Genomic DNA, 72089 nt, shown 5'->3' on the forward strand with positions numbered 1-72089 from the left:
GTAGAGACATATTGTCTGTCCTTTCTATCTCACAGGATCGTTGCAACAGTCTAATGTAGTTGTACTCATGAAAGGGTTTTGCAAAACACTTGTGATGTATTGCTATTGTGAGGCAAAATTTCCATTTAACGTCTTCAGTAGATGGGTCACAATAGCGAAAGAACATGACATGCATAAAAATGCAAACACACACTCAAATACTTACACATAGAATTTCACATATTTCACAAATATCACAAACAACAAGAACTCTGCTCAGTGGACACAAAATTTTGAAAAAGTTCCTGCTAGATCCTTGTACTGTACCTGGTACATGGTAACAGCTAATAAATATTTGTGGATACATGAATAAGTGAATTCATGTTGCAACTATTTTAGGACATGATTTTATTAAGTCTCCAAAACTAAGGAGGAAATCCAATAGCTAAGCCACCAAGAAACACCTTCAAATGTTGAAGATGTTCCCCAACGTAACCTCCAGGGAAAGACTTCAGTCTACTACCCCTCTGCACCTGGGACTCCTGTACCTACTTGCACTTCTGACAGGCCTCATATTATTCAGTCTTTTATCCCACCATCTTTTAGGGAGTAATCTACCCTGTGGCAGCAACCGTCCTAGCTACGGGGAAAGTACTTGCTCTTATTATAAGGTACTTGCTCTCATTATACTCTCATTACAGTCTAGTTGGGAATGCAGACAAGTAAACAAAGGACCATAGTAAAGTCTACCATGTAGACCAGTCACTATGTAGTCCATACCCTTTGGACATGCTTCAGGTGACTTACAGCTGCCTAACCCTAACCCCTAGGCATAATCTGCATCTCTGGGCCTGATTGCTTCACTCTGAACCACACAAGTCTGCTCTGCCCAAAGAACAGTAATACCCTCAAATCTGAGAAGCAGCACCTTCCAGACACTCTTAATTTATACACAGGTGCTGGTATATAAATATTTCAGCTCCCTCCCACCTTGGGTGGTTTAATTCTGAGTTGCGTGTTTCGTGCCAATTCCTAAAAGTTTTCTGGTAGGATTTAAGATCAACTGTCCCACTGTGGTTAATCATACACCCTTTTGTGTCTGATTTCTCTTCCCTGTGTCACTGCCCCTCTCCCTGCCAGTGTTCCACGCACATCCCAAATAAACTACTTATACTTGAATCCTTGTCTCAGGGGTTTGCTTTTGGGAAAGTACACGTGAAAAAAAGAAGTCCCTAAAATGGAAGCATGCACAAGGCATCACAGATGAAAATGAAATTGTCTAAATAAAAGACAGAATTATCAAGGAAGACTTCTTAAAGAAGGTAACATGAGCAAGCCTTGAAGACATTGGCCTGGCAGAGAATGTGGGTTGAGGGCACCCAGGTAGACCAAAAAGCACATGAGAAGGTATTAAATTATGAAACAGCAGGTTGTATTTGGAGAACTAAAAGTTGCTTCTGTGACTAGAGGGAAGTGTGCCTGTCCTTGATGAAATGGCAGACAATGAAGCTAGAGAGGTAGACAGAGGCCACCTCATGAATTATCTTGTGGGCTAAGCCAAGGAGTCTGGGTTTTATCTTGAAATACAAGAAAGGCAGAGACACGGAAGGATTTTTAAGGATAGGAGTCACACAATTGAATTTGTATTTGAGAAAGATTACTTTGGCAGCCATGTAGAAGTGAGATTAGAGGAAAAACACGTGGAAGCAGGAAAACCAAGAGAATACTTTCAAGAATTCTCATGAAAGAAATTGATGAGAAAGTTGAAAATATGGGATTTGGTGAAAGTGTGACATAAATTTCAATCCTGGTTTCATCGGATAACAGCTATGTGACCTTGGGAGAATTATTTTACTTAATTGAGCCTTAGTTTATTCCTAGGTAGCATTAGAATGGTATTACTTTCCTTCAGTGTTTTAAGAAGACTAAATAAGAATGTATGTGAGAAGTCTAGCACAGTTCCTGGCAAACCACAGCTCTCATTTGCTGAGAACCATTATTATTAAGGCACTGAGATTGATGCTGAAGAACACTGAACAACTATGAGAGATTCCTGATAGCATTCACCAATTAAATGAATATGGATTGTGAGTTCAAGATGACTCACAATTTGCAGATTTTTGTTTTGGGTGATGGAACGAGTGGTGGGATAATTTGGCAAGGTAGAAGAGAGCTAGGTTTTGAACACATATACCTCGGTTACTCAGGTGAACAGAAGATGAACAGATATTGAGCAAAAAAGAGGGGCCAGAGCTGGGGATATTGACTCAAGAGTCATCAGTGCTCTGGTGGCTAGTGAAGTCCTTCATGTGGAGGAGTCAGGGCTGGGGAAGAGGGAGGCTTGGAGAATATGACCTTTAGAAGGTGAAAGAAGAAAGAGCACCTTGAAATACAGGCCCCCGCTGTCGACTCTTGCCCTGGAAAATGTAATACCTATTCAGTTGGAGAAAAGTTCCGCAGTTTCACATGTGAGGGAGGGACAAGACATCAGATTTGAACTTCACCTAAAGAAAAAGGAGACAGGAGCTCAGACCTGAAAGAAGCTGTTTGGATAGAAACACTTATTTGTCTGACTCTCTATAACATGAATAATAACCCAAATCGGGTCAACAGAACAGGCCATGTTCTAGACAGGAAAACAAATAGTGCTAGGAAGCACTCCACATTAATGCAGTTCCCTCGTTCTCCACTGGGCGCTGCAGGCAGGCAAGCACATGTTCGCTCTATGAAAGGACTTTCTAAAGGTATGATTCATTAAGAGTGGATGGACTGCCTTTGAAGTTACTGGGCCCTTAGTCCTCAGAAAAATTAGTTAGAAACTGATTTTTTTCTCAGAGCGATTTGTGAAGGTGCTGTGTTCACTAATTAGGAGTGAGATTATAAGAATGCAAGATACCTTAAAATCTTTTCTATTGGAATAAATTTGCAACTTCATGGAATAATTTATTTCAATAACTCCAAATTAATCTTTCTTAATGACCTTGAAAATGTTGGCTTAATGTTACTGTAGCCCAGTGACTTCAAGGGAATGATGCTTCCTCCTAGTGGGGGGCATTTTGGAAACATGTACGAGTGTTTCTGCATGTCACAAAGGTTGGAAAGACACTATTGGTTTTTAGTAATCAGGTGCAATGGATGTGAGAAGTCTCTGAAAAGTAGTTCAAGTGATTACAAAATGTGTTAAATCATATGATTTTGTATAAAAACTTGTCATACCAGCTTCAAAAGAGATTAGTGCAATAATGAAAAAATTTCAATAAATTATCTTTTCTATGCCATTGAACAATGGTGACATTTCAAGAAAAATAAATGATTTGGTAAAAGTTGCCAAAAGCAACTGAAAATGAGTTGCAATCAACTGAGTTTTCATTTCAATAGGATGAACATGTTCTGTGGAATAACAGTCTTACTATACACATATGTTGATTCCAGTGAAATGAAGAAGTAACTGAGATAATGCTATTTTCAAAATTACTGGAAATGAATACAAAAGAGTCATCAAAAATTAGATGCTTGAAACCACTATAATTGCTTCAGAGAAGAAAATCTTTTTCTAATGCCTTTACATTAGAAAACCTTGGAATGTCATCAATATTTAGCAATGTGCATGTATAGCCAACTTTTTTAAAGTAGCGCTAAGTTACTTTAGTAACTTAGTAGCACTAAGTTAATTTAGAAATTCATCATATTGTTCTTTGGCCACATTTGGTCACCAAGTATCTTGGTAGAAAGCTCCACAAATCACTGAGTGCTGTTCAGTGCTATTAATACAATTAAGAGTTATCTCCGAAACTATGCAATAACAATGAAGAAGAGTTTGAATGTTCCATCCTAAACAGAGAAGATGATGGCTTTCTAAAGGAAACTATTTAAAAATATTTTGTTTACCATTTGATACTATTAAGTTTTCATTCAAACAGTGAAAAATTAAATATTAAAAATTGAAATAGTATGACATGATATACATCTTTCATATATATTTGAAAAGCTAATAAGGGTCTTATTAAGATGCAAAGATCAAATCAATATCAAAAAGTGATGAGAATTATTATGAGACTTAAGCATAGACATTATTACTTTGGACAGAGAGCATTTTCGAATTTCTATTTTTACAGCAGCTAGATAAGAATACCTTTAAAGAAACATATTTGAAAATATATTGCTCTTGCAATGGACTGCGTGTTTGTGCTCCTCCACAGCTCATATGAAATCTTAACTCCCAATGTGATAGTATTAGCAAGTGGAGCCTTTGGGAGGTGATTAGGCCATGAGCATGGAACCCTCATGAATGGGATTAGTACCCTTATAAGAAGCACCCCAGAGAATTCTCGTACTCTTTTTCTGCCATGTGAGGACACGAACAGAAGAGAGCAGTCTGCAATCCAGAAGAAAACCCTCACCAAATTCTGCTGTGCTGGCACTCCGATCTCTTCCACCCTCCAGGACTGTGAGTAATACATTTCTATTGTTTATAAGCCCCTCAATCTGTGGTACTTCATTATAGCAGCCTGAAGGGACTAAGGCAGCTCTCACATGGATGTTTTTATGAAAGATCATTATTTACTCTGTCACCTAATGACAGATATAGTCTCTCCTACTATATAGGGCCCCAGCCAGTATAAATATATGCACATTCAAATTAAGTGATATAAGGAACATCCAATAAATAAATAATTTTCTAAGACATCATTAGGGAGTAGAGAAACCACAAATGGTGATGTATACACTGACACTAATAAAACTAGGGCACCGGATAACTAGCTCCACAATCATTGTAGTCATATTTGTTGACTTAGTGACTAAATTCCACAGACAACTGACAGCCAATGACTTGCCCTCCAACCCATGCCAACACCAAGGACCACTGAAGTAAGCTTGGTATCACCACATAACATGTCTTACTTGTGCCTTATTTCTCCCAATCAGGAAGATTTTCCCTGCTCCTTAATTATATGAGCAATCCACTCCCACTTTGAGAGTTTCTTTCATGGAGCCATTGTGGATACCGAGTACTATATTACTCAGCGCTCCAGTGAGAAATAAATGGCACACTCAGATTGGGTGACTTAAGGAGAATTTAGAGGGACTGTTTGTAAAGGTTTAGGCAAGAGGCAAGAGGGAGAGAATACTAAGAAACTTGCATCCAAGGCCTGAAGTGGGTGGAGTAAAAGAAGGCTGAGCTCACTTACCAGACTAGCAAATATCCATCGGTTTCCACTTTAAAATCTGTAATTAGTTTCTACCTATTATTTCCTTTTATCTTTTTTCTTATGTATAAATAAATCTGGCCAAGTATTAACTCTAGTTTTTAATCTTCTTTTGTATCTATAGTCTTCAATTTTCCCACTTTGGTATGTTCTCTGATCATTTTATTCCCTTAAATTCACATTTATATTTTATAAATAGGTGAAAGCATCTGACTACTTCATTATAGTTTCAATCTGCCTAAATATTGAAATTGGTATTTTTTTAAATAGATATTTTTAATGTATAATTATATATGTATATAATTTTCATTTGGGGGCTAAAGGCTTATCCATTATAAGAGATATCATTGGCCTGACAGTGTTGAGATTCACTGTTATGATCTCATTAGTCAGGTACAATATGGCTACAAAATTGAGATGATTATGAAAATGTAGACATTTTTCAATTATGGGGAAAATAGTCTAGGTAGTGGTGTCTTTATTAAATTTTCCTAGTATGGACATTCATTTCTTCTATTCTTGGACTTTTTATTAGTCTACACTCAATTGAAATGAACAATTGTGTTGAATAGACCTTTGAAAGCCAACAAATTAAGAAACTCTTAGGACTAAGAACAGAGTTTAACAGCTCTAAAATTTAGTGAATCAGAATGTAATAGTAAAGGAAGATTGTCTTTACAATAATGACAGAAATATAAATACCAAGAAATAAATTTTAAAAGAAATATGCATCACCTATATCACAGAAACCGTGGAACTTAATGGAGGGACCTAAAACAGAACCTGAAGAGATGAAAAGTTGAAATGTGTTCCTTAATGACAAGTCTCAGTGTAATATACCTGACAATATATTATGTCCTATCAAACTCACTTATAAGAATAATACAAATCAATTACTACTTAAAGTACAGAGCTGGGAAAACCATATAAAAAATCACACACATACACAGAATCGGAAGTTTCTTTAAAACATAAAAATAAGGAAAACAAATTGCACTGCTAGATATTTATCACTGATACTTTTAAATACTATATGCCATTTTCTATAATTAGTAGAGGCTGACTATAAAGTTCATGTTTGTATTCACTCTGGTATACAACTTCTCCTTTAAAAGTGGAGAAGAGGCTTAGAAATAATTAAACATACAACAATAGGCAATTATGTAAATAATTTTAGTAAATTTATAAGATGAAATCCTGTGAGTCACTGAAAATGTACATTTTGAAAGAATATTTAATATGGGAAATACCCATAGCGTAAATCAATGATAAAAAGTACAAATAGTGAACTATATGTCCAACATGATCCTATCTATAAATAAAAATATATATGACCACAAAAGACTAGAAGGTACTGTATTAAATTATTAATAGTAATGTTATCTCAAAGTAGATTTACTTTTTTTGTTTAATCTTTTTGAAAACTTATTTTTCCCATCAGAAAAACTTTTAAAACCTATTTTAATCATGATTTGGGCGCTGTAATTATGTTGAGTAAAAGCCCTCTTAATGCGCCCTCCATTTCTTCTCTAAACGTCTTCTGATTCCCGTCCATGCTGAGGGCTTGCAGTTAGGATGATGCTCTCCAAGTCATTCCAGCACTAATGCTCCAACAGTTAAATCATGTTTATCAAGGGCCTATTATTGCTTCCCAAGCCTGTTTATGCCAGCTACACTTATTATTGTTATTCGGTAATTTAATTAACTAGCATGAAAATAGATGGAATAGGAGCAGGGAAACAGATGTTGTCTCTAAGAACCAAGTTAAAGATTAGAAAAGACTCCATAAAGTCCAGTCAGTTAAAAAGAAAGAAAGAGAGAGATAGGAGGGAGACAGACACAGAAAGACAAAGATAGTGAGAAGAATGAGAGAGTAGGGAGGAGAGGGGAGGAAGAGAAGGAGAGGAAGTATAAGAGGAAGAGGAGGAAAAAGAAGAGAGAGGAAAGGGAGGGAAATAGGAAGAGGGGAGGCAAGGAGGGAGGGAAAGAAAGAGAGAGACAAAGAGGAAAAGAAGGAAGAGAATAAGGAGGAAGGGAGGGAGGAAGGGAGGAAGGGAGGGAGGGAGGGAGGGAGGAAGGATTGCCTATATGTTTGCTGGACTAAAAATTATTTAAATTGGAAGAAATGATAAAAATCTAGAAAGATTCAGGACTCAAATTACTTTATAAGTGTATTTAAGTTCCCTAATAACCTAAAGAAATTGATGCTAGAATAGTAAATGCTGTACTGTCAGTGTGATTTATGGAAAAAAAAAAAAAAGCATAGGTAACCTAATCAATGGGCACACACCAAAAGATATGACCTGGATCCTACACCAAAAGATGGTGAAAAATGTCTATTTAGGGTTTTAATTTAAAACAAAATATTTGAAATCTGTGAGTAGTTTTCTCTCTGAGTCCCCTAATCAAACTTTTCATTTAATCGTCTACCAATAATGAAAGAGTAAGAGGACCATGATCATGCTGTGGTACTGTTAGAGTTTTAGGTATGATCTGCATTGCGGCAGAGTAGAAAGAACACAGGATGGGGTCTTGTGATCTAAATTATAATACTCAGTTGCTAACTAGCTATGGACTTCTGCACAAGTCTCTTAACCTCTCCACTTTCATTTCCTTATTTGTAAATAAGAACGTTTGGCTAGAAAATTGGCTCAAAAGTCATTTGTACTTTTCATAACAATCTATTATTTGTGAATAAACATTTATAAAGTAACCACTAAGCTTACAACAGTAGAAAACAGCCCTTTTTTAGAGAACATAGGGAAAAAAATGGCATATAAATTTAGCTCTATCTAAATTTTTTTCCAGAGAAGAAAAGCAGAAAATCACTCTTATAAACTTGAAAAAATATAAATTTATATATTTAGTATTTAAAATCATTAAGATTTTGAGAAACTATCAAGTTACATCTGGTCTGAAACTATTTTATTGTTAAAGAACTTAACACAACTGAACTACAAGTCTAGATCTATTATCCTGGTAAAAGCCTGGTCTCCTGGAAAAGTTACCTAATCATAACTTGCCAAGAAAACATCTATTTTGTCATTTACTCCCTACCCAACCCTATCCGAGGGCATGAATTAAACCAGTAATATTCTGAACAATTGAAGAATAGGCAGAAACATGTTCCATAAATTAACAGTTAATAGTTATAATCTTGGCAAGGAAACTACAATGCCTGTAGTGACCTCTCTGTTCACAGGCCCACTGGCCACAAATTGTCCAGAGAACTGCAATTAAAATTCCTGGTTTGTTTTTAAGGCCTCTACATCCTGCTGGATTGCATATTCACAAACAGATCACAAACAGAAGACTTCAAACATTCACCCTAAATTAGTTCCTATGTCCTAGGGGAAAAAATGCCCCAAATATCTCAATAACCAAATTGTGTTTTATATAAAAATCCAATAAAAAGGAAGTCACTCAACCAGCTGATTAGTAACTCTATTCAGAGCTAAGTTTAGCCTTAAAACTGAAAGGGCAAAGAAAAACACGTTGCAAGTAAAATCAGTTCCATTTTCAGTAAGTTCAGCTTATCCAAATCCTTAAGATAAAAACCAATAAAAATATGACAAAGAGGCAGAAACAACATATATTTCATTTTAATACTTAACTTTTTGATTCTCATATAACATCTTTCGTACTCTGTATTTTGAGAGATGACAGCCACAAGGGAAATGACCTAGGAACCTAAAGTGAGGATTTGAGCCAAGTTCCTTATTTTTTGGATGTGTTACTTTGAATAAATCACTTAACCTATCAGAATTCTAAGAAAACTGGGATTATAGTACATATTTCACATGTATTATGGCATGATTCAAGGAATCATATGAAAAATATGTGTTTTGTAAACTCTAAATTCTGTAAATTATTTTTGTGCTTCAACTTAAGAATTCAACTATGCATATTGCTTATATTCTTTACAAGAGTATAACTTTCATAGTATCTTACACATCTTCGTATCTTTCAGAAAAGAAACTTCATTTCTTTAGGTATTCATGTGCTTATTTATTAACATCATGAATACTATGAATCTCCTGTTTCAGAGAAGAATTGGAACATCAACAATTACTGCACTATAATCTGAGCACTTTGGTAGGCCAAGGTGTGAGGATTGTTTGAGGCCAGGAGTTCAAGACCAGCCTGGGCAACATAGTGAGACCCCATTTCTACAAAAAATTAAAATATAGCTGGGCATGGTGGGGCACACCTGTAATCCCAGCTACTCGGAAGGCTGAGGTTGAAGGGACCACTTGAACCCAGGAGTTTGAGGTTACAGTGAGCTAGATCATGCCACTGCACGCCAGCCTGAGCGACAGAGTAAGATCCTGTCTTAAAAAAAAAAAAGCAATTATTACATCTGTGCATCTGCCATCTGCCTCCTCCCCATCTCATCTGAGCATCTCACCATTTCATCATTCCCTGCTGCTCCCTTCTCAAGCTTTTTTTTTAATTCTTAATATCATTTTATCATGCATATATTTCTCAGGAATATATTGTTCAAGTTGGTTTTAATTTCTTTAAAAAAAACATGATTATAACAAAAAAATTAGCCAGGCATGGCGATGTGCACCTGTAATCCCAGCTACTCGGGAGGCTGAGGCAGGGGAATTGCTTGAACCAGGAAGATGGAGGTTGCAGTGAACCAAGATCATGCCACTGCACTCCAGCCTGAGTGACAGAGCAAGACTCCTTCAAAAAAAAAATTATTATATCACAACCAGCTGTAAATAGGAAGTAGGGATCTACTTGAATCAGCATGATACTCAAGGGTACTGTGGAAAGTCAAGAGATTTGGGATAATCCTAGTTATTGAGACTGAAAAAAATATATTTCGACCATGCTTTGTGAAACAATGAACAGCTTACTAATTTAATGAAAGTATATTCTACTACATGCAATCTTCTGACACTTGCTCAGAGAGCTACAGGACTGATTTTGAAGCTGTGGTAATTAAAATAGCATAGGAAGAGCAAAATTGACCAACAGTGGAATAGCGAGCTACAGCAGACCTATATAAAAATAAATTTTAGCTTCTTCATTTATAAAATAAGTGTTTTAACTGGGTAATCTCTGAGCTCCCAACAGATGAAGTAATCAGCCTAAGGTTAAACACATACCGAAACGCCCATTTATGAGATTCACGCTTTGCATTTGCCACAATTTTTATTATAAAAATATATCTGATTTCCAAGGTCTATTTTGTTGTGGCAGAGGTTATTTTAACATCTTTATTGAGATGCAATTTATATATCATGCAATTCACCCATTGCAAATTTAGAGTTCAATGAATTTTAGTAAATTCATAGAATTGTGCAATCTTATACCTCAATGCACTTTAGAACATTTCATCACACATCCCCATAAAGGTTCCCTTGGGCTTGTTTGCAGTTAATCCCCATTGCCACTCTTAGGTAACCATTGATTTGATTTCTATCTCTATAGATGTGAATTTTCTAGAAATACCATATAAATGGAATCACAGTACATAGACGTTTGTGTCTGGCTTTTTCACATAGCATAATATTTTTGAGGTTTTTCCATGTGGTAGCATTTATCAGTACTGTGATCTTCTTTATTTCTAAGTTACATGCCACTGCATAGATGTAACATATTCTATTCACCAGTTGATAGACATTGGGTGTTTCCAGTTTGGAGCTTGGAGGAATCATCTGCTATTAACATAGTATATGAGTCTTTGGAGGGACCTATGTTTTTATTTCTTTGTGCAAATACCTTGAAGTGGAATTCCTAAGTTATATGGTAAACTTATGTCTAACATTTTAAAGAAACTGCCAACTGTTTCCAAACATGGCTGCACAATTACATTTTCCCAGTATTGTATACAGGGTTCCAGTTGTCAGTTGTGTTCATTTTAAGTGTAGCCACTGTAGTTGATATGAAGATGTACTTCATTATGGTCTTAATTTACATTTCTCCAATGACTAACGATGTTAAGCATCTTCTGAGTTTGTTAGTCATATCTCCTTTGTAAAATGTCTGTTCACATTTTTTGCCTACTAAAACAAAACTTATTTAATTGGGTCGCTTGTCTTTTTATTCAATTGTAAAAGTTCTTTATATATTATGGGTACAAGTATCAGTTATATCATTTGCAAATATATTCACCCAGTTTTTGGCTTTTCTGTTTTTAATGTTCTTAATGGTGTCTTTTAAAGAGCAAAAGGTTTTCATTTGGATGAGATACAATTTATCAATTGCTTGCTATTATGAATCATGCTTTTGGTGTCATATCGAAGAAATCTTGCTTATTCCAAGATCACAAAGATCTTCTTCTATGTTTTCTTGTGGAGTTTTTATTGTTTTCACTTTCACATTTGAGTCTATAATCAATTTTGAGTTATTTTTGTATATGATGTGAGGAAAGGTGCTAAGTTTTTTTTAACACGTGAATACCCAATTCTTTAAGTACAGTTTTTTGAAAAGATTATTATATCTCCATTGAATTTCCTTGGCAACTTTGTTGAAAACCAATTGGCTATAAATGTAAATGCTTATTTCTGGACTTTGTATTCCATTCTATTGACATAAAGGTGTAAGCTGATGCCCATACCACATGTCTTGATGTCTGTAGTTGTATACAGTAAGTTTTCCAACTCTTCGTTTCCATATTGTTTTAGCTAATCTAGTTCTTCGAATTTTCATATAAATTTTAAAATCCACTTGTAAATTTCTACCAAAAATAAATAAATAATCCTACTAGGATTTTGATAAGGATTGTGTCAAATCTACAGATCAATTTCAAAGACTTGCCATATTCAAAATATATCTTTCAATCCATTAACATGAAATGTCTCTATTTATTTAACTCTTCCCTAATTCCTCCCAGCCATATTTTGTAGTTTTCAGTATAGAGGTCTTCCCTTTCTTTTGTTACATTTATTCATAAATATTTTATTCTTTTTGATGCTATTGTGCATAAAATTTTTTTCTTAATTTCTTTTTGAGATTTTTTCATTGCCAGTATATAGAAATGCAATTTTTCTTTGTATATTTATCTTGCATCCTCAAAGTCTGTTTTGATGCATTACATGGTTCTATTTAAATTAAATTATATTTTATCTCATTATTTTTGTATTTATTTTGCTGCCAGTTTTTGCCACAGATTTGTCATATAACCACACTTTGTTTTATTAGAACTAAGTTAATGTACTTCCATACAATCATACAATATTTTAATATATTATGCTTTTAGACAAATGTATGCTTCTTAGTGGCTTTCTCCTTGTTTTCTCCAAGAAGTTCACTTGAAATTATGTGGAAAAAACATAAAAGTTTATTCCTGTTCTTTGACATTAGATATCATTATAAAACTTGAATATATACCTGCTGTATTGTCAAAGCACACTGTGTTCTAATTTAATATAGTATGCATTTGTTCTGATAACCTATTTGTTTTTCTCTAGTGTTTAAACTGATATCAAATTCAATAAATCAGTTTAATTTAGGAGTTACAGTCAGACATGCCATGTCAGTCAATACATATACAAATTTGACATGATGTACTCAATGATAGTATAGTTCAGCATTTTCCAAACTGCACTCAACAGAATGTTTTTGTTATGAATAAAGAACCTCTTAAACAAGCTTGAAAAAATTATAGGATAGCAAAGTTAAATGGCTTTTGTTTCTGAGAGTCTTCTCAAAGCATTTAATTTGCTACTACATATCATAACTCTTGAGAGAAAAATATATTTCCTCTTGCCATAGGCAATTTCAAAATTCAGCAAAAGTTTTTAGGCAAAAAGTAGTTAGACTTTAGAGTCCCCGCAATACTCAGTTTTGTGTCTTCAACCCCCACAATATATTTTGATTTAAAATATTTACAGATTTCTCTGCACCTAGTAGCAGTTCTCTTCCCAAAGTCCAGGTTCTTAGTTTCTTGCCATATATCACAAATCAGTTTAAAAAAGAAAAGGAATAAAACATCTACAAAACATCAGCTTACCTCTCTATGGCTCTCCCCTCATTGAACTTGTGCCCTCCAGCCCTCATGGCTTTAGCAGCAATCTAGTTTTGTAATTTTTAAAAGTTTATTCATCTTTCCCAAGCGTTTTCATCAAAAACATTGGAATATTACAAGCTGTTGCATCCTACTTAGAATTGGAAATCTGTTCATGAATTTTTAGCCAAAGCAAATAAGAAAGTAAGACCAGTAGATACTGAAAACTAGTAGAAAACACTTAACTTCCAACGGTATTAATACATTTAAAAGTCGATAGATTTAACTGGAAAACAATTATAAATAATATCAGTATTCAGTATATTGGCCAGTTAGAAATTATCATCACTAGCTAGTAAGAAATCATAAAGGAACTAAGTCCATTAATAACACCAAAACAACAATGAAAAAGTCAATGTATCGTGTATGTAATGATTAGAAATGTCTTAACAAGACACATATAAAACCTTTAAGAAGAAAATTATAAAGCTTCACTAAAAGACGTAAGGTGGTAAATGATCAAGTAAAGCTAATGAACTTTCTAATAGAAAGAGTAATAATAGGCAAATTGCATTATCAAATGTTAAAATACATTTAAGTATAATGTAATTTAATCAGATATTACTAGGCTACATATGTAACTAAGAATTACACCTAAGTATATAGAGAAGTTAAATGTAGGAAAAGGGTGGTAAAATTAGTGAGTAAAACAGATTCTCCATGAATGTTGCCCAGCCTCTCCATCTTGAACTTGGTACCTCAAAATACAAGTGGATTCAGATGTGAACAGATGTTTCACGTGAGAAAAAACAGATGTGGACAGATGTTTCTATATATAAAAATAATTATATAGTTAATATTTTTATCAGTTATCAACACTTATAAATTGAATAAATAAGATGCCATTTATCACCCATCAAATTGGCAAAATTAAACATACACACAATATTTCACATGCATGAGTGTGTGTGTGTGTGTGTGTGTGTGTAATATCCTGATAAGAATTTGGGGAAATTAAATAGGTTATAAAAATTTATATAACCTATTTAAAAGGAATTTACACATCAAGGGCCATATAAAAATCCTCCTAATTATCTTGGGGAAAGGACTAATTAGCATGCAGTTCTGTTTTTTATATACTTATAACATATTAGAAAACAATATCTAAAAAAAATTTTAATTTTTTGACATTAACAAACTGCCTAGTTCAGGGCTATATTTTCAGTGCCTAGTACCTGACACATTATAAGGGCTTAATAAATATTTTTGAATAAATGAATTAAGGGTCCCTCATGAAAAAGATGTGAAAAGACTCACATCTTTTTAATAAAATATTACACAGATATTTAGTATAATAACTCTAAAAACAGAGTGTCAAAACATGAATATATGTGGTCATAAATAAATAGGATATAAATTTTATGTATATTATGGTTAAACTAAGTAATACATATACATATAAAAATAGCAGAAGAAACTATATTAAGATAAGTCCAACTGTGAGAAGATGATGGTGAGCTATTAATCACGAAATGCTGGAGAAGTCATAACCCAAACAGGCCTAATTTTCCTTATCCGTTAGATGCATATGACTTTATAGGGAGAGGTAAGTAAGATAAAACCATTTTACAAATTAAAAACACCTTCATAAATGTTAAGTAGTAATTATCACGATTCACCACAAATTGTGATCTTCCCTGATTACTGGTATTTATATGTTGTAAATTAGTGACTATTTCCTCTTTGGCTTAATGATTTCCCTGGAAAAATACGAGTGAACATTTATAAGAAAGAAAAGGAAGATTTTGTACCCACACACATGAGAGAGACAGAGAGAGACTGAGAGAGACAGAGAGAGAGAGAGGCGTCATACAAAGACTTTTGGTCTGCAACAGACCACACATACAGTGGTAGTCCGAGATCATAACAGGGCTGAAAAATTCCCATTGCCCAGCAATGTCATAGCCATCATAATGTCACAGTGCAATTACTTTAAAAAAAATTAATTTAGTGTAGCCTAAGTATACGTTGTTTATAAAGTCTACAGCAGTGTACGGTAATGTCCTAGGCCTTCACAATTCACTCACTACTCACTCCTGCAACTTCCACTCCTGCAAGCTACATTTATGGTAAGTGCCCTTCACAGGTGTAGCATTTTTCATCTTTTATACTATATTTTTACTGTTCCTTTTCTATGTTTATATATGTTTAAACAAATACTTGCCATTGTGTTACAGTTGCCTACAGTATTTAAGTATAGTAACAGGCTGTAAAAGTTTGTAGTCTAGGAGCAATAGGTTATACCCTATAGCCTAGGTGTGTAGCAGGCTATACCATGTAGGTTTGTGTAAGAACACTATGATTTTCATACAATGACAAAATCACCTAACACCACATTTCTCAGAATATACCCCCATCATTAAAAGACACAAGGCTGTGCGAGTGTGTGTGTGTGTGTGTGTGACTTAACCATGTGGGATATGTTCTTATATGTGTGTCACACATATATATACACACAGAGTCATGTGTCACTTAATGTATGTGTGTATACACACACACATATATATAATCTTTTAGTTTATCATTTACCATCTTTAGTTTATCATTTACCATCTTCTATTTTCTCCTTAAATGTGAGTAAGAAATTTAGACTACATTAGGCATGGCTGTATCTAACAATGCATTTCAAGTCAAAGTTTAGTCATAACCCTGCTGCCAAGTGGAAAGATAGCAAACTGCTTTAAGGAAAATCAGATATTTCCTCAAGTGAAACAATCCAGTGTTTGCTAGACTGCATGTCATTAAATTCTCATCACCAATATTATTTCAGAGACTATAGTTTATGATAAAATATCTTGAGCATGTCTACAGTAAAGATAGACAAATTAGACTCTGTTGGCTAAACTCTGGTTATCACATAAGCAATGTTTTCAAACATTACTTGAGCTTTGGCCATTCAATTTGATCACTAGATATTGAACTCCATTGTGTTGGCTTAATATATTTTCTATTGGTTTTTATAATTATTATTTAAAATGTGTGCAATAGTTCATAGAATTAGCACTATGTGCTAAACACATTTATAAGCAACAAGAATAAAGATGTGAAACAAATGAAAAAGAAGTTTATACTAATTACATATCTACATCTGACTTCAGTGAATAAATTTTAATATTAACAACTCTAATTACTCAAAGCAAAAAAATTATAGAGTGAAAGAAGATCCAATATAAATTAGATTTTCAATTTATAAATACAACAAGAAATAAGTTGTTCCAAAGATAGCTCTCTCCCAAAAATTATGACAATTTTCACTCAACATTTAATGTTCTACCCTATGAAGTTCATCATTTATTACAATATAAATTTCTTCCCTTCCTCCACAATACAGAACAGGGCTATGTACAGAATGGGAGCTTCTGCTAGCTCCCACACTGTCTGGTGCAGGACAATGCATGTTGGTATGTGCTCAAAAAACATAATTTTGCAGACTGGGTAATTGTAACTTATTCAGCCATATTACCTTTTCCAAATGATAAGAGTATGAAATTTAACAACTTAGATTTCAAACAAAAGATTGGTGATTTGATCGGTTCAAAAGCATGGACACAGCATTTGAGGGATTAATCTCTGCATGCAAGCAGAACATCAATAGTTTTTTACATAGTATGTCTATTTTCTGGTAACATTTACAACATGCAGCTTTGTGTCTGAATCTAAAGAGTATGGGCAATTTAAGAATCTGGATTATAACTGGAATCTATTGGGAAGTAATCTTCCAAATGGATCAGAAGATTTTAGGTCAGATGAAAACTTATTTAAAGTATATAGATTCTTCTCTAGTCAAAAATTTCCAATTTGTAGCAGATGTATAAAAATATCTAATAAAGATGTGACCATATATAATTAACTATATGAATACTTTTTTCTTACCATATATATGGATAAAATACACTTTTAGCAGTAAATCACACCAAACTAAGATTTCTTTTGTATTTCCTGCAATAGACTAGCACATAACATACAGAAGGATACATTATGCAAAACAAAAATATTCTAGAAATAATTAACTAAACAAGTTGAGTTCATCCTGTATCAAGATATTCTCCATATCAGTAGAAGGGATAGAAATATTGTTTCCCATTTTATTTTATCAAAATAATACTTCTGCTTTCAGGGGATTTCAATGATATAGCTCTTGGGAATTACAAAGTCTTCAGGACTTCTACTTATTCCGTATTTTTGGAACCATCAGAGTTTAGACTTTTAGTTTACAGAGTCATCTCTCAAAGACTTTACCCAGTAAGTGACCTTTGTAGACCATATACTGTTCATCAGGAACTCAGTTATAACTAGCAAAAGGTTGTCTTCACTGGAATTTGCTCCTTAACAGATATTCAGTCTCCAGGACATAATGCTAAATAGAAAACAAGGTAAGTAGTTTGAATTATATTAACTTTGGGTTCTCAATTCTGGTTCACCCAGGAAATAAGGTGATTGCCTTCTTAAATCACTGGGCATTATCTTGTCATGTTGAACAATCACATAGCCTTCATCCCAGCAATTCTAATTACAGGTATATGCCTGAAGGAGGTTCTAGCTCACGTGCTAAAAGATGTGTCCAAGAATGTGGATAGTATCACTTATACTAGCAAAAAGGTTAAAAAAAAAAAAAAACAGGCCCGGAAAGTCCACTGACAGGAGAAGAAATTTTTAAATTGTGGTTTAATCACACAGTTCAATATTATACGTTTATAAAAGGAATGAACTACAGCTGCATGCAACAACATAGATGAATTTGAGGAGCATAATGCTACGTGAAAGAAGCATGTTTCTGCAGACTTTGTATAGTATGACACCGTATTTTATAAGGTGCAAAACTAGCAAAGATAAACAATATATTCTCTAGACACACATACATATAAAAAAAATTTAAAAAAACAAAAATGGTGAAATGATGAACAAAATTTTCAGAACAGTCATTACCCTATAGTAGGGAAGGCATTGGGGGTGGGTGAAGGAAGGAATACATAGGTAGGTAATTGGTAATAATCCAGGATCTGATTTGGATAGTAGGTCATGATTAGTCTTTACATCATGCTTTATTTTGTGTATGTATATATATACATACATATATATATTCCTTAGTATATATCAAATATTACATTAAAAGTAAAGGTAAAATAAATATAATTTTAAAATATTATTTAAAAAATTGACTACTATGAGTGATCTAGTAATTATTATTCTCCTCTAACATTTTAAGTAATAGTTTTCTTGTTCACTTATTTATTACTTATTTATTCTCCCCTTACTGAGAAATATAATGAGTTGGCACTATGTTAGATACTAGAAATTCAGAACTAAATAAGATGGCCAGTGCTCTTGAAGGGCTTACAGGCCAGTGGAAGAATTTTAACAACTGATTACAGTTCTCCATGAGTAGGAAGGGCAAATAAGATATTATATGAAAAGCCACCAGCACATAGTGAGTGCTTAAAAATTAACTCTATTTTTTAATATTACTATTGTTATTCGAACATAACCCTGAGGACATGGAGACGGGGCACTCGATGTTCTTCAAGAGGTAAATTTTCTTTCTTGCTAACCCAACGGGTACACAATAATGGATGCTTCTGCTTCACACGGCGCCTCTGAGTAAGCAAAATTTGAAAGGTAAGAGAACAAAGCAAACCAAATATTATTTAATCTGAGCTCTACACCATACTGCCTGTTCTATTAATATTTACTCTCTTTATAAATGTTTGCCCTACACTTTAGTCTAATAATTCTAAGAATGCAATTTCCTCACTGAGTTCTACATATCTTTAGAAAATCAAAACTAGAAATAGTTTATGGTACAAATAGAAGACCTGAAAAGCAACCTATAACATAAGAGATTTTCAACTCTGTTTGTTGAGTCAAATGGCCTTTGAAATCCACTAGCCCACCTCTTAAAGTGGGGTAAGGTGAAATAGCTTGTTAGATAAAGTGACTCCTACATACATCAATTGATGATGCTTTGTTCTGGGATTAAACCGTAAGAACAATCTATTAACTGAGGAGTATTAAAGCTAAAAAAAATGAACTTTATCAGAAAAACTACACATTTTTGTACAATCTTCAGGAAATAATTACCATCATTGTATAGATAAACATGAATTGGGATTAGGCTCACGCCTGTAATCCTAATACTTTGGGAGGCCAAGGCAGGCGGATCACCTGAGGTCAGGAGTTCAAGACCAGCCTGGACAACATGTCGAAGCCCTGTTTCTACTAAAACTACAAAAAAAATTAGCCAGGCATGGTGATGGGCACCTGTAATCCCAGCTATTTGGGAGGCTGAGGCAGGAGAATCGCTTGAACCCAGGAAGCGGAGGTCACAGTGAGCCAAGATCACACCACTGTACTCCTGCCTGGGCAACAGAGGAAGACCCTGTCTCATAAATAAATAACTTGAATTAATTCATGAATTCTTCATTCATGGCCAAAAATATTTTATTCAGGTTTCAGTGAACAATAATACACAAAGCCTGAAATCATATAAAAGCAAGAGCTTAGATGCTAGATATCCCACACAAGCCATGCAGGTTCCAATCATATCCTCAGCCTAGTAATGCTCACTGCTGGAAATTCCAAAAATATCTCCACCAAATGGGTAATTAGAAAAGAGAAACAAATGCAGCCCTTGGCATAGGTTTCTCCCATAAATAGAGCCCTGTAGGCACATTTCACACCAGGCCATCTGTTGTTTCATGATGGTGAGTTAATGGATGGTTGAGACAAGCAAGAGCAACTCATTATTCAAAGCTCCCTCTCAAAATGAAGTTCTAATTGAACTGTGTGTGCTCTATACTCTGTTTTACTAGAGTCATGGGAAAAGAAGGATTCTTATCTAATCCTTTTTGTCTTTTGGCTTTACTTTCTACAAACAGCCAAAAACAAAAGTGAAATAATCCTTCTAGTGGTAAAACAGATCACAGACCAAGGTGGCCAAGCTAAAGTTGCTTGATGTGGATTTTGAAAAGGTAGAAAACATTCAGAACTATAAGATAAACAGGCAGGAAATTCAGCTAGTAATTATAGTTGCCAGATAAAATATAACTGTTTAAATTTTAATTCCAGATGAACAATGATTTTTTAGTGTAAGTATGACCCACACAATATTTGGGATATATTTATACTAAAATATTAGTTGTTGTTCTTCTGAAATTCAAATGAAGTGGGCATCATGTATTGTATCTGCTAAATTTGGCAACTGTATGAGTAATGGATTCCAATGATTATAGCAGCAGTGTCTGACTGGGCTCAAAATAGAAATCCTATGATCGCCACACAGTAAATAACAATATACTCACCACAAAAAGGGTATGGTACAACAATAAACAATATAAGGTATAGGGTGATAGAATGAATATGGCCATCCTAACATAATCAAAATGTATAGACTATTGGAATGTATTCAGTTAAAAAATATGCTGAAACTTTGGGGGTTATAGCATAAGCTCGTATATTGAAAAATCTCATTTCTATTGCTAACACCATTCAGACGACTTTTCAACATATAGCTGTTAAACATATGCCACTACTTAATTACTTTTTCATTAATGTCTTCATTCTTTTATGCACTTTGCCAGGTACTTTTTAAAGCACTGGAAATAGAGCAGAGGACAACATAAAGCTTTATCCACATGAAGCTTACCTTCCAGCGGAAGAAGACAGAAAACAAGTGAATAGATGGAAATATAATACCTCAGAGAATAAGTGAATAAAAGAAAAATAAAGCCAAGTAAGGGAGATAGAGAGTTTTGGGAGATTGCGTGAGTTATGGTATTTACATTGGGTAGTAAGGGAAGACCTCTCTGATAAGGTGACATTTTGAGCAGAGACCCATAAAATATGAGGGAGCAAGTCATACAGGTGAAAAAGAAAAATGAAGGTCCTGAGAATGATAAATCCCTGCTGCAGTCCTCAGAAAGCAGGAGACCAGTGTGACCAGAGTTGAGTGACGGAAGAGGAGAGAGGTAGAAGACGAAGTCAGGGAGTTGGTGATGGAAGCAGTCCTTACAATGACTTGGGATTTTACATAAAGGGAAATAAGAAGCTACAAATGTTTTTAACTTTATCCGAGGTCCCATGACTCTTCAGTTCAGTACAGTCTCCCTGGACTTTGTATGGAGGATAGACTTCAGGCTGATAAGGGGAGAGTCAGGGAAAGTTGTCAAGAGGTACTGCCACCATTCAGGCAAGAGATGACAGGGCCCAGGATCGGTGGAGGCTTGTAGCTGGGAAGAACATGAGAAGTGGTAGGACATGAATGCGTTTTGAAGGTTAGTCAACAAGAAGAAACAAAGAAGTTGCAATTCCTGCCTTCAAGGATCTTTCCCAATGATAGCTGACATTTATTGAGTATTTGTGTGCCATCAACTATACACACACAAGCTAAAGTCCTTACATACCTAATCTCACTAGCCTTCTCAACAACCTCACAAAGAAACTGAGACTAAAAGAAGCTATTTGCTTCAGAGGCATATAGCTAATAAAGTAAAAGAGCAGCGGAGGTGCTCAGATTTGATTGACACCAAACAATGGAACATACACTCTGAGTATGTACAAAGAAATATAGGCTGTAGGCTCTAACCTCATGAAGCTTGGGAGAGATTTTAGATCAACACATAAAAGATGGTTACATTACTATCCTAGGCAGTGTGTGGTTGAGAACCAAATATCTCTATTTAAATGTTTTGTGAATTCAGAGGGGTAGGAAATGTGTATGATTTAAAGTGCTCGGAGAAGAATTCGTGGGGGAGGGGGTACAAGCTGAGCCTAGTAGAAAGGGAAGCATTTGGACTAGGTGGAGAGGAGGAAGAGGATATAAAGCAGTAGCAACAACAGAAATAGGTCTTAAAGTTTCAAAATTAGCGTGCTATTTCCAGTGCAGAGAGTTGACCAACTTGGTTGAAACTGGGAGAAATGGAAACAGTACCCACACTATTGAAAATCGGCACCATCTTAACCAGTTTGTCTGATGATCTCTTTTAAGCAGACATGAAATATACTAGCATTGACAAAGAAAACGAAGAGGCTGCAAATTTTCACACAGTGCCATGAGGCTTCCTCATCTACAAGAAGCAAAATACCTCTTGCTTATTCATATGGACACATATTATTTGACAATCATCCCCCCACATGTAAAATTTGTTTGGTTATTGATAGATGATAGCTGATGCAGCAGTGGGGGAACTAACATTTACACATTATAGCTCAGATGTATAACAAAAGTGAAGTGTCTTCATTTTGAAGCAAATGCACTGAGTTTGCTGCCAAACACCCATTCTGGCATATGGCTGGGGGTGGGGTGGAGACAGAGTGTTAAAATGCCAATTAGAGGTGAATCATTCTCTTCTGGTTCAAAATGGTCTTTTTTATTTAAAAGTCCCTTTTAGAAAAATATTCAGCCAATTCAAAGGTCAAACTATTTATCAAGGCTGTCGTTCCTCCCTCAAAAGGACTATTTTCCTTTTTTGCAAGACAGCTTCTGGGAACAAGGTAAAGCTCATATATGCTCAGGGAATTGGAGGGGCAGGGGCTCCCATCCATCTGTGGTTGAGGTCCAGATGGAGAGGAGGTGTAGGGTTTATTGCACAGCCATTTTATCTTTGCAGGTCTGTCAGCTCCTGTCCCTACCACCTCTGCTTCTAGAACGTTCAGTTTGAGTAGCTCGTGGTCTATTCTTTCAGCATGCCAGGTGGTTCCTGCCTTTCACCTAAACCTCCCAGCCTCAACTCCTGCGTGCACTTGAGATCTTCTGGGTCTCCTCTACTTTCTCCATCTGGCCTCTGTCTCAGCTGCCCATGCCGTGGCCTCCCCAACATGGTTCTCACCACAGGGATGTCACTGGTTCTTGCTCAGCTACATTCCAAGTCCTCTACAAGAAGCAAGCGTGAAATTTTATATCTCTCTCCATGCCACCCAGCTAACACAGTATTTAAAAGAGAACAGCAATCTTTAGCACTCTCCCGGCCCAAACATGCCAAATCATGTTTCTCCACTGCTGTGGTCGCTCCACGTTGGCCTTGGGGCTCCCTATGCACAGATCTCCTTCCTGAAACCAAACAGGGAATGAGAGTATAAGCTCTTTGTACTTTCATACTCCCTCTCAGTCTAGCCGAGATTTCTCTCACTCTTTTCATCATCTCCTCTGAATTTCTTCTTTAAACGGCTTTAGTGTGGTATAGTTCATATGCCGTAAAACTTCCTCATATTAAGGATACAGATGATAGTATTTTAGTAAATTTATATTACTGTGCAACCATGATTAGGATGTAGTTTTAGAACACTTGCATCACCCTGAAACATTTTCTCACAGGCATCTGAAGTTAATCCTCATTCCTACCTCAGGCTCTAGCAACCACTGCTCTGCTTTCAGTGCTTGGAAGGACCTCTACTTCTCATATGCTGGACCAGGTAAGACAGACCAATTCTCCTAATGAGGACAGCTAAAACTCTATATTATATGCATATTGTATGAGATATACATATGTATGTGTGTATAAATAAATATATATATATATAAATTATAATTTGGCTGAAAATTACCAGACCAAAATCTAGGAAAATGGGGGAGCCCAATAAAGTAAGAACAACTTGCAAAACTGCTTTGGTACAGAGGGCATTTGTCTATATGAAGATATATCTGTGAAGAGATCTGACATTTTAGTAGCTTCTTAGAATGTGGACAACTAAAGTAAAAGCCAGCACCTACCTAAGTAGAAAGTCTGACAAGCACCACCACCCCTTCTTTAAATTAGGGCTGTCTGAAAAAGAGTAAACTGGAATAAGCTACTAGTTTAAGATTAAACTTTTCTGTAAAAGTTTAATCTCAGGACTTGGATAACCAGGTGGACAGGGCCGCCAACATGCAAGGAAACAAGACACTTTGAGCTCAAATCCAGAGAAATCAGACACAACTGAAATGGAGTCATAAAGACCTCCTATATTGAAATTATCACACATACTATGAAATAATTATGATAAAAGAAATTTTTAAAATCTTTAAAATATCTGAAGGAAACTAAAAACTACAAAAAGTAATGTGACAATTCTTTTTGAGACAGTCTCACTCTGTCACCCATGCTGGAGTGCAGTGGCATGATCATAGTTCACTGAAACCTTGAGCTCCTGCATTCAAGCAATCCTCTCGCTTCAGCCTCCCAAGTAAGTCAGACTACAGGCACGCACCACCATGCCCAACTAATTTTTTAAATTTTTTATAGAGACCAAGGTCTGACTAAGTTGCCCAGCCTGGTCTCAAACTCCTGGGCTCAAGCAATCTTCCTACCTTGGCCTCCCAAATGTTGGGATTATGGGCATGAGCCAATGCACCCAGCCCCAAAAGTGAGCTAACAGCTCACTTTTTAGACAGAGAGCTAACTAGCACTTCTAGATCAGAAAACACAGTAAGTGAAATTTACAACCCTATTATGCATTTTATCTGGTGTTTTTAGCAACCTTTAACAAATTCTTATCCTTTCTTTCTCCCTGTTATTCTATTACCTAATCTTCCCTCAATTTTACTAAACTTTGAAATATGGAAACAGAAGGAAGAAGGATAGTAACATCTCATCAATAAGCTTATCTGCACATAGCTTCAGTGGTGTGTTAACACCCTTCCTACAAATTTACATCCGAACTCTCTATTGAAAGGAAATAAATTAATCTATCTCAAAATCAGGTAGTTGTTCTATATGCATTACATGTTCTTGTCACATGCCATAGAAAAGACCCATCCTGAGCCAGCTTAAACATAAAAGAAAATCATCCTAACAACACTGTCATGGAATTTAAGTACAGAATTGTTACAGGGCCCCAGGATAAAACTTGAAAAATGAACTCAAATATTATTCCTTCTATAATCTCTCTTCCTCTGCCCACATTTGTTTGTCTCTACTTCTTGGCTTCCTTTTCAGCTACCAGAAAGAGAATAACCTCATATTTTCATTTCCCAGTCTATCACCTCAAACCTCTGTGGTCAGGAGGCAGCGATTTTACCATTCCCAGAAGGAGTGGGAGATGGGCAAACAAAATATGAGCTCTTCACTACACAGACAACCCTTGTTAAACTGACAGAAGGTTTATCTGTGGGTTTTATAGGTCTAACCAATTATATGAATAAAACTACTATCATTCCTATGGAAATACATAAAATATGTAAAAAATTTTAAAAAAGGAATAAAAGACTTCTGCTTGTGGTTACAGCAAACAAATTGATTTAGGTTAACCCTTCCACTTCAGACACATGAAAAAAACAGGAAGAATTCTTTAAAACTTTTTAAAAGCATTTTTTTTAACTTGAGTGGATACATGGTTGTTTGCTCTACTAGTAAGTTGATATAAATTTTTCTGGGGATGCATATGTATTATAGTTCACAATAACAAAAGGACATTTCAAAATAACAAAAGAAGAAAATAATTCTATAATACATAAAGCACTTTTATAAATTTTTAAATATAAAAACGAGCCATCAACCATAACAGAAAATGTCACAAAAATGAAATACAAATCACCGATAAACAGATGAAAATATGCTCACCCTTACTATGTAACTTTAAATAAGAGGTTTTTTAAAATCATCCAAGTGGTAAAAATTAAGGAGAGCGATTACAGCCAAAGTGGATACAAATGTGGGTAAATGGACCCTCTGTTTTTGTTTGTGTGTGCGTGTGTGTGTGTTGTTGTTTTTTTTTTTTTTTTTTACACACAGGCTCCCAATCATGGGTCACTGCAGCCTCGAACTCCTGGGCTCAAGCATTCTTCCTACCTCAGCCTCTCGAGTAGCTGGGACTACACGCATGTGCCACTGGATCTAGCTAATTTTCTAATTTTTTTGTAGAGATGGGGGTCTGTCTACATTGTCAAGGCTGATCTCAAAATCTTGGCTTCAAGCAATCCTCCTGCCTGAGCCTCCCAAAGTGCTGGGATTACAGCTGTGAACCACCACACCTGGCGCAGACATTCTCTTAAACATGATTGACAGAGTAGAAACTAATATAGCCATATTAATGGATAATTTGACAGTACTGATAAAAAGTAATTCATTACTAGAATTTCAAAAGTATATAACCTTTGATCTAAGAATTCAAATTTATGTATCCATTGCATAGTTTTGTATTTCTTTTTTTGAGATGGAGTCTTGCTCTGTCGCACAGTTTTGTATTTTTAACACATACACAGAAATATATAAGTATTTTCATCACAGCATTGTTTATAACAAAAGAAGTAGAAATCCATTATTTGTCTATCAATAGAAGAATAAATATTATAATACATTACTGTGATGCTCTTCTGTAGCAACTCAAAAAAAAATGAAATTTATCCATATTCATCAGCCTGGAAAGATCACCAAATCATACTTTCAGTTGGAAAATATAAATTGCTAAACAACACCTTTCCATTTATATAGAAAACCAAAACTACATTAAGATGGAACAAACAGAAAGAGGTGACCCTTGAGATAAGCATTTTAATAATACTGGAGTAAGTAACAGAGTCCTGGGGCAAGTATAAGGATTAGAAATATCTCAGCGAGGCCAGGGACAGTATAAAGCTAAAATTCTGGAAGCTATGAAAACAAAAGCAGTACTGAGGGAGTCAACAGTATACCATCATCAAAAATATGTTGAAAGTCTATGAGCCCAGATAATGCAATTAAGTACCTATAATTTATTAAAGTCTAGAATTCAGAAAACCTAATGTATCTGAAATTGCATTAGAGACAAGGATGCAGAAATGAAAAGGTGAGTCTTCCATAGAAATTTGCAAAAGTTCCTGTAACTAGGGAAACTGTGAATGCATTTGTGATCTGATCCTAGTGAAGACAGGAAAAGGAGAGTAATAGTTCATGGGCTGCTTATACATAGAAAAAATGTTTATTCCACATATATTTATGACAAAACAATGTAACTCAACTACACGGGGTAATAATATGCTGTGTTGTGCTGTCCTGTGACCTCTCTCTCAGGCAAGACTACACTCTGAGTTACTGGCTTCCTCTTTCCTGACCACAGTTGTGCATGAGAACAAATCGTTCTGTTAGCAAATATCTCACATTTTAAACTTTGAGAAACTGAAGGATTGTCAAAACATACTGAATTCAAAGAGTACATCCTCAGCCACCAGAGGAAATTGAAATGACAACAAAATAGTATTTTGTATTTGGTAGAAATGTATAGCAAAAATAAAAGGCTGTTTGCATTTTTATTAAAAGAATAATTTCTATTCATGAATAGATAATGCAATGGATTATCACACATATCAATAATATATTTAAATGGATTACAAAATCCATCTATTTAGCTGTTTTTCATCTATTTTCTTTTTCTTTCACTCACACCTACCACTGGAACATGGCACAAGGCACTTTTAAATGAATGCAAAATAAAAATATTTTCTAAAGAAAAAAAAGAGAGCAAAGAAAACATCTCTTTTGTATCCTTTTCACACTTTAAGTAAAATTAAACTTCTGCCTGGTGCAATTGAGAATCCTTCCCTATAAAATTATCACATTAAGAGATTGATAATACAGAAATATGTGAATACGAAAGAGTATTTGCTAAGTATGGCATGTTTAATGTTATGCCATAGGAAAAAATATACATAAAAATAAGCCTACCCATAATCTCAGTATCCAAAATTGTTACTATTAATATTTTGTGATGTTACTCTCATCTTTTGCATAATTTACACATATAAAATGGAAGTGCATTATACAGATTTTTGGAAACCTCCCGTTCTCTAAATGTAAACCATGAACATTCTAGCCTATTAAATTAAGTAGATGGCATAATACTCCATAATGCAGATATATCATAATTAATTTGATCATTATCCCTTTTGTTGGATTTGATGTTGTTTCAATTATATTATAAATAATGCTGAAGTAAATACTATTTTAACTAAATCTTATATATATATTTCTGATTTTTTTTTACCTTTTATTATAATTCACACCAACATGGCACATATATCCACATGTAACAAACCTGCACATTGTGCACATGTACCCTTGAACTTAAAGTATAATTCTGATTATAATATATATTATAATATATAATAAAGTATATTTCTGATTTCTTAAACACAACTTTCAAAAAGTAAAATTACTATATCAAAAATATTATTTTTAAGATTTCTGACACTTGTTACCATTTTGTCCCACAAAAAGCATGTACTAGTATAAGCTGACCCAAGTAGTTCATAAAAGTACACACCTTTTTAAAAAAATCCACCATACTTCATCTCTCCAGCATTGGGCATTATAATCTTTTTAAACTTTCTGCTAAAATATGATAACATTATTTAAAGTTCTGTTACTTCAGCTATGAGAAAGGTAAAATCATGTTTTTGAAAACTCTTACATTGAGGTGTTTAAATTTTTTTATTCTACAGGAATACATTACATATTTAACTTAGCTTTTCTTACAATTTATCCTCTATCTAATTTGTAGTTCATATTCTGATTGAACGTAGTACTTTTTTATGTACAGAATATTTTAGTTTTATATAGTCAATACAATCTTTTTATGTTTCATTTGTTTCAGTTTTTTTTTTTTACTGACAAGCTGTTGCCTCGTCTGGAATGCAGCGTTATAATCTTAACTCACTGCAGCCTCAAACTCCGGGGCTTAAGCCATCCCTCACCTCAGCCTACCAAGTAGCTTTTTAATGTTTTCTTATTATCTCAGAGAGGCCTTCTCCAACCCATATCAAGTTAATATACTCTATTCTGTTATTTGAATTACCTCAAGCACACATTAATATTTAGCTGTTCATCTGAAATACGTAAAAAAGTTTTGGGCCAAGGGACTATGACCCAAGAACTATTACTTAGCAAAGCCTAAATATTTTAAATATATCATTATTTTACTTTCTTTTTAAACAAAAGAAAAGTTATTTATTTTGAATGATACATTATCAAAAATCCAAAAAGTACCATTTACAAAGCACAATCCTATTGTATCTCAGAAATGATGGTAAGGTTATCTGAGAACTTTTGAAAATTTCTGTTACCTGAAATTTAGCAGCACTGAACTCAATTTGTTTTATTCTTACCAATCACAAATGCCATTTTATAAGAAGAAACAATTACAATCACATTAGAAATATTTTGTTGTCTGCTAATACCTAGATATTAATATCAAATATAATATCGATAAGAAAATATATTACATTGATATTATATTCACAAATAATCTATTACATTGATATTATATTCACAAAAGAGCCCTGAGAAGAAAGATGCTAGGTGGCATTTGAAGAAAAAGACTGAAGCAAATTGCAGAAACTGTTCTTTTCATTTAATGCAAGCTGAGATCTATATATGTATTCTAATTAGACATCTGCTCCACTCTCATTTTTGATGTTCCTAGGAAATTATCAGGCAAGCTTCCCCCAATATTATGGACAGGATACTCGGGCAAACTCCTCTACTGTGAAATGAGTTCCTGTCCTCTATAAATTATAACAATTGTGCTTTTAGATATATTGCTGAGATATTCAGGAAGTAAGTGAAATCTCTAAGGGCAAGAGAGAAACAAAGCAAAGAAAAACACTGAGGCAAAACCTTAAAGTTTGCATTTTCCTGGGCAACTAACAATATTAGAACTAGGATTTGTGGACTACACACCCAGCTCTCCAAAACTAAGACCCCCGAATATGGCCAAGAGCCTTCAGTAGGGAAATGTAGCCTCGGGTCAGTAGCCCTGGCTGCTGGCCTAAGCAATAACTTGCCTACACATCCCACTCTTTGCTACCTTTGTTTTGCTTCTCACTGCCTCTGGCTTAGCCTTCAGGCTTTTTTCTTTCTTTTTTTGCCTTTTTTAATGAACACTGGGAAATATTCATGCTGTGCCCAGGAGGTTGCATTTGCATCTTTCAAATTCAGCTTCCTTCTTTATCTTTCAAAATACATTCTACTTTCTCTTTGCCTTGTCTATACCACCAAGGTCTCTTAAACTTCTTTCACTGAAACAGTTCCATGTCTTTTGGGTATATGTACTTTTCAATCAATTGAGCCCCTTGGATTATTTTTTTTTTCCTTTTTTAAGTTTACTTTGTAAACTATTAACCATGTGATATCTGAGAGTCTTATCTAGCCAGCATGTGGCAGCACATCACACAGGACATTTTTGTTCAACAATGCCAAGACTGAACAGCTATTTAAGATCAGAAAACTGTGATAATGTTTCAATTCACTGAGTTTACTTTTAAAATTGAACAAGTATTTATTGAGCACCTAAAATGAAGTGACATTTTGTTTAAAATAGGAACATTCAGATGCAAACTGAAATATCCAATCACTAAAATTATGTCTTTACAAACTAAAACATCTGGATGGCTGATGTTAATTTACAATTTTGTTCTGAATGTTTAGTATTGCACAGAAGTAGCCCCATTTCATATTTATATTCACTTTATGTTTTCTGCAAGAGAAAGCTATGTAGTAGTCTATAATTCAGTTTGTATAAGCTCTTTTAACCAACTTCTGCTTAACTGACTCGCTGGACTAATCAAAAGTTTGCTTTCCTGCTTTAAAACTTATCAATAGCTGTGTTTGTAGGTTCTGATCTGTGATATGTGCCTGCTCTTCTGCTCCACCCACTGAGTTGTGTGCCAAACAAGTTGTGCTTCTTCCCAGAACTGCCTATGACAGTTGTCTTTACTGTATAGTTAGCATGAAATTTGATTAAATATCATGTAAACTGAAGCAGTAGGGGTATAAAAGGAAAATTGTTTCTCTGAACAAGTCATTGACTACTTTGGAAAAACAATAAAATTTAATGTAAAATTGCTGTTGGTCATCAGAACATGACCAATGTTTTGGGAACAAAATCATAAAAACCTAGGAAAGTTTCACTTTCAAAATGCATTGCAGTATAGTTCTTTTAAGTTACTTCACTTATAAGGAAGTAGTAACAGGAGACGGCAAATGCTGCATTACAGTAGGAATTTTTTTGAGACGGAGTCTCGCTCTGTCGCCCAGAGTGGAGTGCAGTGGTGTGATCTCAGCTCACTGCAACCTCTGCCTCCCAGATTCAAGCGATTCTCCTGCCTCAGCCTCCCGAGTAGCTGGGACTACAGGCGTGTGCCACCATACCCGGCTAATTTTTGTATTTTTAGTAGAGACAGGGTTTCACCATGTTGGCCAGGCTGGTTTCAAACTCCTGACATCAGGTGATCCACCCACTTCAGCCTCCCAAAGTGCTGGGACTACAGGCATGAGCTACCGTGCCAGGCCTATAGGTAGGATTTATACAAGACATTGAAGAAAGAACTCCAGTCAGCAAACCTACGTGTTCTTTTCTGTTGAACCTGGAAGAAGCTGGCAATCTTTTCACCACCCCTCAACTAGTACCCATAAGCTGAAACTGATTTAGCATGTGAGGCCATGTTGCCCATTGGAGGGCAATGTTAGGCCATCCCTAACACATGGGGAGGAGAGAATTAGGGACAGCCTAGCATTGCTCCCTACTAGGTAGCATGGCCTCAGGTTGATAAGTCAATTTTAGCTTATGGGTACTGATGGAGGAGTAGGGAAAAGAATTCTCTGTTTGGAGAATCCTATCACACATGGGGAGGAGAGAGAGAGGCCAAACTAGGTTTTGGGTTTATTTCTTTTCTGAGAGCCTGCAAAATGTCAGACACTGCTAAGTTTTTTGCATCTTCACTCCCATTTGATCCTCACAATGTTAGCATAGAAATATTAGTCTTATTTTACTAACGATTTTTATAAAATGCCCAGAGAAGATACATAACATAGCTAAGGACCTCTAGCTTAGGAGTAGCAGGATCTGAATTTCAGCCCCAGTTTTACTGACTCCAGATCCTGGCTCTTTCCATGCCCCCATTTCTTTAGCAATCAAATACTAACTCCTATTATAAGTTTAGAGTAAATTGAATTGCTCTCAAACTTAACCCTTGAATGTGATGTAATGAATTTTATATTAAGTCCATTAAATCATAACAGGTAATAAGAAAGTACTTATAAATCAACTCAAAGAAATATTTTTCAATAGCACACATCTTCAAAACGTCTATATTTTCAACCTGCAAAATTCACAAGCGTGGTCTTACAAACAACGTATTTTAAGGTTTTTAAAGTAAACATTTTCTAAATAATTTTTAGAAGTTTAGAAACAATGATGTTTATGGCTAAACAAAACAATGACTTTTAAGGCTAAAAACTTTCCCAATAGCCCATTCCAATAAAAATACAGCTTTTAAGTAATTCTGTAGGCTATAATATTGAATGCATAAACTCACTATATTTCTTAAGACTTTGTCCTCAAAAATAATACATTTAAGAGGGCCTTCAAAATATCTCCTCCTCCACCACCTGAGCAACAAAATATCAGCTTTAGGACGTATGATTTGTCTCTAGTTAAACTCGTTAAACTTGACCTTTAATTTCCTCTGGACTTCAATGCTTGCTCCTCCCTGCTTGGATATGATTTTTCCTACTGTACTAACGTTTTGATTCATTCATGGACACGTATCCATCCATTCACTCATTATTCACTCAGTAAAGCATTCATTCAACAAATATCTGAGTTCCTACTGTGTGCCTATCATGCTGTAGATATTGAGGACATAATGATAAACAGTAGTCTCTGCCTTCATGAGGCTTTCCTTAGAATAAGGAAAATTAGCATTAATTCAGAAAAAAAAATAAACAATCCATGTTCAGAGTGTTGGAGGATACTAGTGCTCATCAATACCCATGATTTGCCTTTTCTTGGGCACAGTACCTAGTCTGTATTTTCCAGCCTCCTTGAAGCTGCAGCCCAGAGAATGGGGAAAAACTAAGTAATAGCCAATGAAATGAAGACAAAAACATTTAAATGATTTTCCAAGTCTGGCATCAGAAGCTTCTCAATTGATCCTCTCCATGCCCCTTCTTCGTCTCCTGGATGGAAACAGGGACCCAATGAAGGATTCCTAGAGGATGAAGCCACCAGAGGGAAAGAATCTGGATCCCTAAAACACAGGAAAGACCACTCACTCGTCCAACAACTATGACATGAGTGAGAAAAAAACATGGATTCTGGTAAGCCACTGAGATTTTGAACTTTTGTTTTCTTACACTATCCATGGTCTGATGCTCCCTTTTTTAGCCTTTTTGTTATCAGAGCACCCATCTTCAAAAATGCTGTTTATATTAGGGTAAGAAAGCAGGCTGGATGACTGGAAATCCATGTTATGTGATAGCAAAGCATTTGATAAATGATTGCCTAAGAGAACTTTGAAGGCACACGGCAAGCATACTAAGCTTATAGCTCTACTCAAAAACATTGAAAAACAGAATCTTAGTAGGGTGTGGTGGTGGTTACTTGTTGCATTTGGCAAAGTCTCATTTTTAAAAAAGAGACATGAGCTCAGAGAATTGGCTAGTAAGCAGTAGAAATGTAAAGGAATATGAATAATTCAAACATAGAGGTCTCTGCATCGTCATCCCAACTGAGATCAGTGAGATTAAAATGTAATTGCTTCTCCCACCATCAGTCCTGGCCTACAGAGGGGAGCCACTGCTTAATTTCTTAGTGATGATGGTGCCCCTCTCACCAGACCATTCCCTCAAACCCTAGTAAATAGTGTATCTTCTGAACCTTCCCATGAAATAAAATCACCTGCTGTGTTTTCTGGACTTACGTAACATTTCCATTCTGGCATCCCCACTTCTCTGCGCCTTTCATTTCCTTCTTCTACCATCTACTATGACAAATTCTAGACATCACTCTTTTTCATGTTTCAAGGAACATATTGGACTTCAAGTCTGCATTTTTCCTTTCATATCTGTCAAGTTTGTCCTTTAAGGCTCAATCTTTCTTCCAATGATGTATTTTATTTCTTCAGTTTAACCAAGCTATCTGTCTTTAGTTTCCCCAGAAGCAGACCTTGAGACAAAGTGAATACAACTTTATTTAGCAGCTGATTCCAAGAAGCACCAGAAAGAAATTGGAAAAGTGCAACAAGAAAGGGAAGAAAGCCAACACTGGGTTCAATCATGAACATATGACCTCTATGGGCACCAGGGGCTCAATCTTGCTGGGTTTAGGTGTAGTCTTTGTAACTATTCCTCAGAAAAGTCACACGCAGAAGTAAGGAAGATGGGAGTTTATCCTCCCACTCCTGTCCATCATTGGTTGTGAGAGCTATTAGGTTGGTGCAAAAGTAATGGCGGTTTGGGCCATATTTTTAATGGCAAAAACCACAGTTATTTTGCACCAACCTAGTACCTCCTGAGGAGCAACTCACTGATGTTTCCTATCTACTCTACTTTCACAGAGAAAACCCTCAGTGTTGCGGCGTCTTGCAGAAAGAAAGCATTGTGTATAAGGTAATACCAGGGCTGATGAGATAGGAGTGGGGCACTGGCAGAGTCTGCTTCAGTCTACCCCATGCACTGTTCAGATCCACTAACAATGATATCAAAGAGAAAGATATTCCAGCCAGGGAGAAATATAAAGGCCCTGAGTAAGGCCTCACTCTCTAAACTTGCTTCCTGCTCACCAGCTAGGCTCCAGCAACTTTTCCACATCCATTCATAATCCCAGACTGGACCTTTTGTAGGTTTTTCTTGTCTACTACTACTGTCTACTACTACTCTTACAGAGTTTATAATGCTGTGCTGTTGAGATAGACCCTTGTCTCTGTTTCAATGAAAGTCAAAGGAATAGCATGATAGGGAAAAACAAAAACCAAAAATCTGATGAGCCTACTAATTCTGCAGAAGCAGCCCACAGTTTTCATAGATATGTTTATCTGTATGCAGAAAGCTTGAAGAACTTTCAAGTGAATTCCATGTTGAAACTCAATCTCTTTATTATTAATGTCATTGTTGACTTTGAATTCCTATGGTTTGCTCATTTAATGCTGTTATAGTCCTCCATAGACCTCAAAGATAGAAAACTGCCATAAGCTTCTACCAGGACTTGCAATTGACTTTTTAATGACTAAGTCTGATGATGTCAACTCTACAAGGGAGGGTACATGCCATAATGATTTAGAGACATTGAGTTAATATGAATATCAGGCTGTTTCTCTTCTCCCAACTCTTAAGTGTTGTTTTCTGAAGTATTCCAGACGTCTATCAATACACTGGCTCAAGGCAGACTCTTCTGTACCCATAGCTTCAACTGTGCTCTACATATGAATGGCTTCCAAACTGCTAATCTCTACTTCTTTCTTTCTCTTGTCACCCAAATCTGCATAATCTCCTCCAGACAGATGCCTCCTGGTCATCTCAAATTAATATGTGCAAAACAGAATACTTCATCTTCCTCAGTATCATTTTATGATGGTTTTAAATACATTTTTAAATAATTACTAAAGTTTTTATGACAAAGAAAAATTAAGACAAGAAGAAGAAAAATAGAGAACTGTATCAAGGTGAAAGAGAAGCATACCTAGAATATCATCCCTCACTGAGAGCATTGCTTTGGTTTTCAAAAGCCAATAAGCAAACCTGAGCTCAGAATTAACAAAAGGATAGATTTAGGAATTAGACTCTGGGGATCAAAATGTCTTTTTCATTATTAATTTAAAATATAATTAAAGACAGATTAGAGGACATTGCTTAAGTCTTCAATAAAATGGGCATGCTAACATTTCTCTGAATAGAAATTACCATCCTAACCTGTCTCTTTACCCTTAACTTCTCTTGCACCAAAACAAACAAACAAAAAACTTGAATCTGATTGATGAGCTTGGAAGAATATGGGAATATTTAGCAAATCCTTCCCTTCACTTTTGGGATCTGCTGCCTCTATATAGAGAACATTTCGGTCCACTCTTTGACTAGGTGTTAATTTCCAGAGTCAGCCTGCAGGGTTGGGAAATAATTGAGGAGCAGTAATAATAGTTCACTGCCAACTTGTATCTTAACATGCTGGATTTAGATAATCCGTTGCTAACTATGGAAAATTGGGGGAACAGATTCACAATCCTGCTCCCATCTTCAGAAGACTATTTTCCTGGTACTCTGAGTTACTCCAAGCCTATTCATGGATCATTTAGATGCCACCGCATCTCTCTAGCCCTGGCAAATGTTCTGAAATGAATTAGTAGTAATTTGACAAGACTTTTCTTATGACTGAAAACTAGTTTCTATTTTTATTCCAAATTTTCTTGCCAAATAATTCATCTAAATTTCTGCTTTGAGATTAATTGACAATACCCAGATACTGCAATAATAAAATGTTTCATTGCTAACAATTAGATGCCCAATTTTAATGTAAACTCTCTTGCATTATAAAGCTCTGAGAAGAATTGAAATCTGAAGATTAGATCCATTTAAGTTATGCCCCAAAGAAGTAAATATTCAAAATTAGATTATCTTGCCCTGTGAGTTAAAGACAAGAATTAAAGTAAAATGTAATTGTTAACAAGTTAGAAAATATTAAATACAAGTGTATAGAAACACTCATTCTTTTTTTTTCAATCCAAGAGGATTGATAAATGGTATTAAATTCTCCTGTGCAAAAGAATTTTAGCTGATTAATGTAAAATGAATACCAGAATTAGGGGAGGGGGAAAGAGCACCATTTTACAATTCCCAGTGAAATAACTGATTCAGACAATGATCAATAATGGATGAAACCAATTGAGACTTGGCAGATAAGTATACTAATTATGAAGGGCTGTGCTGCACTGTAGTAATAACCCCAAAATTTCAGCAGCTTAAAACACTGCTTTCTCACTCATGATACATGTCCAATGCTAGTTGACAAAAGGACCTTTCCATTCGGAGTCACTGAGGGATCCATCTAGAACATTCCTCCTTGATTCTGAAGCAAAAAAGGTTATGTGATGATTTGCAGACTGGCTCTTAAAAGCTTCCACCTGTAAATGCCATATTTCTTTGGCTAAATCAATTCACATGGTTATATCTAATTTCAAGAGAGTTTTGGAGGTTCAATTCTGCTTGTGCTCAGAAGAGAAAAATGGAATATGTGTGAGCAACACTAATGAAGGACTTTCCAAAGGAGAGATCAGTCATCATTTTATCCCACTGATCACTAATAGAAAAAACTGTCACTGTCTACACCTGATAGAATGCAATATAAGACACACAACACCACATATGCATATGCTTGAAAAATCAAACACCAAACAAACAAAACCAAACAAAAATATTTTAAGGTAAACGAGCCCTGTAAAGGAAATGGCTGCACTGTAGTCTAGAGTAGGCCGAGTACAGTATAACATCCAGCGCAGTATAGCACAGCAGGACTGGAGCGCAGGTGCACAATCCCATGCATTATATAATCTCAGTTATGTAACCATGTTATGAGTGGGCTCATCACTGACTCTGAACCACTGTTGCCTGTGAAGTGCATAAATATATCAACACTGCGAGAGGACCCACATAATGGAGCCAGCCGCCTTGCAGGCAGACAAACAGCCAGCCAGCCACCTTACAGGTGGACAGCAGGGAGCCAGGAAGCCATGAGTGTGCCAGGGAGCACAGATGCATGCCTTGGGGCTGCAGAAGTCCTGGAGCCAGCACTGAGAGGGGCTGCGGCCAGAGCAGGCAGCTGAGACAAAGGCTGACAGAGATTAAAGCCGTATCCCAACTGTCTATGTCTTCTGAGTGTTCTTTCAACTACCTACAACCTGTCTACAGATTCTCCTCAGACTCCAGCTTGGGCTGAAACCTGAAAAGCTCCCAGAGCTACCTCTCAGTTAACAGGGAATTAAACAAAGAAACCAATTAAATAACAAGACTAGGAAACATTAAGACAAACCTAGAATCTGAGATATGTTACAAGATGGCAAACAATTTCTTCGATGAGTCAATAGCATTCAAAAAATGATGAGAGGTGAGGTTTCAGGTTGAAAGAGCTAGGAGAAACATAAAAAGCAACTGTAACGTGTGATCCTTGTTTAGATCCTATTTTAAACAAGCCACCTGTAAAGAAAAAAAAAATTTTCATGGAGAAGTGAATTTAGAAAGGATATTGGATGATACCCAGGAAGTATTAATTTTGTGAGTTCCAATAAGATGGCAGTTACATAAGAACATATTCATATTTTTAGAGATGCATGTCACAGTTTGTATGAGTGAAACGGAGTGATGCCTCAGATTTACTAAAATGCATCAGAAAGAAAAAGAGTAAAACAAATGTGGTAAAATCTTGAGAATTTTACCAAAGTCCAATCAGGAAGAAGAAAACTAGGTATTTAAACAGAAGAATGTCATACAAAAATAAAAATAAGAAAAGATTACATAACGGTGGTAAAAGAATGGAGAAGCCCAACAAGGGATGAACTTTGCAATAGCAAAAACTTGCTACCACGTTTTGACTTGGAATGCAACAGTAGAAATTACCGATGGAGGTGAACCAACACAGATGGGCTGCCCAGAATTACCAGGGACCTGAAGAAGGACTGTCTGATAAAAGCAGGATCTTCCGAAATGCAGCGGCTGCCTGAGACCTGGGGAAGCAGCAATGGTATAATCTGGTTCTCCCCTCTCCCTCCAGTATTCCATAAGGACTTTCTTCAACTGAGACCTCTAGAAGCCAGAAAGCAAGAAAGGAAGCCTGGGAAATGTAGTTCCAGTGTTATTGGGGGTGGAGGGGACTCATTGTGTACATTTGCAGAAAGATTTTAAATTACAAAGATACTCAGACTCTTTATGTGTGCAACCTCAGCCAGAGATTGTTACCCACATGACAGGTGGGTTCAATTGCTTGGCAAATGACAGTCTGATGACCACAACCCACAACCAAGGAAGATTTTAAAAGGGGATTTTATTACTTGCAACAAGTAAGGAGGATACCCGGTATAGTTACCCAAAACAGTGTCTCCTCAAAGATGAAAACAGGGCTTTGATTGAGCTGGTTAGCTGAGTCATTGTATGTAGAGGTGGAGTAAAGGCAGCACAGGCACATGCCCATCATGCTTCTACATACGTGGTATCAATAGCAAATGGCCAAGAAGCTCCTCCCAGGGTGGGGTTTTTAGTATGGTAATGAAGAGAGTTCACCAAAGTTCATCCCAACTCAGGTATCTCTGGACCCAACTGATGTTTGTCTTTCAGGGCCTGAGCTTCTTCCTAGAACTTTAAGTGGGTACTTTTTCACAGTGTGTACCTGAAAATCCAGCGACCCTGAGTTACAGCATTCTCAATGCTCGCCTCTTCCATGCCTCAATTTTAAAAGGATCCAAAATGTTAATAATTCATATGGGGTTATCACATACTGTTTCACCCTACCAAACTGAGGAAACGTGGATTTCGGCCCTCACCTCTCAGTTATTCCAGGCAAAATTAGGTTCTCAGAACACCAGAGACTGAAGCAGAAGCTTAGTGGTACCTGAGGGGAAAACATGGGCAAAGATGTTCTCTTTTTTCAGCCTTGACAATATGAAATCTTGATTCTGTGACTTGGGAACCTGATGAGAAATTTTACCAATTGTAAAGGTTAGTCTTGGCATCGTGCATTTACTGCACCTAGAAGTGAGACTTACCTGGGCAACTTGTCTCTCTCTCAGAGAATGACATTGAGGCCATCTTCACTTCTTGATATATTTAGAAACTTGCCTTGAGTCAGACCCAGTTATCTCACATGAAGTAATTTTTTGCTTCCATTATACATATTCAAAACTCTGGCCTTGTCCCTGGGATTCCAGAAATTAAAGGAATCAAATGGGAACTAGAAACTGAGTGGGGGATCTATCTGGCAGCAGAAGCTCTTGGGTGTCCCGTCCATAGGCATTTTTCCCTCCTGTGCCAGAGGGCCTGGTGAGGCACTGAGGAGGACTGGGAAACCCTCTCACTAGGGAAAATCTGATCCTAGTTGTCACACATGTCTCAACTGGAAAACGATGCTTTTTCTGCAAATTCCTACAACTGATACTGCCTCTAGGGCCTGGTGAGGATCCATACTGCTAGCTGGTGCTGCTTTGTCTTTTTCCTCAGATACTGAATGTTCCAGGCCTTGGCACCATTTCTTTCTGCTCTGATTGTGGAGGCTGGCTCAGCTGAACTTGCGGCAGTTGGACTTTTACCTCTCTGTACATCGATGGCTAGCACCATTTCCTGTTTATGAGTGTCTTCTTTGCTTTTATTTTTGTTCAGCCAAACTTCCATCTTTCCAAAATACCTCCTTTAGATTTTGCTTTTCAGGGTGAAAGAAGAAATAAAGAAGTTCAGATGCTGCCTGATTTAACTCTGATTTGAAAAATAAATGCACCCAACAAACCAACATGTAATCCTAGTCTGGACTTAAGCTGTTATTAAACACCACTTCTTACCCAATTCATCTTGACTCTTCCTTTCCATAAAGTTATAATACTATAAATTTCTCAAGAATGATCCCTCAGAAGACTGGGAATAGCTGCATCCCCACCTATAATTAATGCACCACTTTTACACCTACCAGAAATTTTCTTGAGTATTTTTCTCTAATCTTCCTGATTATCTCCTCAAAATCTCTACAAGTGTAATTTATTTTGTACAGCTATCTGAAGTTTACAGGGGTAGTGGTTCAATTTCTCTTCCTAAAGACTTTCTACTCACAGCTTTGAGTGGCAATCCCTTGATAGATTTCTGGATTCTGACCATGTATGGAACAGTCTTTCCAGTCTGCTCATTAGGATTACGCCCCCTTTCTCTGATTTTACAGCTACACTCCATCTGATCTAGTTAAAAATTCAAATATTTATCTAGTTTATAATACCATTTTAAAGAGCAGGTAGGCAGAGTAAATCTTTTTCAATTTATTTCGTCTTCAAGTTTTTATTTCCCTGTCATATCTGTCAAGTCTGTCCTCTAAGGTCTAACCTTTATTCTAAGGAAATACTGCATTTCTCCAATTTATCCAAGCTATCTTTCTTAGGTTCCCTCAGAAGCAGACCTTGAGGCAAGGCAAGTGCAGTTTATTTGGCAGGTGTTGCCCCAGGAAGCACCAGTAGGGGAGTGGGGAATGAGAGAGGAAAGAGGAGAGAGCCACTACATGGTTCAGTTATGAGCAGATGGGCTCTGTGGGCATCTGGGGCTCAATCTAATGGGTGCTTCGGGTGGATGTCCCACTGAAGAATGAGGAAGGTGAGAATTTATCCTCCAACTCCTGTCCATCATCGGTTGAGAGTTACCCCATAGTCGTTATAAATACTGTTGTTCCAGTCTCTTCCAAGCTCTAGAGATATTGCATAAGTAAGCCAGTGCATTACTGTCTACTGTGTTCATTCCCAATTTTTCCACAAGTGGGAGCTTTAGCAATATTGATGCTACAGTATTCCAGGTGTTTCCCCACCTCACATTTACTGCCAGCAATGAGGTACTTATTGCTATTTGGACAGTGACTGTTTCAATTCCACAATCCCATGCTGAGGCTCTGCTTTGGAATATACCTTAGAACCATTGTCTTCCATTGAGCTACTCCTGAAATAAAACTGGATGTAAGGATTTGAGTGAAAGCTTTTTATTTTGGAAGTGATCCCAGGAAGCACTAATAAGGGAGTGGAGAAGTGAGACTAGCAAAGAAATGACACCAATACGGTGTGTGTTAACAAGGAAGTTACTGATGTGGGCTCCATCCCACTGAGGACATCATTAGGTCTATGTATGTCTCACAGTTATTTTAGGGGGAAGGAAGCTGGTGGTTTAGCCACCAGCTCTTGTCTGTCCTTGCCTGAAGACTGCCCCTGGGTGTTATTTCCTGGGTAATTCCACCTTTTTCTGGGCAAAGGCTAAGCATGTGTCTTGGTCCACTTGGGCTGCTATAACAAAATACCATAAACTGGGTGACTTACAGTCAGTAGAAATTTATTTCTCACAGTTCTGGAGGCTAAGAAGCCCAAGATCAAGTCTCCAGTAGATACAGGGTCTGGTGAGGGAGGGCCCACTTCCTAGGCCATAGACGGTGGTCTTCCCAGCCTCACATGGCAGAAGCAGCAAGAGAGATCCCTGAGGTCTCTTTCATAAGGAGGTGATTATTGTAAGGACACTCATTCTATTCATGAGGGCTCTACTGTCATGACCTAATCACCAACCAGACTCCACCTCCAGATACCACGGATTTGAGGAACATAAACCTTCAGTCTATAGCAGGACGTGACCAGAAAAGAAGACCTCAGAGATAGCACGGCGGGGGTCTGCAGTAGGAGGCTGCAGAAATACAGAGAAATAGCGAGTATTTAGAAGACAAGAGTGGGCACCAACATCTGCCATATAGTCTTCCTTCATTTTGTTTCCATGATTCTGCTCTTACTGTTTTGATAACCAAACTAAAATAGGTTTTTCAAATCAACCTTACTCCTCTTAAGTCCCTAAACAAAGTTGATTCCTGGAGATGGACAATTCCAGGCATAGGCCTTTCTTTTTTTTTTTTTTTTTTTTTTTTTTTTTTTGAGACAGAGTCTCACTCTGTCACCCAGGCTAGAGTGCAGTGGCGCGATCTCAGCTCGCTGCAAGCTCTGGCTCCCGGGTACATGCCATTCTCCTGACTCAGCCTCCTGAGTAGCTGGGACTACAGGCTCCCGCCACCACACCCAGCTCATTTTTTTCGTATTTTGTTGTAGAGATGGGGTTTCACAGTGTTAGCCAGGATGGTCTCGATCTCCTGACCTCGAGATCTGCCCGCCTCAGCCTCCCAAAGTGCTGGGATTACAGGCGTGAGCCATCGTGCCCGGCCCAGGCATAGGCCTTTTTAAATTGTCAACTTAGACTTTGAGTTTGCAACTGTTTTATTTCTCAACCAAAAATCTGACATATTTTCCTTAGAATAATTATCCCCATTCTTTTTGTTTATTAATGAAATGCACCACTTTCCTCTCGGCAAAGCTACAGTTTGGACTTCTGAAACCTAAAACAGTGATTAGAGATAATGAAATTAACTAGAGTCAGATTCAACTGGAGACTAAATAGTGTGGAGTGACTCTTGAACTTAGTAGCAAGCTTCTCCAGATCCATCCAATGGCCTGAGATGCAGGTAGTAAAATTTGAACAACTAGGTTAGCACTGACTACCTAGGCCTAGGACTAGCAATTTAAGCAAGAGTGCTATAAGATCCTTTTACATATTGCGTGTATCTATTCCAAGTTATATTTCTTGACATGGAACTTTTGTGTCAAAGGAATATACTTTTTAAAAATTGTCTAAATACATTTAAGAAAAGTTAATCCATTTTAAACTCCAACCAAGAGTATGTAAAAATTTCTATGAACCCTCTCAAATACTAAGTATTGTGATTTCCTCTTTACCTTTAACAAGATAGAGCATGACATACTATCTCATCTGAACTTTGTTCTAGGGATTTTGAGTAGTTTTGTAACCCTATTGTTAATTTGTGTTGAGTGTATGTGAATTTGTGTGAGGTCTCTATATATTAGGCTCTATTATAAATATTTTCTAATACTTTCCATTTACCTTTCAAATTTCTTTATCTTACGGCATACCAAATGTGTATACTCATATATACATTTAGTGTATATGAGTATACCAGTACAATAATACTCAAATCTATTCATTTTAAAATAAATTTCAAATTATTACATGTTTAAAACTTTCTTTTTTTAATTCAGGGGTACATTTGCAGGATGTGTAGGTTTGTTACATAGGTAAACGTGTGTCATAGAGGTTTGTTGTACCGATTATTTCATCACTCAGGTATTAAGCCTAGTATTCATTATTTTCCCTGACCTTTTCCCTTTTCCCACTCTCCACCCTTCAATAGGCCCCAGTATCTATCGTTCCCCTTTATGTGTCCATGTAGCCTCATCATTTAACTCCCATTTATAAATGAGATCACGTGGTATTTAGTTTTCTGTTCCTGTGTTACTTTGCTAAGGATAATGGCCTCCAGCTCCATCCGTGTCCCTGCAAAGGACATGATCTCATTCTTTATTGTGGCTGCATAGTAGTCCATGTTGTATATGTACCACATTTTCTTTATCCAGTCTATCATTGATGGGCATTTGGATTGATTCCATGTCTTTCCTATTGTAAATAAAGCTGCAATGAACATACACATGTGTGTATCTTTATAATAGAATTATTAATAGTCCTTTGGGTATATACCCAGTAATGGGATTGCTGGATTGAATGGTATTTCTGACTTTAAATCTTTGAGGAATTGACACACTGTCTTCCACAATGGCTGAACTAATTTGCACCCCCACCAACAGTGTATAAGTGTTCTTTGAAGCTTTTTTGTTATGATTTCCATTGCTTTAAGTTCAAAAGTTATTCTCCATCTCTATAACAGAAATATACACTTAGATTTTCTTCTAAATGTTAATGGTATTTTTTTACATTTAAAATTTCAATATGTATGGAATTTAATGTTATTTTTCTAATTATTATTCGTTTGTCCCTAAACGTTGGGTGACTCCCTCTTTTACCTAGTTCCTTGCAATGCATTTTTTAATAAAGTCAAACATATGCACACAAGAATACCTTCATGTTACTTTACTGTCCCATTTGCCTTTAAATCCTTATGCTAATATCACATTGTTTTGTTAAATATCTAATGTATCAAATACTCCCACATTTTAAATCCATTTACAAAATTTCATTAACTACACATATTTGCTTTCTCTTCAAATGGACTTCAAATTTTTATTAGCTATTTTTACTTCTTTATTCTTCGGGAGTACTTTAAAATCACTACCACATTTCAAAATTACTCTAAAGCCTAATGGGATTTTTATAGGCATTTCATTATAAATTAATTTAGAAATTGATTTTTAAATAATGCTTAGCCTTTCAAGAATGTGGTATGCCGCATAATTTAGTCACTTCTACTTTTCATGTCCCATGGCAGTTTATTTTTTCTCAAATAGGTTTTGCTTTCATATTATTAAGGGACATAATATAGACAGCTGATGTACAAAAGCAAATAGGTGTATATAAATCAAAGCACCCATTATATAATATACGCATACCTACACAATAATAAAGATTTGCTTTGGCACCTGAGACGTCTTTGAGTCCTACTTGTAGTCATTGCTAGAATACTTATTTGTAACCAGTTTCAATAGTCAGGGTCCTGGCAGAAAAATAGATGACACACTCAAAGGGATTATTGATAAGAATTCATGAAAAGTCTATTGACAGAGGCAAGAACATGATTAGGGATCCAACAAGGGGTGAAGAAACACGCGGGACTGACAGCAACAGGGAAGCCATCACCTTGACTAGCCTGAAGGGTAAGGAAAAGGTGTTGTGCAGTTTCCACAACCCAGTGAGAGCTGTAGCTATGGAAGGAGATGGCCTGAGCAGACACCTGGCCTGAAAGGAAATAAACAGCAAATAAATACTATGATTTCTATCTGTTTCAACACTTTGCTCTCCAGCTAGTGCCCTCATTTCCTGAATCCAAACAAAAGGAAAAGAGCAGAGGAAGCCAAGTGATATATTCCGAAAAAGTCAACCTCCCTACCAGGTAGAAAAGTGCAGGAAAGGACAAAGAAGAGCTCTAAAGAGCCTAATAGATGAGAAGATAGACAAAGCATGGCTTTTTAATAGAAGAGAAACCCATGCATCTGTAGAAAGACAAAAAGACTCGCACGGGTTGACAAAGACAAATATTGAAAATATTGAGTGAATAAGAACAGGTTTTGAAGAATGCAAGTTCTATATGATTCAATTCATGTCTATTTTGGAAACACAGGAGGCAATAACATATATTTTGTGCACATAAACCTATGTATTAAAAGTAATATCAAAAATTGAAAAACATAGAAAATAAGAATAGATGCTAAATTTAGTTAGCGGTTACCTCTAGGAATGGAGAGAGTAAATGCTATGGAGATGTGAGGCTTCCACTGCACTCCAGCCTGGGTAACAGACCAAAACCCAGTCCCTAAAATTAATAATAACAATAATATTCACAAATCCTAAAAATTACAATTGAATTTTCATGAGAATCTGGAAAGTAAAATGTTTTGTTTTCTATTAACTTTTTTTCAATAAACATGCTAAACACTTTTTAAATGATGATTTCATACCTTTCTAAAATCTAGGTGTAAGTACATAAATTTCTGTTATACTTCACTTTTCTGTATATACTTTTCTGTATTTTGAAATATTTCATAATTAACTATAAAATAAAAAGCCGATGTGAAAAAGAATGACAGAAAGAGGGAAAGTGTAGTCTGGCCTATTAGAGAAGGCAGCTGCCATGTTTCTTACAGGAACAAATCAAGGACTCAGGACACACAATTGGAGGGGTAAAAACTGTCTTCATACATTCCTCCAGCAGCCTCTGCTCCAGAAGCCATGCCTGTGTGTGTCCTCCTCAGTCTAGCGTCACCTCCCTCAGAATCAGTGGGACTTGCAACCAGATTCTGGCATTAGGTTTTCCCTAAGTCTTTTTTTTGAGAGAGTGAACTTTGAAGTTTATTAAATAATTAGTCCTCATATATGAAAAAGTTTCCTATTAATGAATAATACATGTCACTTCAAGATTTTAGACAATATAGAAACTTACAGCAAAGTGTTTTTAGACCACTTTACATAGCTGGAGGAAGAAAATAAAAGGATTAAACTAAATTATGAGTTCAAATGCATTTATGATCAAAATTATGTAAAACAAAAAAATCAAAACATATTTTGCAGCAGAACCTGTAAAAGCTTTTTTGTGTTCATCTTTTTGAACCATGAAATAGAATGAATTTGTCTTGTTTTAATAAGATTTTCAAGAAACAGAAATAATTTAATCATCAAGTATGAGCTTGATAATGAACATATTTTATTATCAGTATCAATTGGTGAATTAACTGTTATCCAAAAAGGTTGACACGTTCTAACTAGTATGAACAGGATATTGAATTCATTAATGAATATGTAACTATTTTGAACACACAAATAATCCCTAGTTGTATACCCACTGCATTTCAAAATTCTTTAAACTGTGGGGCATCCAATGTATTTAATGTGGCAGAAAAAAAATTAAATGTTTCATTATTTTATTCTGTTCAGTCCTTTTCCCATTAAACTAGAAAACACTGACATAACCATTTTTGGTTTCGCTTCCACAAGGTCAACATGCAACGCATATATCTGGGCACTGATCTCACAAGCAACTGAAGTGGCATATCTTGAAGCTGGAAATAAAAGTATTTTTATTTGTACTTTCAAAAGTGCACTTTCAACCTTTCCAAGATCTGATAACATATTCAATGTGTACCTTCTCATCAGCTGCCATAACCAATGCCAGAATAAATGTTGAATTCTCTTCATTTAGGTCCTGCCAAGCAATGCCAACAAAGGAGAATTTGGTTTTGTTCGTATTCAGTGTGTACCCTCTCATCAGCTGCCATAACCAATGCCAGAATAAATGTTGAATTCCCTTCATTTAGGTCCTGCCCAGCAATGCCAACGAAGGAGAATTTGACCTTATTCTTCCCAAGTTCCACCATATAGTTAGGTATCAATGTTTATGTTCCCTCCAAGGGCAGGGGGAGGTTTGTTGACATGGCTCCAGTTGACTGACACTCAGATCATATCATAGAGCTGAAAGACTGCTAAAGCATCTGCAAGGTAACTGTACAAATGATTAATGTATGGGTTGATTCCTAAGGAATGCACCAGTTCTGAAATGTCCTCTCTTCTTTGCTCTCTCCCTCCAATAAGTTTATATTGATGTCATTATTATCCAACTTGTGTAGGCATGGATAGATATTAAACAGATTAACTATGAAAGCTAAATTAAGTTTAGGATGGCCTGAAACCACATCTGCAGGAGTAACAAACTGTTTGCAGCCAAGTTTATCTACTTCTTGAAGCATAAGTCCAGCACACTTCAGATCATTTTTCTTATGAAATCCTGAAGATGGACTGAAAAGTCCATATTCGCAGTCACCTTTAGGGTCAATTTGTGTAAGCAGATAAAAATAGGCTCTGGAATCCTTACTGCCTTGGCTGAAGTTGTTGATGGTACACCATCCTGCATCAGCCAGATAATGATTCACCCATTACAGCAGTAATTCCTCAGGAGAAAGCTACATCAGCATCTCTAGTTCCTCACCTTCGTTTAGCAATGCAATCAGAGCTTCATTCCTATAAATCTCAATATCATCAAAAAGACCAACTTAGATGATCTGCCAGAGAAGTCCTAAGACCAAGTGAGGTTTTCCTTCTTTGAGATTCTGTGCACTGATGTTGACCACTGTACAACCTAATGGTCGAGACAGACTTTGGGTCTAATGTATTAGTCCATTCTCATGCTGCTATAAAGAACTGCCCAAGACTGGGTAATTTATAAAGTAAAGAGGTTTAATTGACTACAGTTCCACACAGCTGGGGCGGTCTCAGAAAACTTACAATCATGGTGGAAGGGGAAGCAAACACACCCTTCTTCACATGGCAGCAGGAAGGAGAAGTGCCAAGCAAAAGGGGGGAAAGACCCTTATAAAACCATCAGATCTCATGAGAACTAACTCACTATCATGAGAACAGCATGAGGGTAACTTCTCCCATGGTTAAATTACCTCCCACCAGATGTCTCCCACAACATGGGGACATTATGTGAACTACAATTCAAGGTGAGATTGGGTGGGGACACAGAGCCAAACCATATTATTCTGCCCCTGGCCACTCCCAAATTGTATGTCATCACATTTCAAAACACAATCATGCCCTTCCAACAGTCCCCTAAAGTCTTAATTCATTTCAGTTAACTCAGAAGTCCAAGTCCAAAGTCTCATCTGAGACAAGGCAAACCCCTTCCACTTATGAGTTTGTAAAATCAAAAGCAAGTTAGTTACTTCCTAGATACAATGGGGGTACAGGCATATTATACCTGTTTCAAATGGGAGAAATTGGCCAAACCAAAGGGGCCATATGCCTCATACAAGTTCAAAATCCAGCAGGGAAGCCAAATGTTAAAGCTCCAAAATCATCTCATTTGACTCCATGTCTCACATCCAGGGCACGCTGATGCAAGATATGGGATGCCACAGCCTTGGGCAGCTCTGCCCCTATGGCTTTGCAGGGTACGGGCCCCCTCCTGACTGCTTTCACGGGCTGGCATTGAGTCTCTGTGGCTTTTCCAGGCTCACAGAGCAAGCTGCCGGTGAATCTATCATTCTGAGGTCTGGAAGACAGTGGTCCTCTTCTCACAGCTCTACTAGGCGGTGCCCCAGTGGGGACTCTGTGTAGGGGCTTCAACCCCACATTTCCCTTTCTCACTGGCCTAGCAGAGATTCTCCATGAAGCCTTCACCTCTTCAGTAAACTTCTGCCTGCATATCCGGACATTTCTGCACATCCTCTGAAATCTAGGTAGAGGTTCCCAAACCTCAATTCTTGACTTCTGTGCACCCTCAGGCCCAAAACCATGTGTAAGCCACCAAGGTTTGGGGTTTGTACCCTTTGAAGCCATGGCCTGAGCTGTACCATGGCCCCCTTTAGTCATAGCTGGGACACAGGGCACCAAGTCCTGAGGCTGCACAAAGCAGCAAAGACCTAGTCCTGGCCCATGAAACCATTTTTTCTTCCTGAGGCTCTGGGCCTGTGATGAGAGGGACTGCTGGGACAACCTCTGACATGCCCTGGAGACATTTTCCCCATTGTTCTGGTGATTAACATTTGGCTCCTCAGTACTTATACAAATTTCTGCAGACTGCTTGAATTTCTCCGCAGAAAATGGGTTTTTCTCTTCTATCACATTGTCAGCCTGCAAATTTTCCTAACTTTGCTTCCCTTTTAAACCTAAATTCCAATTCCAAACCATAACTTTGTGAATACATAAAACTGAATGCTTTTAACAGCACCCAAGTCACATCCTGGACACTTTGCTGCTTAGAAATTTTTTCTGCCAGATACCCAAAATCATCTCTCTCAAATTCAAAATTCCACAGATCTTTGAGATCTTTGGGCAAAGGAACAGCCAAAAAAAAAAAAAAAAAAAAAAGCCAGTCTCTTTACTAAAACATACCAAGAGTCACCTTTATTCCAGTTCCTAACAAGTCCCTTATCTCCATCTGAGACCACCTCAGCCCAGACTTCATTGTCCATATCACCATCAGAATTTTGGTTAAAGCCATTTAACAAGTCTCTAGGAAGTTCCAAACTTTCCCACATCTTCCTATCTTCTGAGCCCTCCAAACTGTTCCAACCTCTGCGTGTTACCAAGTTCCAAAGTCACTTCCACATTTTCAGGTATCTTTACACTACCCAATACCAATTTACTGTATTAGTCTACTCTCACATGGCCATAGGGAACTGCCCAAGACCGGGTAATTTATCAAGGAAAGAGTTTTAATTGATTCGCCATTCCACAGGGCTGGGGAAGCCTCAGGAAACGTACAATCATGGTGAATGGTGGATGCAGAAGCAAACATGTCCTTCTTCACATGATGGCAGGAAGGAGAATTGCAGAGCAAAAGGGGGAAAAGCCCCTTATACAACCATCAGGTCCCATGAGAACTCACTATCATGACAATAGCATGAGGTTAACTGCCCTCGTGATTAAATTACCTCCCACAGGGTCTCTCCCATGACCTTTGGGGATCATGGGAACTATAATTCATGGTGAGATTTGGGTGGGGACACAGAGCTAAATCATATCAACTAGGTTTAAATTTTCAGAAAGAGTGAAAGCGGTGAGCTTTTTATTAATGGCTCTTTCATCAGTTGTATCTGGTTCAAATAAATTGATCATTTTGCAAAGAAGGATGAGATCTGCAAGTAACTTGAAGATACTGCCATCATTGAGGTTCATGGGTATAAGATGCTTCATGTATAAGACTACAGTCTTTCCTTTTTAATTATTGCATCAGTGACACAAATTCTTCAAACTGATTTTGCCATCTTGGTTGTTGTCAGCAACTGCTAGAATTTTCTCTTATACCTTGTAGCCAGGCATAGGAAGGCTTGCTTAACCTTAAATAGGCCTTGAAGTTCATAGTCACGGACTTACCCACTATTGTGAATATCTATTCTACTAAACACTTCTTTTACTTCTTCAAGCTCCTCCCAAGAAATGATAGTAGTACTGTTTCCAACTTTGGATAGGAAAGACTACCTTCAGGTCTTTATATTTCTTCATCTTGTAGTTCACTAGTTGCTTTCACATTCACTGTCTTGTTTAATCATCAAACCCACAGCTCCCTTCTCACAGGGTCAGAAACAGAAACACACACTTTGACTTCTCATCCATAGTTCCCCTAAGTCTTAATTTTAAGTGATGTTGTCAGTTTTCCTCCCTTATGGTGACTTGATGGGTGTTTTTTAAAGGAAGCTAAGAAAACCCACATTAGCTGCTTACATCTAGGCATCATTTTAAACTGCAGTGCACAATAATGAATCAGCTTAAATAAATCCAGTTGTCCTAAGGTTCTTAAGACACTGGACTTTAATTTATCTTTTTTCTGTTCTCTAGTAGCCTATCAGTTCTTCTGGGGCAGAAAACCTTTTTTTCTTATTTATCTCCGGGTCTTCAGCATCTGGCACAGTGCTTGATATCAATCAAAGCAAACAACTGTGTTCAAGATATGATGAAAATTTAGAAGTGTAGAGAATTGAACAGTAAGAAGAACAAAATTTTTAAAAGGAGATCATGGGAAAGAATTTTGAGAAAAACTATATCTTATACTGAAACACATCTACTGCAAATTAGGACAATTTTAACAATACATTTCTGAATACAGATTATAATTATTCTATAATATATCCATGTATGGCATATATAACATATATTTTATATTGGAAAGTTATTTCTGTTTGAAATACAATACAATGAGCACCTGTGTAACCTTCATCTAGATAAAGGTTCTTTATAGCTATTTTTCCCCTATCCAGGATTCAATCAAGGGATTATGCGTTTCATTTGGTTGTCACATCCTCTTAGCCTTTGATGGAGAACACACACACATGCACACACACACGTGCGCTCTTTTTTGTTCTTTGTGACAGTGGCATTTTTGAAGAGTCCAGGTAATTTGTCTTATATCTCAATCTTGATTTCTCTGATAGCAGACAAACCTTTACATTTAGATGCAGGTTATGTGTGTTTGGCAAAAATACTACTTAGGTGATTTTGTGTGTCTCAGAAGATGTATCATCACCAGAAGTACATAATGTCACTTTGTTCCAATGTTAATGAGGCTAAATTTCATCACTCAGTTAAGGTAGTGTCATCAAATCACTCCAATAAAGTTACTGTTTTCTCTTTGCAATTAAATAACCTGTAGAGTGATGTTTTGAGACCATTCTGTTAACCCAATGAATTTGGTGTCCATTGATAAATCTTCCTGAATTATTACATATGTGTTGCAAAGTAATAATTTTCTAATTATTTCACAGATTCTCCACTTATTAGCTGACATGCTCTGTAAAGAAGAGTTTCCCCCTCCACACACTGACCTTTATTTTATAGCTGTGTAGTTACAGATTCTATTTCTGTCTTCGACATATTTTAATCCATTACCATTTTTATGGTTTTGATGCTCAGACTGTCTCACATTTAGCCAATGAGAACTCTTCCAAACTGGCTTCTGAGTCATTTTGATGTACTTCTCTCATTTGCTCAACACATATTTGCTTTCTGACCCAATAATATATGACAGTCTCTCCTTTTACTTTCCCTCCATCAGACCTGTGAACAGCCTTTACTCTAAGGAACATGCTGCCTTTCACTGAGGATGGTACTTAGATCCCATGGCCCATTGAGTTATTGCTACTGAGTTATGGCCTAAATACTTCTCTAACCCATGTCTACTACCTCCACCCTACTCCATGGCAACAATCCTCAGTTGGTCTTATGACAGGCTATCTGGCTTCCTTTCAACCACTTTCTCACACGGCAGTCAGTGTGATCTTTCCAAATGCAAATTTGTCCCTGCCATACCATGCGCAGGTGCGTGCATTCATTCATGCAGTTCATAACACACTTGAAACAATTCAATGGTTGCCCTTTGAGTTGTAGAATGAACACCAAAAACATTAGAATGACCAAAAACATGTGGGGACATGGCTTTTCCTTTCCCCACACTGAAGTTGCATTTGGCCACTTTTCCCCAGCTCTCTGTGCTTTATCGGCATTGGCCTCTTTTCCAAACGTATCCTGCTTTCTCCCATCACAGGTTATTGTATGTTCTCCCCTCTGTCTAAAATGGTGTCCTCTCACCTAGTATGTCAGATTCCTGACATATTGATTTAGTGCCTCAGCTCTCCGCCTATGCACAGCTGGAGTGGACTCTCCATATAGGTTTGACTCACTTTGCACTCACAGCTTCTTGCCCCTTTTTCACTTTCTGCCCAGGGCTTCTCGGATTCAGTGGGCAAGGGCAGGAGCACGCTTCACATATAAGCATGTGTTGGGGAGTTACCTCTCCCAAGAGCACCCATTAGTCATGAGCAGAGGCCGTGGCAAATGACACAAATCAGGTCTCTTTTTTCTCCTGAGCCATTTTGCCAGCACATCACATCATCTCTCATCTCATCCCTTTGTTTCTCCCACACTAGAGCATTCTGTACACCAGAGGTCACACAAATCCTGTCTTCTGTCCATTCTCACACTTTTACATTTTAACATAATAATCAGAGCCCAGCTTTAATGCCACTTGCCTCATTGAAGTCTTCCCTGTTACCTCCAGTGAAAATTAATCACTCATTTCTCTACAGCCACGACACAACTTCATTATTTCCATTCGAATATTATTCCATCCAACTTTCCTTTATATCAAGATATCTTGATAGGCTGGTAGCTCTTTGAGGTAAGAAGCCTATTATAAGCTGAAACATGTCCTCCTAAAAATTCACGTTGAAGTCCCCACCCCCAGTACCTCAGAATGTGACTATTTGGAGACAGATTTGTACCAAAGTAATTAAGGTAAAATGAGGTCTTTAGGGTGGTCCCTAAACCAATATGACTAATTTCTTTATAAGAAGAGGAAATTTCAGCACACATGTGTACCAAGGGAAAATGATGTGAAGACAAGGCAGAAGGCAGCCATCTACAAGCCAAGGAGGGAGGCCTAGAACAGATCCTTCCCTCACAGCCCTCAGAAGGAACCAATCCTGCTGATACCTTGATTTTAGACTTCTACCCTCCAGGACCATGAGAAAATAAATTTCTGTCGTTTAAGCCAGCCCATCTGTTGCACTGTGTTATGGCAGTCCTAGCAATCTATCATACTCCCTGTGTTTTTTCTCAGCTCACTAGCATCTCACACATTGAAAACATATGACGGACTTGCAATAAATATTTTCTCGTGTGAATTTAATTAATCACCATGCTATAATGTATTCCCTCCCAATTAGTATGTAAAAGCTGGCTTTAGAGTCAAAGCTGACTTCAAATTCTACCATCTTACTAGCTGAGTGACAATAGGAAAGAAAGCAAATCTTAGGTTAAAGATGGGAATAATCATCATCTAACTCATGGGAGTATTTTGATAATTACATGAGATACTGTAAGGAGGTATTCGACATAGTACCTGAAAAGGAATAAGCACTCAATAAGTATTAACTACTATTGCTGCCATAATTATTATATGTGTAATAAAAATATAGTGTGTCAGGATGGAGAAATAAATAAAAGTATATTTTGGTGATCCAGTCTAGGATAATTTACCATGTACTGCACATTTTCTTCAACATCTTAGTTAAAAGTGAACTAAAAAATACACTAAGTTCTTCAAAAGAAGAACGTCATTGTTCACTGTGTACTGGAATACTTTATGGAAATATTCCTGCCTTTGGGCTCTTAAAATGAAGATTCATTACCAAAAGACATGTCTACAGGGTGAGATAGGCCCAAATGGCCAGGCAATGTCCCAAAATGACAGGCTATTACGTTTCAGCTTCTGAAGGAGTTTCATCCATGAATAGTGCCTCTGAAAGACAAACTATCCTAGATGACATTCTTAATGGGACAGGGTTGAATTGGAAGAAAGTAAATCTAAGCACCTGAACAATATTGTTACTTGTTACTCCTTTCTAGAAAATAGTATTCTCACACCTGGATCGCTTTAGTGCTTGAATGCAAAATTTTATAGAGAATGAAAGCAGTAAAATATGTGTATTAGGGTAAGAAAATTCAATCTAGAAGATGATACTGTGGGATGTTATTTTTATTAAAAACACACTCACAACAAATTAGGGCCCATGGTCTCTAAGATATAAGGGAAATAATGACTATTTCAGGTCACAGGTGAAATCACCAAACCTTACTTTAAGCAAAGAAGCAACAGAGAGGAGCTGAGGGATGAGGAAGGGCCAACTGTAATCTGAGTTAATCAGGGTGAGACTCACTGGCTTCAGCCTTCTCCTGAGACAAGCTGGGGCTGACATTTCAAATTTAAGAAGCACGATATGATTCTGCCATCTTGGTTTGAGAAAGCAGACACTGCCAACTGGTTATCTCTTTTCCTTTATCCTCTAAGGATGGAGTGCAATGTTTCTGTGTCCCTATGGCCAAGTTTTCTTATAACTAGTCAAGAAAATGTTCTAAATTCCCTTAGAGTCATACTAAGTGGCATGCTGCTCTCACAACATCCCTAGAGGGCCTGCTCCACTTGAAATACCACAAACCAAACCTATTCTGACTCCTGGAAACAAGACATCTCCCCATCTCCAGCCACCCTTCCAGTGTCCACAGCTCATAGGTACTAAATCTGCAGAGGCTCCCAAAACAAGGAGATAACCGAATACCTAAATCCTCTACCCCACTCAGCAGATAAAGCCCCAGCACCTGTGAGCATGCCATATCCCAAATTACTTTACTCTCAGAATGGCTAGATCCTATCCCCAAATGACCATGATTACTATCTTCAGCTATGATAATTCACTCACCCATTGCTGTAATCCATGAGACATTTACACCCAGATGAAGTGTCATTACCTCTTCCTCCGTATTTCCAATCATGTTACCCCTCTGAAATTTGGGAGATTAGTAAAAAAGATGAGAGACATCCTCAGGGACTTGCCTATGGGTGAATTTATTGCTTTCTACTCCTTGCATTCAGAGAACAATACTCAGTGATTAAAAATAAATGAAATATGGCTTACGTTTTAAAAATAAACACAGCTTTACATTTGCATTGATGCTCCTTGATAAAGATGTGCGTTCATTTTCTTTTAATAACTCCATATCCTATGACTGATATCTGAGAAAATGCTGTATTACAAACACCAGGTGGGTCACAGGCCTATCGATGATATCAGAGTATAAACCAGTCAAAACCCTTCCCGTTAAACTTCAGGCAATTGCAATACTCACCACTGAGGATGATGAAAGAAACGCACTTTTCTAGAGAAGCAAAAACCATTTATGGGAATGTTTGAATTGCTGTTCGGTAAACATAGACACCTGAGAAGAGTGAACCATAAACTGAAAAGCTTGAGTATGAGGGAGTGGGTGGCAGGACAGCAAGCAGCACAAGGTTTTCATGACCTAAGAGTAGACAGTTTGTACAGATTGTGTCTATCATCATAAATATTTCCACAATCCATTGAGGCAATGATCTCTTTTCTGAAAATGAACACTGATAAGTAGCTATTTAATGCCTCCATTTGTAATAGCTATATTGTGCATTTAATGTATGTTTCCATTGATCATTTAAAAATCATTTACTAAATTAAAAATTAAATTCATCAGTTATGGTAGATACTTTTTGCCCTTCCACTTTTCATCCCTACAGCCCATCTCTGATCCCAGCTACAGTAGGAGTGAACTGGTCTATGCAAAATACCAACATCCCATCTTAAGCTTGTGCATTTTTGTCTCTGCTTTTCTACATTAAGGCCTTTCCAAGGCCAAGGAACTTGCTCAATCCTGCAAAAGCACAGCCTAGGAGCATGGGGGAGTTAAAGGCACAGAGACACACTCAGTCAGCAGGGATAGGAACTGGCAGATAAATGCCCCAACCCCTAGTCCTTTAGACAAACAGTCCTGATAGGCATTCTGTGGATTTCTCAGAGGATCTTGCAAAACTGCACCATCAGCACTGCAATTGTAATGACCCATCCTAATATTGGCTTCTTCTCTTTCCCTATCTCATTCTAAGCTTCTTCACTACTGGTTCCTGGGTTACCCTCCTAATGAAAGTATATGCTCCTAACTTCCCAACTTCTAATCCTATGCTCTGCTTTCAGGAGAGCCCAAACAAAGACATGAAATATCTTAAAATCTAGAGATATTTAGATAGCAGAAATCAGGAATGAAGAAAGAATCCAGAAGTAGAAATCAAGACATGAAGGCATTAAAAGCAACTTCGAAAATATTACCATCTAATCATTAAACAATATCTATTTAGTGTTTACTAAGTGCCACACGTGTTCCAACTACTAGAGACACTGGCTGGTAAAAATATTCCAGGAACTGGCTGGTAAAAATATTCATTTACTGAGTTAATTTTTGTAAAGCACTTAGGACTGTGCCTAATACATATTAAGTCCTGTATGTATACTAAATAAGTAGAAAACAGATAAATATATTAAATCCTAAGTGTCCACTGGGTACATCCCAAAGTTTAAGCCACCTCTCAGCTTTTCAACAAACTCTTGATATATTTTAATTAAACTTTTTTATTTTTACATAATCATAGATTCAATGAGGAGGATGGTTAATGGGTACAAACATATAGTTAGCTAGAAGAAAGAAGTTCTAGTGTCTGATAACAAAGTAGGATGACTATAGTTAACAATTTATAGTATATTTCAAAATAGCTGCAAGAGAAGATGTGAAATTTTCCCAATACAAAGAAATGATGTCTTTGAGGTGATGGATATCCTAAATACCCATATATGATCATTACGCATTGTATGCATGTATCAAAATAACACCTGTACCCTATAAATATGTACATTATGTATCAATCAAGAAAAGAAACAATAACAGACAGTTCCCACGTACCCTTTACCTAATACGTGTAATTTACCAGAGTAGCCTAATTTTAATTCTACTGCTAATCAAGATCACTCAAATCAAATTTTCTGGTACTTTTTTTTGTGGGGGGAGCTGAAATTTAGGATCCAATGCTTTTTTAATGGAGGTGAAATTCACATAACATAAAATTAACCATTTAATCCTCATCAGTGATAGACTGCATAAAGAAAATGTGGTACATACACACCATGGAATACTATGCAGCCATGGAAAGGAACAAGATCATGTCCTTTGCAGGGATATGGATGGAGTTAGAAGCTGTCATCCTCAGCAAATTAACACAGGAACAGAAAATCGAACACCACATATTCTCACTTATAAGTGGGAGCTGAATTATAAGAACACATGAACACATGGTGGGGAGCAACACACACTGAGGCAGAGTGGGCAGAGAGAGTGAGAGCATCAGGAAGAATAGCCAATGGATGCTGGGCTTAATACCTGGGTGATGGGATGATCAGTGCAGCAAACCACCATGGCACACATTTACCTATGTAACAAACCTGCACATCCTGCACATGTACCCCAGAACTTAAAAGTTGAAGAAAAAAACATTAGCCACTTAAAAGTACACAGTTTCTGTTAATCTGTGAATAGGTCATACATTCTTTTTTCCTTGCATTCTTCATAATTTTTGCTGAAAACTGGACATATTTAACGTAATGTGGTAACTCTGGAAATCAGATTCTTCCCCCTCATCATTGTTTTTTATTCTGTTTCAGCTTGCTGCGGATTGTAGTGGTTTGTTTACTTTTCTAAACTATTTTTGTAAAGTCTGTATTTTTGGAGTGTATGCTCTGAGTTCTTTGTTCCTTTAGCTTGTCATTGACTAGTGTTGACAGACATTGCCTTCAATGCCTGGAGCCAAGAAAAGAAAAAAACAAACTTTCCCAGTCTTTGCAAATTGTCTTGAGATTGAGGAGCTCTTTCAATACTTAGGCTGTTTACAACTCTGTGTTAACCTGAATTTTGTGCTTCTATTGAGCCTAAAGATCAGCCAAAGGTGAAAACTCTGGGTCTTCTCTGGTCCTTTCCTACCATGCACCCTTCCCTGGGCATACACATGGCATTCTAAATTTCCCAGTATAGGTAGGCACCCTTCAATTCCCTAATTTACCAAAGAAACTCTCCCTCTGGCTTTTCATCCCAGGCTGTTGCCTCAACTGTAATCTTTTGCCCCAGGCAGCAGTTGTTCATTTGCCTTACAATGTTTTCAAGGAATGCCCCTTTCATAGCCACTTCTTTACTCTGAGTGACATCTATTGATTTTGACTTTTTAATAATCACCATTCTTGCAGGAGAAAGCTGGTATCTCATTATGGTTTTTACCTGCATTTCCTTGATAATTAGTGATATTGAGCTTTTTCTTCACATGATTCTTGGCCATCTGTATATCTTTTGAGAAATGTCTATTCGTGTAACTTGTCAACTTTTGATGTGATTTTTTCTTGATTTATTTGAGTTCCTTGTAGATTCTGGATACTAGTTGATATGCTTTGGCTGTGCCCCACCCAAATCTTATCTTGAATTGTAGCTCCCATAATTCCCACGTGTCATGGGAGGGATTGGTGGGTGGTAATTGAATCATGGGGGCAGGTCTTTCCCATGCTGTTCTTGTGACAGTGAATAAGTCTCATGAGATCTGATGGTTTTATAAAGGGGAGTTTCCATGCACAAGTTCTCTTCTCTTGGATGTTGCCATCCATGTAAGACATGACTTTGCTCCTCCTTGCCTTCCATAATGATTGTGAGGCCTCCCCAGGCATGTGGAACTGTGAGTCCATTAAACCTCTATCCTTTATAAATTACCCAGTCTCCAGTATGTCTTTATTAGCAGTGTGAAAACAGACTAATACAGTAAATTTGTACTAGTGGAGTGGGGCACTGCTAAACAGATACCTGAAAATGTGGAAGCAACTTTGGAATTAGTTAACAGGCAGAGGTTGGAACAGTTTGAAGGCCTCAGAAGAAGACAGAAAAATGTGGGAAAGTTTGGAACTTCCTAGAGACTTGTTGAATGGCTTCAACCAAAATGCTGATAATGATATAGACAATGAAACCCAGGCTGAGGTGGTCTCAGATGGAGATGAGGAACTTGTTGGAAACTGGAGAAGGTGACTCTTGCTATGTTTTAGCAAAGAGACTGGTGGCATTTTGCCCCTGCCCTACAAATTTGTGGAACTTTGAACTTGAGAAAGATTATTTAGGTTATCTGGCAGAAGAAATTTCTAAGCAACAAAGCATTCAAGAGGTGACTTGGGTGATGTTAAAGATATTCAATTTTAAAAGGGGAACCGAGCATAAAAATTCAGAAAATTTGCAGCCTGGCAATGTGATAGAAAAGAAAATCCCATTTTCTGAGGAGAAATTCAAGCCTGCTGCAGAAATTTGCATAAGTAACAAGGAGCTGAATGTTAAACACCAAGACAATGGGGAAAATATTTCCAGGGCATGTCAGAGACCTTTGTGGCAGTCCCTCTCATCACAGGCCTGGAGGCCTAGGAGGAAAAAATGGTTTTGTGGCCAGACCCAAGGCCCCCCTACTGTGTGCAGCCTAGGAACTTGGTGACCAACATCCCAGCCACTCTAGCCATGGCTGAAAGGATCCAATGTATAGCTCAGACAATGGCTTCAGTGAGTGTAAGCCCCAAGCCTTGGCAGCTTCCACATAGTGTTGGGTCTGCGTGTACACAGAAGTCAAGAATTGAGGATTGGGAATCTCTGCCTGGATTTCAGAGGATGTATGGAAATATCTGGATGGGCAGGCAGAAGTTTGCTGCAGGGATGGGGCCCTAATGAAGAACCTCTGCTAGGGCAGTGCAGAAAGGAAATGTGGGATTAAAGCCCCCCAAGAGAGTCCCCACTGGGGCACTGCCTAGTGGAGATGTGAGAAGAGGGCCTCTGTCCTCCAGACCCCAGAATGGTAGATCCACTGACAGCTTGCACTGTGTGCCTGGAAAAGCCCCAGACACTCAATGCCAGCCTGTGAAAGCAGCTGGGAGGGAGGCTATACCCTGCAAAGCCATAGTGTTGGAGCTTCCCAAGACCATAGGAACCCACCTCTTACATTAGCATGACCTGGATGTGAGACATGGAGTCAAAGAGATTATTTTGGAGCTTTAAGATTTGACTGTCCCACTGAATTTCAGATTTACATGGGCCCTTTAGCCCCTTCATTTTGGTGAATTTCTCCCATTTTGAATAGGTGTATTTATCCAATGCCTGTACCCCCACTGTATCTAGGAGGTAACTAACTTGCTTTTGATTTTACAGGCTCATAGGCAGAAGGGACTTGCTTTGTCTCAGGTAAGATTTTGGACTGTGGACTTTTGGGTTAACGCTGAAGTGAGTTAAGACTTTGGGGGACTGTTGGGAAGGCATGAGTGGTTTTGAAATGTGAGGACATGAGATTTGGGAGGGGCCAGGTTTGGAATGATATAGTCTGGCTCTGCCCCTACCCAAATCTCATCTTGAATTCCCACATGTTGTGGGAGGGACCTGGTGGGAGGTAACTGAATCACAGGAGCAGGTCTTTCCCATGTTGTTCTCATGATAGTTTCCTCCATTCTGTGAGTTGCCTGTTTACTGTGATAATTATTTCTTTTGCTGTGCAGAAGCTTTTTAATTTAATTAGTTTTCATTTATTTATTTTTGTTTTTGTTTCATTTGTTTTGGGCCTTTTAATCATGAATTCTTTGCCTAGGCCAAAGTCCAAAGTTATCTTCTGAATTTTTTATGGTTTCCGGTCTTAGATTTAAGTGTTTGATCAATCTTGAATTGATTTTTATATAAACTGAGAGATAGGGATCCAGTTTCATTCTACACGTGGCTACTTTTCCCAGCACCATTTATTAATGGGTACCCTTTCCCCAATTTATGTTTCTGTATGCTTTGTCAAAGAACAGTTGGCTGTATGTATTTTGCTTTATTTCTGGGTTCTCTATTCTGTTCCATTGGTCTCTGTGCCCACTTTTTTTTTTTTTTTTTTTACCAGTACCATGCTGTTTTGGTAACTATAGCCTTGTAGTATAATTTGAAGTCTGGTAATGTGATGTCCCCAGGTTTTTTTTTAAAAAACTTAGGATTTCTTTGGCTGTTTGGGCTCTTTTTTGACTAAATATAATTTTTAGAATTGTTTTTTCTAATTCTGTGAAAAATGATGTTGGTATTTTGATAGTAATTGCAGTGAATCTGTAGATTGCTTTGGAAAGTATGGTCATTTTCACAATATTGTTTCTTCTAATCCATTAGCATGGGATGTGTTTCCATTTGTTTGTATCTTCTGTGATTTTTTTCACCAGTGTTTGGTAGTTCTCCTTGTAGAGATCTTTCACCTTCTTGGTTAGGTCTGCTCCTGGGAGTTTTTTTTGTTTTTTTTTTTTTTGCAGCTGTTGTAAAAGGGATTGAGTTCTTGATTCAATTCTCAGCTTGGTTGATGTTAGTGCAACGCAGTGCTACTGATCTGTGTACATTGATTTTGTAACCCGAGACTTTACTGAATTTGTTTATCAAATCTAGGAGTCCTTTGGAGGAGTCTTTAGGTTTTTCTAGGTATATGATTTTATCATCAGCAAACAGCAACAGTTCAATTTCTTCTTTTTTTTTTAATTTGGATACCTTTATTTATTTATTTCTCTTGCCTGATTGCTCTGGATAGGACTTCCAGTACTATGTTGAATAGAAGTGGTGAAAGTGGTCATCCTTGTCTTGTTCCAGTTCTCAGGGGGAACGCTTTCAACCTTTCCCCATTCAGTATGATGTTGGCTGTGGGTTTCTCATATACGGCTTTTTCTATTTTGAAGTAAGTCCCTTCTATGCCTACTTTGTTGAAGGTTTTTATCGTAAAGGAATGCTAGATTTTATTGAATGCTTTTTCTCCATCTATTCAGATGATCATATGGTTGTTTTTAATTCTGTTTATGTGGTGTATCACATTTATTGACTTGCATATGTTAAACCATCCCTGCATCCCTGGGATGAAACCCACCTGATCATGGGTTATTATCTTTCTGATATACTGTTGGATTAGGCTAGCTAGTATTTTGTTGAGGATTTCTGCATCTTTGTTCACCAGGAATATTGGTCTGTTCTTTCCTTTCTTTGTTGTGTCTTTTCCTGGTTTTGATATCAGGATGATAGTGGCTTTGTAGAATGATTTACAAAGAATTTCCTCTTTTTCAGTGTTCTGGAATGATTTCAGTAGGACTGATACCAATTCTTCCTCGAATGTCTGGTAGAATTCAGCTGTGAATCCATCAGGCTCTGGACTTTTTTGTTATGGTTGGCGTTTTTTTAAATTACTGATTTAATCTTACCGCTTTTTACTGGTCTGTTCAGGGTTTCTATTTCTTCCTGATTTAATCTAGAAGGATTGTATGTTTCCATTTAATCTAGGAGGGTTGTATGTTTCCAGGAATTTATCCATTTCCTCTAGGTTTTCTGGTCTGTGTATAATATATAGGTGTTCATAGTAGTCTTAAATGACCTTTTGTATTTCTGTGGTTGTTGGTTATAATGTCTCCAGTTTCATTTCCAAGTGAGCTTATTTGTATCTTCTCTCTTCTTTTCTTGGTTAATCTAACTAATGGCCTGTCAGTTTTGTTTATCTTTTTAAATAACCACTTTTTGTTTCATTATTTATAAAATCTTTTTCATTATTTCTTTGTTTGTATTAATTTCATTTAGTTCTGCTCTAATCTTTGTTATTTCTTTTCTTCTGCTACTTTTAGGTTTAGTTTGTTCTTGTTTCCCTGACTCCTTGAGATGTAAGATTAGCTTGTTAATTTGTGATCTTTCAGACTTTTTTTAACTTTTATTTTAAGTTCAGGGGTGCAAGTGCAGGTTTGTTACATAAGTAAACTTGTGTCATGGGGGTTTGTTGTACAGATTACTTCATCACCCAGGAATTAAGCCTGGTACCCATTAGTTGTTTCTCTTGATCCTCTCCCTTCTCCCACCCTCCATTCTCCAAAAGGTCCCAGTGGGTGTTGTTCCTTCCAACGTGTCCATGTATTCTCACCATTTAGCTCCCACTTAAAAGGGGGAGCATGCAGTAGTTTTCTGTTCTTGTGTTACTTTGCTAAGGAGGATGGCCTCCATCTCCATCCACATCCCTGCAAAGGACATGATCTCATTCCCTTTTGGCTGCATGATATTCCATGGTGTATATGTACCACATTTTCTTTATCCAGTCTATCATTGATGGGCATTTGAATTGATTCCATATCTTTGCTATTGTGAAAAATGCTGCAGTGAACATTCACATGCATATTTGTTTGTAATAGAATGATTTATATTCCTTTGGGTATACACTCAGTAATGGGATTGCTGGGTCAAATGGTATTTCTGGTTCTAGGTCCTTGAGGAATTGCCACACTGTCTTCCACAATGGTTGAACTAATTTACATTCCCACCAACAATGTAAAAGTGTTCCTATTTCTCCACAGCCTCGCCAGCACCTGTTGTTGCTTGACTTTTTAATAATCGCCATTCTGACTGGCGTGAGATGGTATCTCAGTGTGGCTTTGATTTGCATTTCTCTAATGATCACATGATTGTTGGCTGCATGTATGTCTTCTTTTGAAAAGTGTCTGTCCATGTCCTTTGCCTACTTTTTAATTTTTTTTGTAAGTTTAAATTCCTTATAGATGATGGATGCTAGATCTTTGTTGGATGCATAGTTTGCCAGAATTTTCTCCCATTCTGTAGGTTGTCTGTTTACTTCTGTTAATAGTTTCTTTTGTTGTGCAGAGCTCTTTAGTTTAATTAGATCCCATTTGTCAATTTTTGTTTTTGTTGCGATTGCTTTTGGTGTCTCCATCACGAAATCTTTGCCCATTCCTATGTCCTGAATAGTATTGCCTGGGTTGTCTTCCAGGGTTTTTATAGTTTTGGGTTTTACATTTAAGTCTCTAATACATTAACTTTTATATATGGTGCAAAGAATGGAGTCGTTTCAATCTTCTGCATATAGCTAACCAGTTATCCCAGCAACATTTATTAAACACGGAGCCTTTCCCCATTGTCTGTCAGGTTTGTCAAAGATCAGATTGCTGTAGGTCTATGGTCTTATTTCTGGGTTCTCTATTCTGTTCTATTGGTCTATATGTCCATTCTTGTACCAGTACCCTGCTGTTTTGGTTACTGTAATCTTGCAGTATAGTTTGAAGTCAGGTAGTGTGATGCCTCCAGCTCTGTTCTTTTTGTTTACAATTGCCTTGTCTATTCAGGCCCTTTTTTGGTTTCATACAGATTTTTAGTTTTCTCTAGTTCAGTGTATGGCCATTTTAATGATATTGATTCTTCCTATCCATGAGCATGGAATGTTTGTCCATTTGTTTGTGTCATCTTTGATTTGGAGACAGAGTCTTGCTCTGTTGCCTAGGCTGGAGGGCAATGGCACCATCTCCTGGCTCATTACAACTTCTGCCTCCTGGGTTCAAGCAATTCTCCTGCCTCAGCCTCCCAAGTAGCTGGGATTATAGGCATGCACCACCACCCCTGACAAACTTTTGTACTTTTAGCAGAGATGGGGTTTTGCCATGTTGGCCAGGCTGGTCTCAAACTCCTGGCCTCAGGTAATCTGCCCGCCTTGGCCTCCCAAAGTGCTGGGATTACAGGCATGAGCCACCGTGCCCAGCCCATCTCTGATATCTTTGAGCAGTGGTGTGTAGTTCTCCTTGTAGAGATCTTTCACTTCCCTAGTTAGCTGTATTCCCAGACATTTTAATTTTTTGTGGCAATTGTGATTTTGCTCTCGGCTTGACTGTCATTCGTGTATAGAAATGCATCAATTTTGCACAATGACTTAGTATCCTGAGACTTTGCTGAAGTTGCTTATCAGTGTAAGAAGCTTTTGGGCTGAACCTATGGGGTTTTCTAGATATAGGACCATGTCATCTGCAAATAAGGATAGTTAGACTTCTTTTCTTCCTATTTGAATGCCCTTTATTTCTTTCTCTTGCCTTATTTTCCTGGCCAGAACTTCCAACACTATTTTGAATAGGAGTGTTAAGAGAGGGCATCCCTACCTTATGCTGGTTTTCAAGAAGAATGCTTCCAGCTTTTGCCCATTTAGTATAATGTCAGCTGTGGATTTGTCATAGATGGCTCTTATTATTTTGAGGTATGTTCCCTTAATACCTAATTTATTGAGAGTCTTTAATATGAATGGATGTTGAGATTATCAAAAGCCTTTTCTGCATTTATTGAGATAATATGGTTTTTGTCTTTAGTTCTGTTTATGTGATGAATCACATTTATTGATTTGAGTATGATGAACCAAACCTTGCATCCTGGGGATGAAGCCTACTTGATCATGGTGGTTAAGCTTTTTGATGTGCTGCTGCTGAATTCAGTTTGCCAGTATTTTTGTTCAGAATTTTTGCATCAAAATTTATCAAGGATATTAGCCTTTATTTGTTGCACCTCTGCAAGGTTTTGGTATCAGGATAATGCTGGCCTCATAGAATGAGTTAGGGAGGAGTCCCTCCTCCTCAATTTTTAGGAATAATTTCAGTAGAAATGGTACCAGTTCTTTTTTGTACATCTGGTAGAATCTAGTTGTGTGGTTGTTAATTTCTCTGGTACTGCGCTTTTTTTTTTGGGGGGGGGGGTTGGTAGGCTATTTATCAGTGCCTCAATTTCAGAACTCATTATTGGCTTTCACACTTTTTTATGTAGGCATTTAGTGCTATAAACTTTCCTCTTAGCATTGCTTTGGTTGTATCCCAAAGGTTTTGATAACTTGTGTCATGATTATGATTCATTTTAAAGAATTTTTTAATTTCCATCTTGATTTCATCGTGAATCCAAAAACCATTCAGCAGCAGATTATTTAATTTCCATGTATTTGTATAGTTTTAAGGGTTCCTTGTGGAACTGATTTCTAGTTTTGTACCACTGTGTTCTGAGAAGATAGTTGATATAATTTTAATTCTTTTAAACGTACTGACACTTGTTTTGGGGCCTATCATATGCTCTATCTTGGGTAATGTTTCATGTGCTGAGGAGAAGAATGTATATTCTGCAGTTCTTGGGTAAAGTGTTGATTAAAAATCTGTTATGTTGACTCATTCCAGATTGCAGTTTAAGTCCATTGTTTCTTTGCTGTTGACTTTCCATCTCAGTGGTCTGTCTGGTGCTGTCAGTAGAGTGTTAAAGTCCTCTACTACTATTGTGTTGCTGTTTATCTTATTTCCTGGGTCTAGTAGTAATTGTTTAATGAATCTTGGAGCTCCAGTGTTAGGTACGCATAATTAGGATAATAACTTCATGTTGGATTGATCATTTTATCATTATATTATGACCAAATCCTTGTCTTTTTTTTACTATTGTTGCCTTAAAGTCTGTTTTATCTGATATAAGAATAGCTACTTCTGCTCACTTTTGGTTTTTGTTTGTAATAGACATTAGCATTACTTGTGAAAAATGGTACATGACTGATGAGCAAAAGCAATTTTCACGGAATGAATTTGCACCTGTTTTACGCTATTATCTTAATATATAAGGTGGCTTCAATTTCAGGGTCAAAATCTCAGCACTTTTTTGGAAAAATACCCACAAGGAAGGCTTTGGATGAGGTGAAAAGATGCTTTCCATATCTTCATTTGACAGGAAATTTTTCAGCTGCCCTTTTTTGAAGTCAAGTGTGAAAGCAGCAGGTCCTGTTTTAAATCTCATATGCCCCAACTCACCATTCACCAACTTAATCCTTCTACTAATCTTTCCAAAATCCAGATCCCAGTCAAGATCAGCTGTCTTAATCAAGTGTGAAAAACATTTCGATCTACACTCATCTTTCTTCTCTCAATGTCTAGAGGACTTACTTCTAAGGTTAATTTTGTTTTTAGTAAAATAAGATAAACACTTAAAACTTTTAAGTGAAAGCACATTAGTACTCTTTAAAGACTGAATGTCCTTGGAGGCAAAAACACTATTTAAACATTTTACTCTTGTACTTTGAGCTAGACACAATGGATGCATTCCAAAAACATGCTGACATGGTCTTCCTCATCTGAGAGGCCCACAGAGCACTGCCTCAGTGATGAGTTTACATAATTCTTAATATTTTTCCAACGTTCATTACTTCCTAAAAATAAATACCAAAAGGATGAGTATTGCATTAAAGCAAAATGCATTTGTTTCACAAATAGACAAGTTCATACTACATATCTAATTTTTTTCCTTCATTCTAAACAAATAAAAATTCCAAGCATCTTAGACTCACATACCTGGATCTGAGAAAACAACATATTTTCCAATTTTCCTTCGAATTGCTGAAATATTTCCAAAATATGTAAGAAAATGCAAAAACAACAGTTAGAAAAACATACGTACCAAGAAAATGTTATTTTGGGAAAACTATCAAGCATCACAAATATCTTTTGGGTTTTCATTTGCTCATGGGTCATGCATGACTAATAACCTGTCAAACTGTCCTGAGAAAAATGTTGGGGATAATAGTGATGCAGAGGTAGCAATATTCCCCAGTATGCAGGTGGTGCTGGCCAAGGGGATAGATCTGCACAATGCACATGAAAAGAAAATATGAGATAAGCGTAAAACGTGTTTACTTTAAAAAGCCAATTGGCTTTTTAACGAGAAGAAGCAATTAGTACATCTTCAAGGCAAGAGTGAAGGAAGGAATAAAATGCTATTTTTTGAGTTTCTTAGCTTATTATCAAGGGCTTCCCAATCCAAAGAGAGGAGGACGTATTATCTAAATTAATAATTTATATTTTGGGGAATAGAATCAAAATCCCCATCATGCTATGCCTTGTAAATAAATTCCTGTGTGCTCATAAACCTTTTCACTTTTTTCTTGTTAGAGACAGAGTCTCGCTCTGTCACCCAGCTTAGAGTGCAGTGGCACAATCTTAGCTCACTGTAACCTCAAATTCCTGGACTCAAGCAATCCTCTCGCCTCAATTTCCAGAGTAGCTGGGACTACAGCCACATGCCACCACATCTGGCTAAGGCTAGCCTCAAACTTCTGGCCTCAAGAAATCCTCCCACCCCAACTTCCAAAGTGCTGTGATTATAGGCATGAGCCACCTAGCCTGGCCCACATTATTTTTTTAATCTGACAGTTTGAATTTACATGAAAAACACTATTCATGTTTTTGTTTACGTGATGAAGGATCCTCAAAATAATGTTCTCCCCCTGAGAACATATACAGAGACTTCAAATATCACCCAGAAAAACTGAGCCAATGAGAAGAATGAAATGATTAGCTGGTATTATGGGTTATTTGGGTTTTTTCCTGATTTTTCTGGCAAAGATTTGTAATTTTTTCATCTTCTTTATAGTCTTTGTTATATGGGTTCTCCAGTAGGCCTTTAGTAGTTTCAGTTATTTGTGTTATTTATGCTTAAAGCATAGCTCAATAAAAATGGCCTACAGTTTTAAGTAACTCTAAAGTTAAACTGAGCCAAACAATCATCTTTTCCATAAAATTGTTCTACCTAAGATCAGTGAAGACCCCCAGTTATCAAATAAAAGGGCTTTCAATCACAGTCATGTTGATGGTATTAACAGTCAAAATGGTTTTCTTTCTAAGCTTCTATAGCAACGTTCTCTGCTAATTCTCTAACAGCTTCTGCTCTGGCCTCCTTCCAATTCTCTTCAGAGGTTCCTCTTGTTCTACCTGTCCCTTATGTTATTGTCTACTCCATTTCAAATGGAGATAGAACTTTTAAAAAACTTTATGTGTAGGAAAAAATGCTAGAAGAATCCATACAAAAGCATTTTAATAATGGTTATGTTTAGATACATAAGTAATTTTTTCTATCTTTTTCTATCTCAAATTTTCTTTACTGAAAAAATAAAATAACTATGATGAAAAAAGCTTTAAGACAGAAAACGCATGGAATTTCCCAAAGTTCTATGCTTAATGCTTTTCACATTTTACTAGTTTATATGCTCCTTGAGCACTCTTCTCCTCTGGTGTCAAATCTGCACCAATAAATTCTGAGTCTACACAGGTTGTCTCTCTCTTTCCAAAAAGTATGTTCAGAAGTTGAATGTCTTTGCAGCAACATGGAGGAGCCTGGAGGATGTATTAGTCAGGGTTCTCTAGAGGAACAGAACTAATAGGATAGATAGATATATGAAGGGGAGTTTATTAAGGAGTATTAACTCACACAAGCACAAGGTGAAGTCCCACAGTAGGCCATCTGCAAGTCGAGGAACAAGGAAGTCAGTGGGAGATTAGTCTGAGTCCCAAAACCTTAAAGTAGGGAAGCCAACAGTGCAGCTTTCAGTCTGTGGCCAAAGGGCCAAGAGCCCCTGGCAAACCACTGGTGTAAGGCCAAAAGTCCAGAAGCTGAAGAACTTGGAATTCGAGGGCAGGAAGCATCCAGCACAGGAGAAAAATGAAGGTCAGAAGACTCAGCAAGTCTGCACTTTCCAACTTCTGCCTGCTTTATTCTATCGGCACTGGCAGCTGATTAGATGGTGCCCATTCACATTGAGGGTGGGTCTGCCTCTCCCAGTCCACTGACGTAAATGTTAATCTCCTTTGGCAACACCCTCACAGACACACCCAGGAACAATACTTTGCATCCTTCAATCCAATCAAGCTGACACTCAATATTAACCATTACTGAGAACATTATGTTAAGTGAAATAAGCCAGGCACAGAAAGACAAATACCAAATGTTCTCACTCATATGTGGAAGCTAAAAAAAATTTTATGTCAGAAATAGAGTAGAATAATGCTTGGTAGAGACTGGGAAAGGAGGGGAGGGGAAAGGAATTGGTTAATGGATGCAAAAGTACAGCTAGATAAAAAAGAATCAGTTATTTAACAGTGTATAACAGTGTTCTATAAGATTGTAGAGTGACTATAATTAACAACTTACTGTGTATTTTCAAATAGAAGAGAGGATTTTTAATGTTTCCAATACAAAGAAATAATAAATATTTGAGGTGATGGGTATGATACTTACCATATTTGATTATTACTTATGTTATACATATATTGAAGTATCATACCCCCCTAAATATGTACAATTATTATGCATCAATTAAAAATAATAAAAGCAAAGAATAAAATTGAATGTCTAAAAGGTAAATAAAAGACACACGTATGTTAAGAAAAGTTTACACTTCCAAGAAGCTAATATTCATTACCCAAACTCTATATATGATACTTTTCAGATTTGTAATTTATTCTAAGAACTAAGGAAATCAAGGGGGGCATCTCCCCTCCTCCTACGTGGGTCTATTCATAGGTCATAGGGGCCATATCAGAATAGCTCCATTTTAATGTCCACGGGCACCTTAAAGATTCCAAAATGAATTCACAACCAAAGAAGAAGAGGAAGAAGGAGGAAGGAGGAAGAAGGATGAAGGAGGAGGGAGGAAGAAGGATGAGGGAGGAGGGAGGAGAAGGAGAAAAAGTAGCAGCAGGAGGAGGAAGAAGAGAGGAAGGAAGGAAGGAAGGAAGGAAGGAAGGAAGGAAGGAAGGAAGGAAGGAAGGAAGGAAGGAAGAAAGGAAGGAAGTCTCCCATAGTTTTACTCTAGCTAAATAACATCTATTCTGGTGAATTATAGAATGCAAGAGCTGAGAGAGAAGTAGAGAGTCTAGGATAACTCTCAGATCTCAAATTTATGCAGCATGCTGTCAATTCTGCTTCCTAAACATGTCCATCCTCCCCTCCATCCTCATTGATTTACCTAGGTTCAGACATTCATCATTTCCTAATTGGACTGCTGAACTTGGCAGTTCAAATTTTTAGTTTGTCGACTGACCTCCACACAATTCAAGCTCAGCATTGTTTTGGGTGATATATTCTATAATATAAATATGTTGAATGGTGGAATTCAATAAATATTTGTTAAGTGCTTGAATAAATAATCAAAATTAGATAAATCACTACCTTTAAACTCAGAATGTGTATAACAAACCTGGAGAAATACAGACAGACAAACTAATCTGGTTTTTCCATCTACACCATTGTATGCTTATAACATTTTTCTTAATTTGTAAAATAATTCTGTTACACTAAAATATTTTATATTTACATTTCAAATTT

At 36.9% G+C, this 72089-nt stretch overlaps 1 pseudogene; it reads right to left on the reverse strand.

The window, feature by feature from the left end:
• Positions 1-45234: 45234 nt before the first annotated feature.
• On the reverse strand, positions 45235-56027 carry LOC101127311 (plastin-1-like; annotated as a pseudogene).
• Positions 56028-72089: the final 16062 nt, after the last annotated feature.

The sequence above is a fragment of the Gorilla gorilla genome, chromosome 9, assembly GCF_029281585.2.
Source record: "Gorilla gorilla gorilla isolate KB3781 chromosome 9, NHGRI_mGorGor1-v2.1_pri, whole genome shotgun sequence".
Taxonomy (NCBI): Eukaryota; Metazoa; Chordata; class Mammalia; order Primates; family Hominidae; genus Gorilla; species Gorilla gorilla.